Source organism: Cupressus sempervirens, chromosome 2 (assembly GCF_028749045.1).
Source record: "Cupressus sempervirens isolate cs-2001-9-10 chromosome 2, ASM2874904v1, whole genome shotgun sequence".
NCBI classification, from domain to species: domain Eukaryota; kingdom Viridiplantae; phylum Streptophyta; class Pinopsida; order Cupressales; family Cupressaceae; genus Cupressus; species Cupressus sempervirens.
Window position 1 is genome coordinate 673,499,543 of NC_143119.1, and position 72,089 is coordinate 673,571,631.

The 72,089-nt window shown below is 35.5% G+C and overlaps 1 protein-coding gene across 1 annotated transcript; it reads right to left on the bottom strand.

Annotated features, from left to right (window-relative positions):
• Nucleotides 1-33,351: 33,351 nt before the first annotated feature.
• LOC149575153 (annexin D5-like) lies at nt 33,352-56,264 on the bottom strand. Its single transcript, XM_089815014.1, has 7 exons — nt 56,131-56,264; nt 55,877-56,036; nt 46,359-46,504; nt 46,053-46,271; nt 45,682-45,897; nt 45,395-45,484; nt 33,352-33,806 (listed from the first exon to the last, which is right to left on the bottom strand). The coding sequence occupies exons 2-7, from the start codon at nt 55,950-55,952 to the stop codon at nt 33,600-33,602; spliced, it is 954 nt and encodes a 317-aa protein (XP_089671140.1). The 5' UTR covers nt 55,953-56,036; nt 56,131-56,264; the 3' UTR covers nt 33,352-33,599.
• Between the last annotated feature and the right edge of the window lie 15,825 nt (nt 56,265-72,089).

Genomic DNA, 72,089 nt, shown 5'->3' on the forward strand with positions numbered 1-72,089 from the left:
CATGAACTGTTCATTCAGCACTTGAAACTTTCTTGGCTCTGTTATTTTCTCGGCACTTGATTGACTCGGCACTCATTACAACTCATCATCTATACATATTATACTCGGCATATGTTACTAGCTTGGCATGAACTTAATAAATATCTTAAGTGTGTCGACACTCAATTTTCAAAACCAATCTAAGATCAACAATGAAGATGGACTTTGTTGAATCGGTCCTTGTGAATGTATAGTATTATGTTGTAAAGGATCACTTGAAGGTAAAGGACCTTGTGAGGCTGAACCTTGTTGAAAAAGATATTGTGGGGTTAACTTTTGATGAGGAGGTCCTTGATCACTAAAAGTGTTCCTAAGTCAATTGAGATAAAAATCAATAGGAAGCTTTACACCTTGTCCTACAAGTATCATAAAGTAGCATTATTTATCTAGGTCCAATATTTTTTCCATTTTCTTTTGAAACCTAGTATCTTTCATGGCTTTCTTAATCTCATCTTTAGTTGGTTCATCCTCCATTGAGTATCGAGAGGACCTAATAGTTTCTTTGGTCCAAGGATTCTCATATGCATTCATTTCTTCCTGTTGTCTTGTTCTTGTTGGGCTTTCAATTTTTGAGCTCTAGTTTGAACTACCATAAAATGCCAAAGTGTACATGTTGGTTGAAGGATTTCCCAAAAGTGTTGAAAATTTGGATGTAGACAATAAAAATCTAAGTCTATAGGAGATGGGTACTCACTATGATGTTGAGAAAGATAATTCAAAATATCAATATAAGTAAGTTTCTAGATAACGGATGATAAATCCTAATAAGGAAACTCACTAAGATGGAATTTTTGAACACTAGAGACTGGTGGTGGATATTTTTGGAATTTTGGTGTGGTAGACTAGAAGGATGTACAATGGAAATGATGTTTAAATTGGTATTCTCACTATCTAAAAGTTTTAATTGTTTGTAGAATTGGAATGACAAACCAAATGGTAAATGTTGTTCAAATTGGTATTCTCACTATCTAAAAGTTTTAATTGTTTGTAGAATTGGAATGACGAACCAAATGGATATCCAAAAATGTTTCCTGGTTTTCCTAAATATGTCTCTAAATGCTCTCTGTCATAGATGCATGGGAAATGAACAAATGTGCAAATATGAGAAATAAATATGTGAAACTGAGTATTACAAATGCACAAATATAGGACGCAAATGCACAAAAATAATAAGTAGAAGCACACAATCACAAACAAAAATGTAGGTATTCAGAATGAAAGCATTGCAGTATATGATAAAAGAACAAGTTTTGAACATAAGCATAGGAATATATGACAAATGTGTAATTCTAATGAAATTTGGTAATTTGAGTTTTGATTTTGAGATTTTATGATTTTTTTGTTGTTTTCTCTGATTTTTGGCAAGAAAAATATGCGCACACGTAAAGCAGTATAAGTGATTCCCTAAAAGTATTTCTAAAATGTAATGCACAGACACACCACAATCTTAAGGTTGGCCAGGACATTATCTATTGAATTCCCACTTGGACTAGGTCCAGCCATGCTAACTCAATGTGGATAGAATGGTAGCTTGGAGGCATGAGACCTTACAATGCACTTGCTTCTCAAGCACACCAAGCTACAAATTTTAAGGGTGATGAAATCCTAAGGAACCACTACCCCACAAAAAAGCCACAAGAGGTGTGGGATGTCTTAAGGAACCCTTAGCACCAGCAAATAGAAAGTTTTTGGCAATCTACAACAAAGTATTTAGTAAGTGCATATGTTTGGAAGGTTATGCTTTTGGCCAATTTCATCATCTCGACACAACAATATTATAACCACTCCATGAAACTTTCATCCCAATGGATTTTTATTTATAGTGGATCGAAAGAGCTTGGCATTAGTGCATTACCACTTTGGTTGTTCCCTCTCACCAACTCTACTGAAGAAAATCTCAAGAGGCAGGCCCTCTAAATATAAGTTCTTTTACACCCAAGATCCACAAATGGCAAGGGGAGAGGATACTTTTTCTACTAAAATTGGAAAACATGAATGTGGTTATTCCACAAGACACAATTGACATGATTATGTATTCTAAAGAAGACAAACAAAATTGAAAAGCATGTCGTATTTTAAGCCCAAATCAAGGTTATGGTTTTCATATAACAACCTCATTTAGTAACTTGTAAATGAGGATCAATCAAATGAGTTTTTTAGGGGCCTTCTACAAAAAATCCTACAAAAATAAACCTAGAAAACTACTAGAACAAACAACTTGTTCAGATGTTATAAATCTAAAATGCAACTAGCTACTAAAATGAATGCACAACTCTATGATACATTAGCACAATTACAGTGAAAAAAAGTGCATATAACAAATAGGCACAACGTAAATAAACAGAAGTGCAGAGACATGAAATGTAAGTGTAGAAGTAATGTATGTGAGTGTCTTGTGAATAGATGCAAGTTTCTAGTGAATGAATGGGGTTATATAATAGATGCTGCCAGAAAAAAAACAAAAGTGCAAGAAGGTTTAATTGATGTGCAAAAATGTATAGAAGTGCAACTGTAATGAATGAATGTGCATATCTGTAGAATAAATGCACTAAAGCAATTTGTAAGTCACCTGCACACGTAAAAACTAAAAACAAAGATCAAATTTTGGGAGCTTGGCCCCATGGTTGGCGCCAAAAATATAAGCAAGAATTAGTGACAATGTAGAAACTATCAATTTAATCTAAAAATACATATCCAATGAAGGATTACAATTCAAAGTAAGTTAAAAATGGGACTTTTACCTTGTCTTACCAACTGTAACGTGCTTCCATTATCCTCCTAAGCTTGAGTTTCTTGATTTTGTGAGTCCTCAATGTGAATTCTATACCAAATGATCCTAGAATACCCTACAAGCTAGATGCAATGATGAGGATAGATGGATGAGAAACTAAGATTATAATGGAACCATGAGATGATGATGAACAACTATGGATTTGATGGATAATTTCTTGATTGCTAACTCGATTGCTCTTTGGATTTATGTTTCTAATTTCTCCTATTTTTCTAATTTTAAGTCCTTTGTGTGAGGGAATGGGGGTTCCTTTTATAGACTCTAAGAGGACCCTAGCCTAGGTGGAAACATATGATAGTGGAGAGATAATCTAAGACACATGGATGGGTGAGATTGACTCAATTGAAAGAGTTGAGAGAAATAAGGACTTGGTTGAGATGTGAGAGAAATATTAGGAAAAGGAAAGATACGTGACATACATCTCATCAAGACTCCTAAGAAGACTCTTCCTTTAAGGGAGACTCTTGGACAAGTGTCTCATGAGTCATATTTGACTCTAGATGTGGACTAACTGACTCCTAAAGAATAGAGGAAGTGGATGAAGACTTTGTCACCTAGAGACATGTCCCAGAGACCAAGTCACATAAGGCCACCTACCCTTTTCTAGCCCAATAAAGTAGGCATGATACATGGGTGAGGATAAATAGGATTAACTAATAATTAATTAAAATTATTTATTTATGAAAATATGATGTGGCACATGACATGGACTGACTAGGTGGACCAATAGATGTAGTCATTTAAGTGAGTAGATAATTAAATAATTTTAAAAAATCACTTAATAGGATTATTTAGAAGAAATAGGATAGTGTAACTAACCTAGGTGAATTAATTTGATAAATTAAATAATCTATTAATGCTAATAGAAGAACAATATTAATTAAATATAAAATATTTAATTATTTGACGAAAAATGATTAACTTAATAAATTAAATAATTTATAAAAGTTAATATAGGAAAAAAATTAATTAGATATTAAAATCTTTAATTAATTGACTTGAAAAAATTTAAGTGTATACACATAGTTGGACAATGCAATTTACATAAGTCAATCTAAATATGTGAAGGAGGTGTTGAAGATCTTTGACATGGAAGCTTCTAAATAGATTGGTACCCCCATGGTTACAAGTTGTAAGCTATCCAATGATGATGAATTTGAGTATGTCGATGCCACTTTATACAAGTGTATGATTGGAAGGCTACACTATGTTGTACATAGAAGACCAGGCATTGCACAAGCAATTGGTATAGTTGCAAGGTTTTAGTCTAACTTAAAGAAATCACACATGGTTACACTGAAGAGAACCTTTAGATATTTGAAAGGCACTATTGATTATGGTTTATGATATGTTCATGAAGATGATTTTTCTCTAGTTATTTTTACTAATGTTGATTGATTAGATAATGTTGATGTTCATAAGAGCACAAGCTTTGGTGCATTCTTTCTAAATAGTAGGCTTATCTCTTGGACAGGAAAGAAACAAAATTACACTTTTCAATCTACAACTAAAGTAGAATATGTGGCAACAACTATCAATTGTACACATGTATCTTAGATGAACAAAATATATAAGGGATTAAGGAGAAGGTAAAAAAACCAACGATAATATTAGTGCTATAAATATTTCCAAGAACCCAATCATGCACCCAAAGACCAAGCACATTGATATTAAGTATCATTTCTTGAGAGAACATGTGTGGGAGAAAGTAGTAAGAATGAAGTACATCCCTACTAAAAATAAATTTATTTTTATTTTTATCAAACCACTTCCAAAGGATAATTTTGAGTACCTTAGAGGTAAGTTGGGGTCACACCCCTACTTAAGTAGAATTAAGACACACATGTTGCATCAATCCAATGGGTATTACTATTTTATTTTTTAGCAATTGATTTTAACAGAACTACTCCTTAGGGAGCAATCATATAGTTAAGGTCTTAAGCACTATGGAACCTTTGACATTGTTGTCAAAGGGGAAGAAGAACAAAATAAAATAAGGGGAGATGAAATATGAAGAGCATATGAACAGGGGAAGAGAAGTTGACGAGACTACAAAGATTATCTAGAACAAAAATATGAGCTTGATTGTTGATGTTCCTATCTATTAGTGTTTCCAAAACAAATTCGGTATTTCTTGGTTTGTTTCCATCAATGACAAAGGGGGAGATTATTGGAACAAGTAATTAGTGTTTAGGTGGAAAAGGGAGACACTTTAATAGGATTGTAGATCTCCACTTTTCCAAACCACTAAGTAGTTCAAATATGTATGTGAGGGAAAGAGGGAAATTTCCAAATATGATTCTCCTTATAATCCAAATTAGATTATCTAGAACCCAAATGAGAGAGGGTTCCTATGCCAAATTCAAACTATAAAGTAAATACACTCTTTGGCCATAATAGGATAATGTGTACGCCAACTTGAACTAATTATTTAAATAATGTAAATCTAGATGCTATGTCTATACAATTAGCCCAATTAAGATATAGATATAAGATATGGATATGAAAGAAAATATAATACAAAAGACTCTCCTTGAAATGCATAGAGGAAGATGTCTTTTATCTCCGAAAGTCATGGATCTGAGCTTGTTTTTGAATATGCAATTTTGGATTCCTGAAGGAAATGACAAAAGGAACAAAACCCATAAATTGATCATCTAGAAATCAAAAAGGATTAGGTCAACCTGGAGAAGGACTAGGTCGACTTAGATTGATTCCCGCAAGTTGACATAGTCCGACAATACTGTAACATAATCAAACCAACTTCTCCAGAAAACTTCCAAGAATTTATTTCTAGATCTGCATGGGCAATTATACTATTATGCTCCTACACATAAAATAAAGGGCTTTTTATTGTTGGGTTGGATGAGGGCTTCCCTTGGTCAAGCCTTAGATTTTGTTCATAAAGTGTTGTAGATCTTGAATTAGGTATAACAATGTAGGGTATCTCCACAATTTACAATGGATCTACCATAATCCCATTATGGTGCCATGAATGTAAGTGTGTATTAATGTAGAAAATTATGAATATTTCAATGTAGATCTCCTACCTTGATGGTGAACAATAAGCTAGATCTTGAAGAGGAAATTTTCATAAAGGACCATTCAATGCTAAATATAAATCTCTCTTTCTTGAATGCTTAAACTCTTTGAACAACTTGCTTATCTTCAAAGGATATAAATTCTTAAGCTTGAGAGAGAAAATTATGTTATGAGAATGAGATATAAATGATGGAAATGGAGCCTCCAAGCCTCCATATATATGAGTTTTTGGGTGGGAAATTAATACAAGCTGACTAGAGAGCACAATAAAACAAATTAAACATCCAAGGCCTTTTAGGGCTTGAGCCCCAAAATTATTGGAGACTAGGTTGACCTAGGTCAGCTTAGTCCAATCCAGGTAAACTTGGTCCTAGAGTTTAGTTTAGGGAAGATATAGAAAGCTTAGGTAGTGACTAGAAGAAATAGAGGAGAAAGTTGAAGAAGATAGGGAAAAGAGGATATCGAGTACAAGTTCATCCATGGTCTAAGAAAGACATTATGGAAAGGGAAAAGGTCATAAAAGGCAAATGTGTCCATTTTAAGATGGTACATTTAGCCCCCACTTTAGAAATAGTATGAGTTTCATCAAACTCATGGTATAGTAGATCAAGATGAGCAAAGAGATAATCTTATCACAATCTAGGAGGCCAAGAAATCATCAAACCCCCAAGAGACTTGAGCCTTAGTTATATCCAAATTCATAATAAGAGAGATAAGAAATACAAAGGGGTGTATTTATTCATCCAATAAGGTTTGTGTGCCTCAATGTGAACTAAACAAGAAAAGGGAAAGAAAAGAAATAGCAGGAGAGGTCTCTGCAAAAGGGGACGGCATTGAATGGTCCAGCAAGTGTATGTGGCATGCTAGTCAACTCATCAAAGATGGATCAAATGGTCTAGCAAGTGTGTGTGTCATGCTAGTCAGTCCATCAAAGGATCCAACTTCAAGGCTGTATATGAGAAATATGTTAGCAAGTAATACTAATCTATTCAAAAAACAAAAGCATTAACTAGCATATTAAACCATAACATAAATGAGAGACTAAAGAGGAAACCCCAATTGGAAATGTGAGCAAAATGAATAGACTCTCCCAATAGGATTTAGCTCCTTGCTTGATAGATGAGTCTAAGGATTGGGATGTATGCTCAAGGTTCTCAAAAACTAGCTTCAATGGAGATGGAAAATGGCAAATTGGTAGCTTTGTGAGCTCTCAATTTGGCATCATAAGGGTATGGTTCATGGCTTTTGACTCTCAAAAGGGCATTATAACTTTAGCTCAAAGATTTTGTGATGAAATGGCTTGGGAGGGGATTCAATTTATAGGTTAAGGGCTTGAGGGATGGAGGGTTAAGATGGAAGATAAGATGAAATCTTAAGGAGGGCTAGGATGCACTCAAAGGGGAGCACATGGATTGTGCTTGTTTAGCACCAATCAGGGAGTGACACATGTCACAAGGTGAGTGGATGGAGGAAAGGGGAAGGATGAGTCAACAAAGGATGCTCAAAAGATAATATCTTCATAAAGACCCTTCATTATGGCTTGTAAGAGCTTGTAAGAGTCTTTATGGCTTATGTAAGAGCATTCATTGCTAAGTGGTTGGGATATTTTGAGGGGAGTTGAGATTGTTGACTTTCCTTGGTTTAGGAAAGTCTTAAGCTTACTTAGGGAATGTGACAACATTAGGGGGTGGATTAGGCTTGGGTTTAGGACTAGATTAGGGATGTTAGAGATATGCAAGTAGATGGCATTCATGAGGGTGGGTGAGTTAGTGGCTAAGCTAGGTTAGTATGGGTGGATGGGGTGGATTAGGCTAAAAAGAGGGTTTAGGGATAAGTTAGGGGTTATTAGATTTGGGGGATTTATTTATCAAATAGATTTATTTAATAAATGGGGATTTTGGAATTAGATAGAAGAATAGGATTTAATTGATAAATGATAGGTTATTTGATTTACCAATTAGGACTATAGATGATTAATTAAATTAATCAGCTAGGGGATGGCAAAGGATTAATTAAATAGAAATTTAATTAATGATGCCTTTAGAGATAACTAAATAGGATTACTGAAGCGATGTAATCAAATTTAGGTGTCTACATTTTGCCCCTCTTTGACATAGTGTTGAGACAACACTATTTTAAAGAAGTTCAAATGAAGACAACACAAGGAAGATGTTTTAGCAACAAGGTTACCCCAGTCTCGAATAAGAAGAGGAGAGACTAGACTTAGATGATGCCCCCTCAAGAAGGTGGCGAAGAGAGAAATGAGGCTTGACGGTTTCTTGAAAAGTAGAAGAATCTTAGATGAGCAAGGAGACTCAGATTGGCATAAGAGAAGAGGTTTAGTTAGCTCAAACTCTCACTATGGGAGAATGATAAAGGGAGAATTAGAGGCACAAGAGGAAGCAAGATTTAAGACTTTCAGGATTGGGGGGAGGATGAAGGAGTGGAGTGCTATAAAAAGGAATCTGAGATAGGGAGATGGATGAGGGGATTATAAAAGTGGATGCAACAGGATTTCAAAGAGTCAGATTGGTGGAAGATGGGTTTCGGAGATCCCTAGGACTAGGATTGTGGATCTCGAAAGATGAGGCTTGGTGGATTGATTTGATTGGTGGATCCCTAAGACTAGGATTGTGGATCCCTAAAGCTAAGAGTGAGGAGTGATTCAAAGAGATACTGATGCATAAGCTGGGGGAGGAGAGATGGATGCTAGATATGGATGGGGGATAATGGAGATGAAGGGAATCCATTGAAGCTTTTTGAGCAAGGGGATACTTCAAAGAGAAGTACCACCATGTAGTTGAGCACTAGATTTGCTATAGGACTATTGATTAATTGCCAAGGTTAACAAGAACATCAAGGCCTTTTCACCAACCATCCAGAGGACTAATGAACTGACTCAAAACAAACACACAAGGATTGCCCCATCATCACACATGAATCTTGAAAGAATCAGAGTGGAACCAACACTGGGTAACGCATAAGCAGAAAAGAAAAAAAAAACAAAAGACTTGATCAAGACCTTACACCCAGATTGCCCCATTCGTAGTATACCATGATATGGAAGATCGTGGCAACTTTGATGAGGGAACAAAAAGATTGTTTGGAAAAGATACTTCAAGACCCAAAAGGGAAGATTCCAAACCAAAAGAAAGTGAAAATCCAAAAGAGAAACTTTTGCCAACGAGATGGGTAGGACGAGGTACTAACGGACCAAGATCAGACATGAGGAAAGCTATATCCTACAAGGATCTATCGGAGAGCACCTAAGCTGGTGGATTTGGATGAGTGATGCGTCTGGCAAGCTGAACTAAGAATGATAAAACTTTGGTGATAGGATATCTAGCCAAAGGATGTATTGGAATAGCTAACCAAGATGTGCGATGGGTGCAAGATGCTGATCAAGGACAAACTAACATGAACGCTGGATAGATACAATGGTACTAAGCTAAAGAGGATGTACAAGCTGATGGACCAAGATATGTTACAAATGTACAAGTTTTTTTATGTTTTGGTTTTTGTGAAATGGAAATGTTTGTCAAGGACGGGATGTCTATAATAGTTGATAGGTGGATAAGTAGATGGTTTGCGAAAAGCTTAAGTGAAAATGGGGTTCTTTGTGTGCATGTGATAGGATACAAGCTAGGATACAAGATTATTTACAAGCTGGAATATGGCACAAACTTTGGACAAGATTCGGATATACAAGGTATGGTACAAGATTTACAAGGTATAATACAAGCTTTGGTACAAGATTTTACAAGCTGTACAGGAGGTATTTACAAGCTCCATTAGATTTTGGATATTTGGTTGGAACACCAAGGGAACAAGCAGGTGTTTTATGGGATGGTGGGTGAATGGATGAGGGATAGGATAGTGATAGATAATGGATTAGTCTTAGTGCACAAGGCGCCTGAATTACCAGGTTTTCACCAAGGTAACTATCCAAGGCGCTTGAATTGCCAAGTTTTCACCATTGGACGCTTATTTCTCTTTACTATTTTTTTTTTGTATTTTTCAACAGCTAGGTATACCAAGGATATTCAAGCATAGAACTTCTTGAGATGAATGATGTTAGTAGGATCATTCAAGAGTTCTCCTTCTGGTGTAGATAGCTAATAGGCTCCAAAGATAAAGGAAGCAGTGACAACATAAGGACCAAGCCAGGTAGGTTCAAACTTGCCTTTCTTTTCTCGATCTGCTTGGACTTCCATGTTTTCTTTGAGGACCATGTCACCTGGCTGAAAGTGTTGTGGAAGCACCTTCTTGTTGAAATTCCTTTTGAGACGAGTTTGATAGACTGTGAGATGATCATAGGCTTGTTGTCACTTCTCGTCTAAGAGATCTAGTTGGGTGAGCCGAGCTACTCTGTATTCTTCATCTGATATTTTCCCTTGCAAAGATATGCGCAAGGAGGGAAGTTCAACCTCTATAGGTAGTACCGCTTCGGCACCATAGACTAGGGAGTATGGAGTTGTGCCTGTGGATGTATGAAAGGAAGTTCGATAGGCCCATAGGGCTGGATTTATTTGTACGTGCCAATCTCAGCCGGAATCATTGAGAACTTTCTTTAGGATTTTGAGGAGGGTTTTGTTAGTTGCCTCTGCCTGGCCGTTACCTTGTGGGAAATATGGGCTAGAAAAGCGGTGATGGATGCGGAGGGAAGTGCATAATTCTTCCATGTTGAGATTTTCAAAGTTACCTCCATGGTCAATGAAGATGGTGGATGGGATGTCGAAGTGGCAAACAATGTGGTACAAGATAAACTTGGAGACCTGAACTCCTGTAGCTGAGACTAGGGGGACTGCTTCCACCCATTTAATGAAATAGTCTGTAGTTGTTATTATCCATTTATGTCCATCAGATGAGAGGGGTGTGATAGTTCCAACTAGATCAAGGCCCCAACAAGCGAAAGGCCAAGGTGGTGCAATAGGCTGTAGATCCTGTGCTAGAGCATGCACAAGATTTGCATGTTGCTGACATGGGAGACATTTTCTGACAAAGTCACAGGAGTCTTCTTCAATGGTAGGCCAATAGTAGCCTTCTCTAAGGATTTGTCGTGCTAGGACAATACCACTCATGTGGGCACCGCAAAGTCCAGAGTGTACTTCCTTTAACACCATCGCGGCCTCGTTTTGGTCTAAACATCGAGAGAGAGTATCGTGATAACCCCGATGATATAGGGTATTGGCTATGATAACATAGCGGGATGATTTTTGGATGAGGTTCTGGCGTTGGGTATGTGTGAGGTGAGGGGATATGATACCATCGTTAAGGTAAGTGTGAATCTCATGGTACCAAGGGGATTGGGGACCAACCAAGATACAAACACGGTTTGAATCCTCATTCGCATAGGCGGGTGTGAGGAGCTGCTCCACCAAAAACTCATACTATGTAGCTGCTTGGGGAATTTCCAAGAGCGAGCCTATAGTAGCCATAGCATCTGCTGCTTTGTTCTATATTCAAGGCACTTGTGTAAACTGAAGCCTTGTAAAATGCTGGGTTAGCTGATCAACTAGCTCTTTGTAGGGTAATACCTTTTCATCTTTGGTTTGATATTCATTTAGGGCTTGCTTGATGATGAGCTGAGAATCGCCAAAGATTTGTAGCTCAGCAATATTCCATTCTACAACTATCTTTAATCCTGCTATGAGGGCCTCATATTCAACTATATTGTTGGTGCTAGGGAATTGTAGCTTGAAGGCTTTTGGAATGTAATCCACTTGAGGTGTGACCAACAATATTCCTGCCCCTAATCCACGAGATGTGTATGAACCATCAAAATAAAGCTTCCATGGGGGTTGTTCTTCAATTAGACAGATATGCTCATCTGGAAATTTTGTGATCAAAGGATATGCATCTATTAGAGGTGCATCAGCTAGGTGATCTGCTATAACTTGCCCTTTGATTGCCTTTCTGTCTACATACTAGATGTCAAATTCGCTAAGGAGCATAACCCATTTGGCCAAATGGCTTGTAAGTGTTGTTCCGGAGAGCATATACTTGAGAGGGTCGATCTTGGAGACTAGTTGGATGGTATGACTTAGCATGTAGTGGTGAAGCTTTTGAGTTGAGAAAACAACTGCCAAACAAGCTTTTTCCATAGGAGTGTAATTGAGTTCATAACCAACTAGGGTTCTACTGATGTAGTAGATGGCTCTTTCTCTGCTGTAGTCATCAAGCTATGCTAGAAGTGCCCCTAGAGCAGTAGGTGTTGCTGATATGTACAGAATCAGGGGACGACCAGGAATTGGTGGAACCAAGATAGGAGGATTGATGAGATACTGCTTGAGATGGTCGAAGTTGCACTGACATAAAGGATCCCACTTGAAGTTCTCATCCTTCTTCAATAAATGTGAAAATGGTGTACACTTATCTGCAAGCTGGGAGATGAAGCGCGAAACAGATTGAAGCTTTCCCTGAAGAGAGCGAAGCTGTCATAGTGTCTGGGGAGGAGGCATGTCTAAGATAGCCTTGACCTTCTTGGGGTCAATCTCTATACCTCGTTTAGAAACTATAAAGCCTAGAAGCTTGCCAGATGTGACCCCAAAGACACATTTCTTGGGATTCATCATGAGATGATATTTGGCTAACCTATCAAAGACTTTCTCTAGGTCAGCAAGATGATCCATGAAGGTATGAGACTTGACCAAGATATCATCCACATAATCCTCCAAAATGCTATGGATGAGATCATGAAAAATGGTCGTCATAGCTCTTTGATAGGTAGCCCCAGCATTCTTTAGGCCAAAAGGCATCATGTTGTAGCAAAAGGTTCCCAAAGGGGTAGTGAATGTTGTCTTATGCTGATCCTCTTCTGCAATCTTGATCTGATTATACCCAGAAAATCCATCCATGAGGGACAAAATTTCATGTCCAGTTGTAAGATCTACGATCATATCTATGTTGGGCAAGGGAAAATCATCTTTTGGACAAGCTTTGTTAAGATCTCTGAAATCAGTGCAGATTCTGATGTCACCAGAAGGCTTAGTGACGGGGACCATGTTGGAGATCCACTCTGAATAGTCGATAGGTTGGATAACCTTAGCAGTTAACATTCTTTCTAACTCAGCTTTGACCAGTAATGCCACCTTGGGGTGCATTTTTCTAAGCTTTTTTCTGACGGGCTTGATCTGTGGATCGACTGCAAGATGATGAACTACAAGCTTTGGATCAAGTCTTGGCATGTCCTAATATGACCATGCAAATCGGCCAATGTTTTCTCTTAAGACCTCAAAGAGGAGGTCAGCTTGGTCTTGTGATAGGGATGCAGCAATGTGAACAAGTTTGGGGATCTTTGAAGAACTGATGTTGACTTCTCTAGTATCCTCAATTAGAATAGAAGATATCTCTGGTTGATTATCTTGAGGAGGTAATGCTAAATCCTCATGTTCTACTTGTGGCTCTGGATTTCCTTGCTGAGGGGTTCTCTTCACTACCTTAGCTAGTCTTGGATTCACCTTAGTTCCAGTTTTAGGTGTATCGGAACTAGGTTGGGGATTTTCTCTAAAATACCCCTTGGGATCTAGCTTGTAGATATAGGTAGAATCTGGCTTTATTTTCTTGTGAGGTGTTTTGGCTCCCATGAATCTCAGAAGCGCTTCCTCTGATGTGAACTCATCAATGCATATGACGCTTGGTTGGTCCCAATCTATGAGTTGTGGATGGGCGAGTGGTAGGTCAATGAGGTGGATGGATAGTTCTTGGAGAACAGAGTCTCCGAGGGAGATTTGGTCTAGGATATCGTCGTAGTCTCTCTTTTCAACTTCCTCAGGAATGTCTTCGATTTCGACAAGGTCACAGTGAATGTTCGAAAAAGCATGACCATTCTCATTGGTGCCCCCAGTTGTGGGTATGCCAAAGCCAAGACCTGACTTCGATTCCCACTTGTGTGCGTCAATGGGGCACTGCATGCCTCTTTCTTCTGGTCCTAGACCACCACCTTGATAGTTCCATTTGTCAGTGATGAGCTTATGTTCTTGGGATACTTTTGGCTAAAGTGATCAAGGCGTGCTTGATTTCTTTGAAGTGCATCCTTATGTAACCATTTGTTGATATCTAGAGTGAGCTCCTCATGAAGAGGGATTTTTGAAGATACAAAGGTTGTTGGGCCAAACTATTTGTATTGAGGAGGTGGAATCTCCTTAGCTTTGTGATATGTCGATCGTCCATGGGCATGTGGATCAAGTGGGAGTGCGCCGATAGAAAATGCATCTGATAGACTATACTCTCCACAACCTTTGTTATTGATCTTCACGGTAGATAAGGTGGAGGCGAGGATGGTTTCTGGGTCATTACAAGTGTGGGATGAGCTAGTGATGGCTGTGCCGATATCAATTCTAGGGCAATAGTTTGTATATGAGGCTTCAACTACATTGCAGTAAGCAAAGGGTTCTGGATCGGCATGGATGGTTACCTCAGTGCCCTGATGCAGAAATTTGACGCACTGATGGTAAGTGGATGGAACGGCTTTCATGGCATGAATCCATGGGCGACCAAGGAGGATGTTAAATGGTAGGTTTAGATCAATAACATGGCAGAGTGTTTCTTGGATGACTGGCCCAACCTTGATTGGCAGCAAAATAGTTCCTTCTGTGGTTCTTTCCAAGTTGTCATAAGCTTTGATGGTGATAACCTCACTGATGATATCTGCCTCAGTATACCCAGCTTGTTTTATGAATTTTAGGGTGCAAATATTCAAGGCTGATCCGTTATCTATCATTACTCTTTTCACGGCAAAGTTGGATACCATGATGGCTATGCGCAGGGGAAGGGTGTGATCTGGCTTGACCACGGGTATGTCAGTGGGTTTGAATGATAGGGCGCATGAGGAGGATAGATCTCCAATGAGATTACAAAAATTAGTAGCGTTGATATCTAAAGGGACACGAGATTCTATGAGAGCACTATCAAGGATGTCTTTATACATAGGACTAGTGCAGAGAAGGTCTAAAATGGAGATTTGGGCTAGCATGTTCCCAAGGTGTTCCAAGATATTGTACCGGCTTTTTGATGGAGCTGATGGTGCTGATGAAACTGGTGGGCTTGCGATGTTAAATCGCGCTCTTTGAGTGGTGATTGCACACTCATTGTCTAGTCCTCGAATATTGATAACATTGATAGAAGGCTCTTTCTCGGATATACAACCTATAAAGCTACCATAGTCTATATAGGATGAAGTGTGGTCATTGTTCTTCCCATGCTATTGGTTTGGCTGGCGGTTGTTGGTGTTGTTTTGGATAGGTGGAGGAAAAGCATTTTGATAAATCTGTAAGCCTGCATTGGGAGAGGTTTGGGCACCAACGGTGATTTCTTTCCGGTCAATGAGGTCCTACACATAATCCTTCAGTTTCATGCATCTGAGGGTAGTGTGACCTTTTACCCTATGAAATTTGCAGTACTCGTTATCTTTGTACCATGCAGCTTTGGATTGGCTTGGGTCGATTTGCTGGGTAGGAGGAAATTTGATGAGGTTTTCCTTGACTAATTTTTCAAAAATGGCATCCAATGGCTCACCAAGGGGTGTATAGTTTCTAGGTGTAGGTTGGAATCTGGGCTTTTGCCCTGTAGCTACATTGATGGCATTAGCTTGATTGCTAGTTCCTTGGAAGTTGGGTCTTGGATTGTGGTTTTGATAGCTTTGGTTACTCTGCTGTTGGTAGTTGATAGCTTGTTGATTGTTTGTTTGATATGGTGGGTTAGACTGATTTTGAGAAGGACCAACAATATTCACATGTCTGGTGTCAGTAACCCCATCTGTTGCAACATGCTTGTTTTTGTTCCAATACCTAGACTTGTCATTGGAATGTGATTGATTTTGGTTGGCCTCTTTGTAAATCTTGACCACACCATCTTTAATGAGTCCTTGCTCAAGGATCATTCCTTTCTCTTTGATATCCTTATAGGTCTGCAAATAGTTCATGGTCATGTGGTGAGCCAAGCTGGGATGGGCATTATCAATAAAAATTTTAACCAAATGGCGCTCTGGCAAGGTGCAAGATATGCGAGTGGTAAGGGTTTTCCATCTTTGCAGGTATTCAACAAGGCTTTCTCCACCTTTTTGCTTAGCGTAGACAAGGTCAACTATTGATAGCTCTATTTCAACAAGATGGGCATATTGGGCTACGAATGCCTCAGATAATTCAGCAAAGTTTTTAATTGTGCCATAGGGGATTTTGTAAAACCATTCAAGAGCTGGTCTAGCCAAGCTTTTGGGAAAAAGGCGCAAGAGGAAGATATCATTGTATGCCACGTCTTGGCAGTGCATGTAAAATTCTTTGATATGTGTGACAGGGTCTCCTTTTCCTCTGAATTTGTCAAATTTGGGTACCTCAAAGTTTTTTGGAAATGGTGTCATGGTAATGGCTCTGTCAAATGGGTAAGGACACACATTCTCAAACTTGAATGTCTTTGGATCATTCCCTTCTTGGATGGCTTTCAGAGATGTCTTCATTTGCTCCCATTCTCAATTGATAGGTGATGGCTGGGGTGCCCCCAATGTAGGAGTGCCTTGAGGTAGGTATGCACTAGATGGGGCCACTAAATATGGATGGTTGTGAGGGATTTGCTAATAGGGATTGTACATTGTTTGGGCAGCTGCATGGTGGATGACGGGTTGTTGAGGGGGAGGTGGTGCATATTGTTGCATGTGTTGTGAGGCTTGCTGTTGATATGGGATTTGAGGTTGGGATTGAGGAACATAACTTGGTTGTGGGATAAATGAATGGCTTTGTGGAGGTAAGGTATAAGATGGTTGTGAAGCTTGGGGAAAGGATCGGGGGGCTTGTGGTATTTGACCAATATATGTGGGTTGCGCCCCCATTTGGGATGGTACCTACAAATAATTGGTGGTTGGTTGGATTGGTGGATTACCTCCTAGAAGTGGCATTGAAAAGTAGTTGGTAATAGGAGGTAATGGATTAGTTGGTGGTGGAGGTGGTGGGAATTGAAAGCTTGGGAATGGAACTGATGGGGTTTGATAGCTTGGTGGCTGGATTTGGAAGCTTGGTAGAGTGGTGGCGGGAGCTGGGGTCACTTGGGAGCTTGGCAGAAAATTGCCAGTAGCTTGTGGGATTTGATAGCTTTGTGGAGTGAAGGTAGTAGCTTGTGGATTTGTGGCTAATGGTATTGAGCTCCCAAGACCTAATGAAAATGATGGGATTGTGCTTTGGGTTGTGGTGAACAAGTTGGGGGTGATGAGAGGTTGATTACTTGGCCCCATGGGTGGCATCCCTGTTGTATATTGCTGAGGTTGGCCAAAGATGCTAGCACTGATTTGGGAGATGGATGGATTTGGAAGGCTAGGTTGGGGAGCAGCAGTAGCAATAGTGAAGGGAGTGAATGGTGAGGTATTTTGGGCAAAGGCAGTTTGGAGCGGAGAGGTATGAACCAAGGATGGAGTGGTGGTGGCCGGGTTGGCTTGTGGCATGGAGATTTCAACTTGGGTGGATGATGGTATGTTTGGGTCTGTTGGATCATATGGATTGGCTGGAGGCTCTTCTTTTGGCATATATTGAGGATAATTTGGATCATAAGAGCCTATGGGTGGTGGCAGCTATCCAAACAATGGGTGAGATGGATCTGATAATGGAGAAGGTCTTCCAAAGTCAAAGGTTCCTACATTGTCCCTTCGAAAATTAGCCATGATTGTCTCTTTGTTCTTGTCTATAATGGCGTTTACCAATACTGCATTTCTTGGTTGGTTCATGAAAGCTTCAATGTCAGTAGGTGATGTCATAGCTTTCTCTGGGCTGGAGGATGGATGAGTGCTCAAGGGGGGTGAGGATGTTCGATCCAAATGATAGGGCTCCATTGTTTCTTTCTTCTTGGCTAAGCGAGTGACGGGTGGCATGAAAAATGCTCCTAGGGATGAGATGCAAAAAATGCTAGTGGATGCAAAAGGGAGGAAGGCTTTTCTATGCAAATGATTTCCTAGGTTGAGGCAAAGCTATATGAAAAAACCTAAGGAGGATTGGGTTGGGGATGCTAACTTCAAAGATATGTTGCCAAAGCACAAAAGGTCTGCTTTCCTATGTGCAAGCTTGGTGGTGATTGTGTCAACTTAAGGATAGACTCATGATCCTTTAGGAAGAACACGAGATTGACCACTTGTGGATCCCAACCTTTAGCTCAAGGTGATGAGGGATAACAAGTGACAAAGCTAGATTACCCTAGACAAAGCTCTGTCAAAGGGATAACCTTGGTGAGATTGGTGGATTTGAAAGTTTTTAGGAATGGCAAACTTTTGACAAAAGTGACAACAATTTTGAAGGCTTGGATGTGAGGTTTTGATTGCTAGCTAGATGGTTTGGTTCTAAATGAGATGAATGAGCTAAAATGCTTAAGGGAATAACCTAAAATGGCTGGCTTTTCTACAAAGATGACTCTAAAGTGAAGCTTATCCAAGAAGATGTGGAGAAACAAGGGGGTCTAATCATAGAAATCATGCCTAGTTGGTAAGGCATAAGCAGGATTAACTCTTGGATTTTGGCTAAATTTGATGGTGCGCTCTAACCAGGCCTCTTGAAGGGCTTCGTCAGCAGTTTTGTCCTCTATTTTGTGGAGTTTGGCAATTTGAAGACTTGGTGTTAGTTCTTTTCTCTTGGCTGAAAGTTCTTGGTATGCCTGAGATGGCTTGAGTTTAACTTTGTGGAACTTCTGTTTGGGTTTGGGTTGCTCTGACATGAATTCTTGAATCTGCTTGGCTTTGAGAGACCTCGGTTATTTTTTTTTAACTTGTTCAACTTCTGGAATAGGCAGTGACTACGCTAAGTGTGCCCTAAGCTAGGATTGACCAAGTTTGGCAAACATGCATTCAATAAGTAAAAAACCAAGCAATAGATAGAAACAACCAGATAGAAGTTTTGATTCCCAGAATGTGATACTTGCACCAAGGAGTGTGTGTGTTCTACAAATGTTTCGATCAGTCACTTCAAACACATTAACATCCTAGATGGTTGTCTGCAAGGCTGACAGTTGGTTTAGCTAGGGAGTCCTCGATATACCCAAGGTACGTGAGGCCCAAATCCGTAGATGAAACTAAAAAGATGTCACACAGCCGAGAGGAGCAGTGACCCACTTCTCCTCTTTCACTTCTCAAGGGTATAAAGTTCCTTGAGGCTTAGCCCGAGTGAAAAAATCTTGATCCCAAGAGAGGTGTCTTTCGGTTCACCTCCCGATTCTTCTACTCCACCAGAACGCTGGAGTTGAGGTCATCCCAAGGGGTGATGAAATCCCCAAGCAGGCCTCCTAAAAAGAGAAACAAGGTTTTGGATCCTAATCTTATGCACCCAAGATGGCCTCGAGAGATGACAAGGGGAGAGAAGACTTGGATGACCTTGGGCTAAAAGACAACATTCTTTTCCAACTGACGCTTAAGTTTTCTGATCTAGACTTTGCAAGCACTCATGTTTAATAGACAATGCTCAATTCCAACTTTGAAATGCACCAACAAAGCAAAATCGATCGAAGAATGCAAACAAGAAGAAGAGTTAGGGTCAACAAGAAAGTAAACCCGCGCGCCCGGAGGCCCTCCATGTCAAGTATCAATAAATTTCCTTTAAAGCATTCAAGAGTTGGTGTGATTTTATTTTAAGCCCAAAACAAAGGTGTGTGTGATTCGATTTCAAGCGCGCGCCCGGAGGCCCTCCACGTCAATAGTTGTTTAATTTTAGTGCCCAAACTTGAAGTGTGATCGATTTAATCTAGAGTTTTGGTCATTTAAGAATTTTGATAAAGTTAAAGCAAACGTTCAAAGACCAAGTGAGTGAGTTAGATTGTGGAACATTTAACACCTTTTTCAAGTAGACCCATCCCCATAAATGGCACTGAGATTGCAACCAATGGTTGAATTGATGGGTGATTAGAAAAGAGGTGAGTCCAAGGAACTACTCAAATTGATTTTTGCAAATTTGTATTTAACTTAACAAAGTTTCTTAAATGTCCAAAAGTCAAACTTTGCCTAAATTGCATGTGGAAAAGAGATTTGTTTCGTTCAATTTTAGAAGCTCCAAATGAAGTGTTTGATATTGCAATGGTTAATTGATCCTTGGCATTCAAGATTGGATTGTTTGTTTTAAGCATGCATTCCAAGAAAAATGTGTTTAACCATTCAAGTTCATTCTATGAAAAATTTAAAAAACATGATTAAATCATGTTGCTCCAACCTGTAATAAGACAAAAAAAAAAAAAAAAAATTGATTAGTCACCCAAAATATTAGAAAACGAAAGCTTAACTATGGAAAAAAAAAAATTTAACTTTTTTTGTTGTTTGTCCTATGCGTAAAAATGCTTAAAATGGTCTAAATCCTACGGAACCACTAAAAGTCAAATTTTGATTTATACTAAATAGAAATTTAATTAATGATGCCTTTAGAGATAACTAAATAGGATTACTGAAGCGATGGAATCAAATTTAGGTGTCTACAAAGGGAACTCTATGTACCAAAACAAAGAATAAAAAAGTGACCCAAGCATAAGGATGGGTGCCCTTAAGGGATCAAAACAAGACCGAGCTTCCTAGACTGTCAATAGTCAAAACAAGGGTCTAAAAAAACATCAAGCCTCCTAAACTATCAATAGTTTAGAGAGATATCCAAAAGAGACTAAGCCCCTAAGAATTGTCAATAGTTCTAGGAAACTAGAAGGAAAGAGAAAGAGAGATAAACATAAAATAAAAATCCATAGACTTGGGAATAACTTAGAAATCATACCAAGCACTTAAGGCTAAAGTACTCCAAGCTATACACAAAATTTTTATTTGCAATTTATGGTCGAAGGATGAGTGGAGAGTATTCCCTTATGTTAAAGTGAATTCAAACACCTTAATAGGAGCAATTGCATTAATTTTTAGTGTACCTCCATCCACTAAAGAACATTCCACTAGAGATGCCCCCAAAAAGAGAAACATGTAAAGGGAAATAAACACACAAGAAAAGGAGAGAACACAAAGGGATCTACTAACTTTAGGTTTGGTAGAGTCATATGATAATATCTAATATTATATCAAGTATGAAATATCATCATTCCCCAAAAGAAGTAGAACTACAACACAATGGAGGAAAAGACACATAAGAGTTATGAAAAAAGAGTCTTTTTGTACCAAAAAGAATTGGTGCTACCATATCATAAGAAACCATTAAGGCTATACAAGATAATTGGTACAAAAACTAACACAAGTATGACATAAAATATTAAAAAATATAGAAGAAAAGAAATACAAATAAAAGAATGTATACAATAAAGTGATAGTGTTATCCTCCTGTGCTCAATAAAGAACCAAGGATTGTCTAAAGCAATCAAAACATATAGAAAAAGCAGAACACAAGAACACAGACTACCATGGTAAATGAATTCCACATCAAGTTTTCCACGTGCCCCCCCATCTCGATCTAAAATGCTAGGGGAAGGATGGCGACTCGTGAGAGGTACAAAATCCATCATGGTAGAAATCACAACTAGTTCTAAGTAAGGACTTTGAGAGTCACTATGCTCATTACAAGGAGTGATTGTAAGTTGCATGGAAAACATGTTAGGAAAATCACTATCCATATCAATTACTTCTTCATCACTACTAACATGTCCATCATCTGAAGTATCTTCCATATCAAGATTAATATAATCTAAAATATGAACAAAATCATCATGTTTATCCATATGCATAGTGTTACCTTGTTTAGCTTCCTTTGAAGATTCATGCATGGTTTGAACAAAGGAAGGTAGAGGTTGAGATGAAGATGGAGGTTGAGAAGAAAGAGAATGAGCTTTATCCTTATCTTTATCTTGATAGTTCTTGAGACATTGATGAGCATGTTAGTTACAAATAGTCTTACTAGATAAACTAGAAGGATTAGGATCAACTACCATAGATTCCAAAGAAGGATTAACAATAGGTTTAGGTATAGGAGCTAAAGGAGTAGATGTAGAAGGTAAAGAAAGTTTAGAATTCAAAGGAACATATGGAGTAGACAAGATAGGTACAGGCGAATAACCCTTAGGAGACTATGTTCCATGATCTTGCCTACTTTATATTTTTGATAGTTTCTATAAAAGATGATCAGGATGAGTTGGTGGTTTTTCAGGACAAGATGGCAAATAAAATTCAATCTCAATGCAATCTCTAGGACGCAATGACTTGTAAAGGGAATGATTAATGGTGACAATTTCTCCAATACGAGGAAATTTAAGGCACTTATGGATAGGAAATGCTACACCTTGCATGGAAGAAAGCAATGGAATAGCAAGCTTAACTTGAAATTGATTAGAACTAGGAATAACAAGAAATATAGTATAAAAAACTTTATTAGAAAGAGAAGTTGGTGAAGTGATAGAACCTCGAGGATGATAAAGAAAACCATTACAAGTTTGAATCCATATAGGAGTTTTATCATAGGTATCTCTATGCAACCCTTTGTTGAAAAGGTGTTCTTTAGTGACAACATTCACAGCAGAAGAGGGATCAACCAAAGTACCACAAGTAGGAATATGAACAACTCTAACAGTGAAGTAAAGAGGACCATTAGGTGCCTTAAACATATTAGACTGACTAACTGTAGTAAGAGATGTCTATTTAGGTTCAGGTAGAGAAGAGATTGGAAGTTGAGGTTCCAACTCAACACGTGATTCACTTCTTCTATATTTTCATCATAATTATTATGGTGGTCAGAAGAAGAAGATTGATTAATAACATTTGTTAAGTGTGAAGGCAAAGGATTAGTATAAATATGAAAATTATGATTAGGCGACACAACATATTTATTCACATTATTAACTTAAGCATCAATTGATATAGCATTAGACCCAATAAGGCCATGAATATCAATATTTGAAGCATAACACCTTTGAGTATCATGACCAGGTTGATGGTGGTATTGACAGAAAGCATTTGAATCGAAGGAATTAGGCAATGGTTTACTACTATATCAATATGACAAATAGAAGGAAATTTAAGAATTCCAACATGAATCAATTTAGTCATCACCTCAAACAAAGGTTCAGATAATTGAGTGTGCTTACAATTGGGATGATACATAGAGGAAAAAGTAGTTGTATCTTTAGATATATTAGCCACTTGATTAGCAATTGTATTTGTTGACTTCATTTGATTAAATTGTTAGGCTTAGTGAACTTGTTTGAATTTATGGTTGCATCACTCTTATCACTAGAAACATGAGTAATCATAGTAGAGCTCTTGAGATAACTCACTTGTAACTAGTACTGGTGAAGCAGTGCACACAGATTTGAAAATGAGGTATACTTAGTAAGGAGAATCTTGTCTCCAATGCCTTTCTATAAATTGGAAAAAAATATGTGTTTAATATCATGATCAGGCACAGGATAAGAAATGTGAGCATACAAATGTTTAAATCTACTAATAAAATTGGTAACTTTCTCTTTAACATTTTTCTTACAATGCATTAAATCAGTTAAAGAAATCTGTGAAACAATATTATTCTAAAATTGTTGAATGATAGAAGTAGCAAGAGTTTGTAAGGAATTAAGCAACATCGTTACAAGGCTCTATCCCTAAAAGTATGTGGAAACAACTTATCCACAAGTCTATAGTCGTGAGCAAAATCACTACATATAGTCTGGAAATTTTTAACATGAATCACAGGATATTCCTTACCATTACACTTCTCAGGACAAGGTACCTCAACATGTTGTGGTATAATAACATGTAGGATATCTAAGGAAATGGGATTAACAACATCACATGTAGTAATGTTGAACTTAGATTGAGTAAGGTAAGCCATTTGTTGTTGCAATGCAGTGACATTTTGAACCAAGCTACTAATAGTAGGATCAAAAGATGTGATAATAGGCATAAGTATGCTAGATGTATTAGGAAATTTTTAAGAACTGAAAGGAATAGTAAGGATGTTGGCATAGGATTAGAAGGAACGGGTAAAGGGTTCAAATATGTGAAAGGAACTGCATCATATGAAGGTGATGAAGAAGGGATGGAAGTAGGAGGAACACTCATAGGAAGCAAAAGGCTAGGAAGACCAAAAGGAGTGGACACATGTATAGAAGTAGTCATAAGAGGTCGAGCATATATAGGTATGCTAGAAAGAGTGTTGGAAATTGGAATAGAAGGTTCAACAATTGTGGAAGGAGGAGGATATCCTAACTCTTGAGTACATTTCGTCAAAGACTTAACATGAGTATCAATAAGGTGAGATATACTACACAAGATAGAAATATTTTTAATTAAGGAAAATAGGTTTTGAAGGGTGCCTGAAACCCTTTACACATCAAAATATTTTCAATGGAGCCCAAACAAAAGATACAACAAACTTGAGGTGAAAAAGGTCACCAACCAAAATAAGGTGACCAAGGTGGCCTCACAGATAACACAGTAACTACTGCCATCAAATAAAAACTCAATAAAACCATTTAGGAACCTTTAATCCCAAAAGAGTGAGATCTAAGAAGTCAATCAGAGGACTCTTGGGAACATTTTTATTTTTTTCTTTAACCTTTGTCCAACCCTCCTCCACTAGAGAAGCCTCCTCCCAAACCAAAGCATCGACATCTAACCCAGTCGGAGAAATAGGCAAAACCACACTAGAAAGATTGCCCACAAGAACCCAACCCACAAAGGGAGGGGCAACCACACCATCCACATCCAAAAATGGATCAATAGCCTGGTCTGATGGGGGAGAGCTATAGGCACCCGCAGCAGCCACATTTGCAGGGGAATCCATAGGAGTAGAGTTTTTAAGGACAGAGTAATGTTGAACCAAAGCCCTAGACCACCAAGAAGGTCTTTTATTTGATTTCCTCAATTCCATAGGGTAGTGCACTGCAATATGTATAGTCCCAGAGCAGACCCTACAATTGAAAGGAATTCCTTCATAGTCTAGAGTTTGAATCCAGGAACCATTAGGGACCTCATGTTTAATCTTCTCAGGGAGGCCTTCAAAGTATCAACCACCATGAGGATGTAAGCGTAAGTAGTATGCATAATATTAGAAGATTTAGAATCCACCATTTGGAAGTCACCAATGGCATCTCCCACAGCTTCAAGAACCGAATCTAGCCACAAGTGAAGGAAAAGATTTGAGAGCCTGACCCAAACAGGCATATGAGAAAAAGATTTAGATGCAGGGTCGAAACCCTCATGCCAGGGTTTGGCCAACAAAGGGTAATGATCTTCCCAGTCGAAGCGACTACACAAAATAGCCCTCCTGTCATCAACAACCTCAAAAATTTAACTATGAAAAAAACCCTAGCCATAGGGTAAATCTGGACAGATTCAAAAATCAACAAGTTCCAGTGCTTAGAAATTGAAGCATGAAGAACCTGAAGGGAAGGCCAAAAGCCTTGAAATCTGAAAATAGCTACCCTCTTAGAGAAGCCCACAATCATATGAGTAATTTCTTCGGCACTATCATCCTCCAACTCCAACTAGATAGGTTTGCGAGAAAAAACGAAACGATCCATAGCTGGAACCCCCAAACCATGGACATCAGCTTCAAAAGCTACCACATCCACAAAAGAGGTAGCATTTCCACCAGCAACAGAAGTAAAAAACCTAACCCCTAATCTACCACCGGAAGAAACAGGTCGAGCGAACATGGCCCCAATAGCCATACTTGGCCTAGGCGATGGACAAAGCAACAAGCGATAGCAACAAAAACTACTATTAATGTAAGAGAGAAAACTTGTTATTATTATCATTATTAACTAGTTTCTTAAGTGCTTCAATAGTAGCAACACTATAAGGATTTTGATTTTCTTGCGCAATCCAAGTTTCCAATTTATCAAATTCATGAGAAATTTTATCAACTTGTGAAGGAGGAACTCTTAAAGCTTCATCTTCATCATGAGATGGAGAAGAGTTAAGCTCCATTATAGAATTAAGATCAGTGAGAAAAGATGTTAGTGTCATCACGAGTCCTAAGAAGAAAAAAGGAATTGTGATCAAATTAGCCCCTGAGTCTATGACTTCACCTAATAGAAATGTTATAGGTTGGACTTAGTGTAATTAAGCTCATAAAAGGGAAGATTACAAAAGAAGAATCTAATGAGACCTAAGCATATAAATGCAATAAAGACCATAAAAGAGAGATATAGCCACACACAAGATAGTCAAACCTAACTCTATGATCCAAAGGAAGAAAAAGAGTTTACCAAAGAAGAGAGATTGCCAAAATAGGAAGATCTAACTCCAAGAAAGAGGGTAAGAAGGTTGGGTTCACCAAAATGTCTAGGAAGAAAAGGGAGACACTTTAATAGGATAGTAGGTCTCTGCTTTTTCGGGTCACTAAGCCATTCAAATATGTATGTGAGGGAAAGAGGAAAGTTTCCAAATATGATTCACCTCATAATCTAAATTAGATTAGCTAGAACCAAAAGGAAAGAGGGTGTCGATACCAAATTTGAACTATAAAGGAAATACACGCTTTGGCCCTTATAGGATAATATGTACGCCAAATTGAACTAATTATTTAAATAATATAAATCTAGATGTTGTGTATAAAATTATCTCAATTAAGATATAGATCTAAGATATGGATATGATAAAATTTATAATATAAAAGACTTGCCTTGAAATGTGTAGAGGAAGATGTATTTTAGCTCCAATAGTCATGAATCCAAGCTTGTTTTTGAATACCCAACTGTAGATTCCCGAACGAAACAACGAAAGGAACAAAACCCAAAAATTGTTCATCCAAAAAAGCAAAAAGGTTTAGGTCAACCGCAAGGACTAGGTCAACTTGGAAGGACTGATTCTTGCAAGTTGAAGTAGTCTAACGACATTGTAACAAAATCAAACCAACTTCTCCAGAAAGCTTCCATAGAGTTATTTCCATATTTGTATGTGAAATTTTGCTATCCTACTCCTACGCACATAAAATGAAAGGGTTTTTGTTGTTGGGTTGGATAGGGGCTTGCCTTGGTCAAGCCCTAGGTTAAGGAATTAATCGTAAATGATAAGTGTAAATGTAAATGACTGAAAACAAGATAAATGTTAAGATTCACCTTGCTTAAAACCCTTGTCAATATAGATTTTGTTCATAATGTGTTTTAGATCTTGAATTAGGTATAGGAATGTAGGGTATCTCCACAATTTGCAACGAATCTACCATAGTCCCATCATGGTGCCATGGATGTAAGTGTGCATTAATGTAAAAGATAATGAATGCTTCAATATAGACCTCCTCCCTTGATGGTCAACAATAAGCTAGATCTAGATTACAAGTCTAAACTAACATTAATGACTATAACTGCCATCAAAATTGAAGTGATGGCTCCCGCTCCTGCTCCTGCCCACGTTAGCTTTCAAACTGCCAACTCTCCTGCCCATCGTTCTCCAACTATTGCTGTTGTGGATGCTTTCCATCAACTTGGGGCACGGATCTCTATCACATTTCTTGCTCTCGTTGCTCCAGCTGCTCTCGCCTAGGTGTGTCTTCCTACTACTGCTACAAATTCTCACTATCCTCATGATGCTTCTCATGGGAGGCATTATGTTGTTTCTTTAGGTGGGTCTTCTGGGACATCTCTGTCAGTTGCCCTTGGGTCTCTGGTTGTTGTGGGGAGATCTTCCATTTCTTATGCGGATGTGGCTACTTATGAGGCAGGTCTTGGCGGTTCTGTTATGAGAAGGGGACTCTTGATTGCGCATGTCTTTGTAAGTAACCCGCTTATGATTCATCTAGATTTAGAAACTATTGATGAGATTTCCCAATATGTGGAGGATTACTCTACTATTGTTGTTATTTTTCATTTTAGGGGTTTTTGGCACTCGCTTTCGGATTTCCATGCTTGGATTTTGAAATATTGGGAACCAATCATTTCAAATTTAGTTTAGATTTACTTTGTGGCAAGGGTTTTTTTGTTGTGAAATTTGCAAATATTGCAGATAGAAATTCTATCATGTGTCGTTGTTTCTTTTGGGAGGAGAGGTTCCCCTTGATGGCCAAACCTTGGTATCAGGATTTTGACCCGACTACTGAGTCCTTTAATAAGATATCTCTATGGGAAAGATTGTCAAATCTTCCCCTTCACTTTTGGCAGGATTCAGTCTTGGAGACTATGGGGGATGTCATTGGGGACTTCAAGTTGGTTGATTCAGAGTCTTCTAATGTGTATAAGATGACGTATGCTCCCATTCTTGTGGAGATTGATGTCTCCAAGGGTCTCCGTGAAAAGATTAAGTTGGCTTATCCAAATTGTTCTTGGATCTAGCTTCTTGATTATGAGGGTATTCCCTTCAGATGCAGGAAACGTCATAAGACCGTCCATCTTGCCACGCTATGCTCCTTTGACAAGGTTAGACTGAAAAAATCATTGGTTGGGGGTTTCAAATGATCACTATACGGTTTAGAAAGTATCCAAAGATGTAGATGGGGTGGATAGCTCTTCTCAGAATGATCTTTCTTTGGTTGGGGATTCTGTTGTTGTCTTTGATGATATGAATGATGTCCCTACGGTGGATTTGATTTAGAATGTTGTTGTTGTCCCTTCTTTTGTTGACTCTATCCAAAACATTGTTGTTGGTGTTGATTGTTTTATCTCTTGTTGCTATGGGTATAGAGATCCATTTTTTTTCTAGGGGGGTTTTGGGGATTAGTAGTGGGGCTACCCCTTTTCCTATGGCTTGCTCTTATTGGCAGATGGTTGTTGGGAAGGTGAAGGATGGATGGACATCAGTTAAAGGAAAACAAGTCAAATCCTCCCAACCTTCATTTGATATGTCTTGATGTTTTCAAAAGACTGGACCAAAATGTAAATCTCGATGATCTTTGGCTTCCTGGGCTATTAGCCCTCTTGTTGGGAACTATGGTGTGTCCCTCTAGTTTGTTGGGTGGTGTTCCGCAGTTGTTTAAGATCTTTCATTATTATATATTTCTTGTCCCTTTGTACAAGGTTTCGGGTCCTTTGAAAACTTGTTTTTACTTAATCAAAATAATAAGCTAGATCTTCAAGAGGAAATGCCCACAAAGGATCTTTTAATGTTAAATAGAAATCTCTCTTGCTTGAATGCTTGGCTCCTTGAAAAGTTTGCTTGTCTTCAAAAGGATATGAATGCTTGAGCTTGAAAGAGAAACTTATGTTATGAGAATGAGATATGAATTATGAAAATGAAGCCTCTGAGACTCCTTATATATGAGTTTGCAAGTGGAAAAATAATACAAGTTGACTAGAAAGTGCAATAAAACTAATTAAACCCCCGAGGCCTTTCAGGCCCCAAGCCTCAAAATCATTGGGACTAGGGTCAACCTAGTCTTGGACTAGGTTGACTTGGTCCTAGAAGTCAAGTCAGGGGAGCCATAAAGAGCTTAGGTAGTCATTAGAAGAATAGAGGAGAAAGTGGAAGCAGATAGGGAAACAAGGACATCAAGCACAAGTCCATCCATGGTCTAAGAAAGGCATTATGGAAAGAGTGCTAAAAGGTTTTAAATGGCAAGTGCATCCATTTTAAGATGGTACAAAGAGTAAGTATGTCATTGGCTTGATGATGTGTTCTATCAGTTATGTTGTTGTCATTGATGTCAACTTAGGTATTTTTGGTTGGTTGTGTTCTTGATGTAATAAGTCATGATCTAGTGGATGAAGGGAGAGTTATGTCGTGAACTATGGTGTGTAATTCAACAAATTGTCTCTAAAGTTGTGTATCATGCTATATCTATGATCATGTATGTGTATGATGAATTGAATGTAAATTAAAGCTAGATTGGTAAGGATAGGGAATTGGTTCAACGGTGCAAGAATAGATATGAGAGATTTGATCGATATGTTCAATAAGAATGAAATCAAATATTGTTATTAGAGGTCGGTGATCTTGATGATGTTATTGGGTAGTTGTTGCAATTGTGTCAAGGTTGGTGATTGATGGACTATGTTACATGACTTTGAAGTTCAAACGATGAAGAGAAGAACAATTAAGAACATTCGATTAGATCCTTGATTGGTGAAGGCTAATTGGTTTGTGAAGTTGGTTGAGGATTGCATAATATGTGATGACATGGAATGTTAGGTATGATTCTTATTGATCAATTTGATTGATAATTCATCAAGAGGTGCATGAAGCTAGATAAGTGTAATGTGTTTGACTTTTGTTGCCAAATTGAAGTGTGATTGGATCTTGATGATGATGCAAGCTGGAAAATGATTTGAACTTATTTGGCGGACTTCTACGGAGGGAATTTTGAATTTCAAAAGTAACGTTGATGCAATTGTATGCCCTAATTATTGTAAATGTATTAAATATCATTTTATAAAAGAACATGTATAAGCGGAGAATAAGCGACAAAGATCGTACATGTGGCAGAGATAGATAGTGAGTTAATAGGTGTGTGATTCAAAGGAGAAGTTAATTTGTAAGTGAGGAAGAAGTTGTGAGCCTAATTGGATCCGTATAAGCAAGGCATTGATGCTATTTTCTAGATCAACCTTCTTGTTATTCCCTAACAATTGCAATTAAGTTAAATCCAAGTGAATCCTAACAAACCTTTACTGTAAATCATATAACAGGATGACGCTTTAGCTAGTGTTTGAAGTCTCTCACAAGACTACTCTTAACAGGGCTAGAGGTGAATCCCTTAATCAGATGGCTCCCAATAAGGGTTTCTTCTTAACCGGACTTTATCGTAAGCTTCTAACAGGGCTAAGCTCTTAATCGAGCATACTTCCGAATAATAGTTTCTTACTTGTGGGCATTATTCCCACTGCAGATTTTCCCTTTTAAGTTTCTATGAGACAAAAAACTTGTATTATTTATTCAATTTGTGTGGATGCTTATTTGTGGATGCTTATTTCTTGGTGCATCTTTTATTACAAGTAAAGGTTATTCATTGCATGCACATGGTGAAGGGTTAAGAGGATAAGTTTTATCGGATCTAATTCATGATCCCCCCGTAATCTTAGGCCCTGGTTATTCCAGTACATTTCAATTCATATAAGGAAAGACTCTAAAATCATTGCATTAGCACCCCTCCATCTATTTGGGTTGTGCTACTTAGATTTAGGGCTTGAGGATCATATTTAAGGCCCTCTTCCAATATATGTGTGAAGTGGTGATCTATCCTTGATGGTTATTTTTCACCATTATACAGTTCGTATTACATTTTGAATTCAAGACCAAAATAAATCACTCAAACTACCAAACTCAAATCCCATGGTAGTCCCAAAACAAGTACTTAAAAGATCATGGCATCCCACGTAGTGTTGTCATGCCTAAGTGTTGTCATGCCTACTAATTTAATCAAGAAGCAAGCCCATTGTGGTGTAAGGCTTCTTCAAACTTGATTTCTCGAAACCTCTATAATAGAATGTGTTTGATCATGTGCCCAAATGGTAAAGCTAAAAGGTCTTTTAGGGAAAGATGAACGTATTCATTAAATGTTCAAAGTAACACATTCATGTGAGTAGAGTAGTGAACTCGTCTATTTGGGCGTTTTTCTCGTAAGAACACAATAAACATTTTAAGAAGACTATCATACAAAAGATAAGATTTAGAAAAACCACCGAAATTGAGATGGATCATTCTGATTGCATGTCTTAATGTTTGGAGAGCAATTTCAAAGGGACACAGCTATCCTTCTGTACAGTTGACCAAATTTTAAAAAAATCGAAAACATCATAAATTTTTCTGAAAATTTTAACATTTGATCTTTATGATCTACATAATTTGTAGTTAAAAACAACAACAAAAAAATTTTAAAAAATCACTGCATTTTCGTGAATCTGAAAAAAAGAAAAGAATTTTGACTTTGTTTTGTCTTGTCTTTAGTGGAGATTAGCCAGCACCATTTCAAAGGGATAACCATCATTAAAAATGCGCTTCGAAGATAGGGTCAAACAACGAATTCGGGCTTGGGTAGTGAATCAATTTGAACATTTTAAAAAATCACTTATGACCCCTTTGTTTTGTCTTGTCTTTAGTGGAGATTAGCCAGCACCATTTCAAAGGGATAACCATCATTAAAAATGCGCTTCGAAGATAGGGTCAAACAACGAATTCGGGCTTGGGTAGTGAATCAATTTGAACATTTTAAAAAATCACTTATGACCCCTCATTTTTGAACATAAAGTTCCACAGTTAGAAGTACTTCTATGTGTTTGCACACAACCATGCAAAAATGAGCCACGCCCTGTCAAACTGCAGCTGCGCTGCTATGGTCCTTTCGATCTGTAAATTGACGTTAACTCTTCTTCAACAAATCATATACAGCCGTGTATTGAATTTCAGACTTTTTAATATAGCGAGCTCTCTCAACTACCTATTTTAATGGCTTGTTGCGTAATAACTAGATTCCTCAAGGCATTTAGATGTTTCATGTGCAAGAAACGAGAATTGTGTTATCTTTCCAAACTAGTCAATGACACGAAACACTTTTTCAGAATTTTCTCTATACCGCTCCTATAATAGATGCTCTTTAATGAAGCTTGTAATTCATGAAATGATTGCGTCTGGTAGCTTATGCAAATATCACGGTACATTAAAAAATAATGTTTGGGAGGGCAAAAATGACAATTCATATAATGGTTGCATCTGGTAGCTTTTCCAAATACGATAGTAGACAACGTGTTTCAATACAAAACCATTTTTCTCCTATTATATATATCATTTTAGTTTCTAAAATATTTAAACTAGTCTTCAGTTGTTTATAAGACCAATCTCGTAGTTTTCACTTGTCAATATTGATATATATCATTTAGTGTCTAAAATACTTAGACTTCAGTTGTTTATAAGACCAATTTCGTAGTTTTCACTTGTTAATTTGCATCTTTATAAGCAACCATAAACTCTTAGAATTCAAATGCATGGATTCAGGCAATGAAAATCTAATTAAATTGTAACTGAAAATTAATGTTCTATAAATCATTTGAATGAACGACTTCAAACACGATTTATGGCAAATTTAGAATAAATCCTTCGGATTAAAGTTATCCTCGTAAACTATGAGCTAAAATCTCTTTAATATTATGAATTCCACCCTAGGTCATTATGATCTTCTCGGAGGAAGTTCAAGACTTGATCGTATTTGTTTTCCTTTGCCCCATAATTTTTTCGAACAATCTACACTCCGAAAGTTTAATTTTTCATTCAGCAGATAATATACATTTCTCTTGAACTAACTAACTTCTTGATTTCTAAATGCAAAAACATCATTTTGAAATATTCAACTGAATTAAATTCATATTTCAGAAAGTGATATCATCCTCTAGAGTGACATCCATCAGTTTCTTGAATTATGTCACAATTCCTATCAAATTTCGTTCTAAAGTATCTAATAAATTTGTGAAACGCATGCCCAACACACAACCTTGTGCCCTATTGTATGCATGATACAGTCTATTCTTGATTCTAGATTCAATTAGGACACCTCAAGTACACATTGCGACATAGGTATCATAGTTGATTCAGACTATTCATAAAGTATTTTGAATGCATGATGTTAATTGTATGTCAAAATCATTATACAGCATCATCATATCTTAAACTCACACTACAAAACAAGAGATTAAACTACAAAAAGCAATCCAAATTTATATATAATATCTTTTTCAACTTCAAGGCAATTTAATATGCTCGTACAATATCATCATTTGTTTTGTTCACCAACTAGAATTATTAGGAAAGTACTAAAATACAACACCATCAATCTGACAGTTCACATTGGACTTCTAGCTGCCCACACAAATGATCATAGTAGTACAAAATTACAGAAAATAGATATGGTTGTAACTTGTAACAAATGAAACTTAAATCTTACTTAGGTTGCCCACTAACAAGAGTCAGAAGGAAAGCCCTATAGTCACCAGAAGTATCAGACGAAATCATACGCTCCAGAGTCTTTCCATACGTATTTAAAAACTCTGTCTTGATGTATTCCATGTCCATCTCTGCCCGTGTAACAATAACACGAATAAGAGCTGCATCGTTGGTGCCTACACCCTTCATTGACTTGTATAAAACCTGTAGCAAGATCATGAAAGAGTGTGAAAAGAAACCAGAAATTTGTAATCATTAGTACAGCTAAACTATACACATCATCTTTTCTGTGATTCTGATATATGCAGATGCTTGAAGGTAAACAAATGAATTGGTACTAACAAATAATAGGCATTGAGTCAAGAAGATTGCAGGGGAAAGGATTGACTGTAGATCATTAAAGAATTAAAAACATTATAAGGAAGTTATCAACGATGACATTATGTTGCTTCCTAATAAGTTGTAATTCAAAATAATCTCAACATTTGGTTAGGTTCGGAGGCTGTCCATAATTTTGCAACTGTATGCAGCCCATATAGACAAGGATTCTAATAAATCATATAAGCCAACATGAATTGCCATACCGCAAATGAAAATAGTGCACAATTTTCACTTTTTTTCAAAAAATATTTAAAATCTAGACAGAATAAATGCTAATGGCTACAACCAAAATCAGCTTCCAAATATATAAGAGAAATGTTTTGGTTGATAAAAAACATATAGAAATATTAAAAGCTAGTGGGCATAGTAGCAAAAATGCATATAAGCATATAATATATAAAATTAAAGAAATGTGGTAGTTTTTTTAATAATATTTATAATTAAACTTTTGGTTAGGCTTGAAGGCCATATGTGATTTTGCAACTGTATGCTACTCTGCAGCTCATATAGACTAATAGATCATATAAGGTTACATGAATTGCCATATAACACATTAGAACACTGCATAAATTTCCCTTTTTCAATAAATACGTCAAATAAACAAGATTTAGAACCTGGATAGATAGTAGATGCTTATGGCTATAGGCCTATAACCAAAATCAGATTGCAAATTATATAAGAAATGATTTTGGTTGGGAAAATGGTAAAATCTTAAAAAGTTAAAAGCTATTGAGCATAGCAACAAAGATGCAAATAAGAATTAATTTTGAATCTTGATACCATAATTAATCTATGTGTATATCGTAAGGGCTCGAAAAAGGCATACCTAATATGATAAGCCATTAATTGCATCTAAAATACTTCCAACGATAGTACCATGCAAAGAAATCCACATGTTCCATCTCACACAATAGCAAAACTTTTTTCAGATTTTATTCAATTTCAGTCTTGTTGATCATAACCAAAACATCTTTTCAACATTTTCTAGTTGATTCCAGTGCATTTATTCTCGAGCAAATTTTCTATCCAAATAAGTCATTATGGCAGCCTCTTGTTTACAATTCATTGTCACCTGCACTACTATGCAATATTTTGAAACTTCAAAGAGTTTTGTGCCAACTACTGAATCTACTAGCAAGTCAATGTCAGTATCATTAGGGTCGAATCTCCTAAAATGCCAACATTTAGCTGTCATTAAAAAATAAAATTTGTGGCATAATGTGATGATTAAGTTGTGTTGTTGTTGGGGTGTTATTGTTGAATATTATATTGGGGATGAGATCTCACATTTGCAACCTCACCAGTTCATAGCTCCGGGTCAAAAGTGCTTATGGGTTTCCCATTATTAAAAAATAAAAATAAATAAATAAGCTTTTCTGCTCTTCAATCATCTCCATGGGAAAAAATAAGAAAATGAGTAAACTGCCTATTAACTTGCTTAGCTGACATTTTCCAAGGCTTAGGCAAGTCTTTTTGCAGAACTTTGCCAAGCCAATGAATCTAAATGTTATTTTTACAAACTCATCGAATCTATGTCAAAATTAGGTCTTCTAAGTTTTGTTAAGTAAGGTTTTCAAACTATGGTCCTACTAGTCCAAAGTACTTGTTGGAAAGGTCTCATGAGATGCACGGGTTGAGGCATACCACTATATCCATTGGAAAGATCTCATGTGATATTGTCTACATCGCTGAAGTGGCTAGTTATTCAAAAGGATCTCCCTTTTCCTAACAAATTGCATTGGTACTTTCTATTATGAGGTTTTCACACCATTGTCCCAAAAAATTTGGGGACCCCTTTTTTCGGGCAAGCCTTGGCAATTTTTCGCAAATTTTGGAAATTTTTCGATTGCCTTGGCAAAATTTGGAGTTGTCTAGAGGTTTTTGAATTGGCAATTTTACACCTTGGAGGCCTTCGGGACAAGAGGGGATTTGATTTGTTTTCACCTAGTGCGAAACTTGATTTTTTGGAGCATGTAATTTTGTCCTTACGCCTAGTAGGTTTCAACAACATTTCTTTCGATGGTTAAAATAATATCTGGCAGGACAAAATTGTAGAAGTTGGATTTAGATGGATTTTTTGAAAATTTGATATAATTGTATAAGCTTGAGCATTTTCAAAATGAATTTTAAATTTAGTCGTATTGGAAATTTTTTTTTTATAATCGGTGAAAAGAAATTTTGATAGTGAAATTAAATTTAGAGTTTGAAGTTTCGATTGCCAGGAAAATGATTTATTTTATTTTAAAACAATTGAAATTGTAATGCAGAATTGAAATTGGATTAAATTACAAAATCTCATTAATTTGGTTGAAATTTTGCCTAGAGGATTTTAGAAATGTTAAAGGAAATTGGTAATTTATAATTGAAAATTGATTTTGCTTTGCTAGATTCGATTTTAATGATATTTTAATTGCCAAAATGTTGTTAAATGAAAATTTTGACATCTCCTAGGCTTACCTTATTTCTATTTTGCAATTTTGGATCACTCGCAATTAATTGGGCCAATTTCACTATAGGGCTTATAGTCATTTTCACGTTTTATTAGAACTAGGCCATCTTTGGAGGTCTAACTTAAATTTTGTTTCCCTCCATGCAGGTCAGCCCACTCTAGAGATCAACAGAAGGATATAAGAAGGGGCTTCCCCCCCTCTTATTTCCTCATTCTTTCCACCTCCTCTTGCTCGGCTAAGCGATTTTCTTCCAAAGAGGCGAATTTGTGAAAGAGGATCTGATTTTTGCAAGATTGGCAGCAATTTTGGGGTTTGATTTTTCCTCCAAGGGCAACAATTTCTTCCTCCAACTATGGCGATTTTATTTGGTGAAGAGGCAAGGTGATTTGAGATCTGATTTTTTGCAATTGTGGGCGAATTTAGACAGTCAATATTCTGATTTGAAGCAAACTTTTCTGCACTAGGGCAGCAATTTTTCTTCAGGTTGGGTGGATTTTGGCAAGGAGGTCAAAATTTGATGAAGTGGGCAGATTTTTGCAAGCAATTCATTTGCTAGGGCTTCATATTTTGGAGAAGGATTGAAATTTCTGAGATCAGATCTGAACTTTAAGGGGGCAATTTTTCTTCAAGTTGGGTGATTTTGGCAAGGAGGTCAAAATTTGATGAAACGGGTAGATTTTTGCAAGCAATTCATTTCCTAGGGCATCATATTTTGGAGAAGGATTGAAATTTCTGACATCAGATCTAAACTTGAAGGGGCCTGATTGTTGGTAGAAGGCAGATTTAAGGTAAGATTTTCATTCATCTTTAGAGGTGAACATTGGTTTTAAAGGAGGATTCTATTCCTTGTTCTTGCTTGGTTCATTTCCCTTATCTTCTTCTTGCACTTTTCATCCACCACTTCATTATTTCCATTGATAAGCTGAAGTTGGGAGATATAAGAGTAGGTTTCATAATAGGACACTTGGAGAGGTAAAAATAGGCGAGACCACCCTAGGATTGAAGTTGGGAGATATAAGTGTAGTCCATCCTAAGGTAACGAAGAGGCAAAAATAAGTGGTAGTCACACCCCTAGGATTGAAGTTTAAAGATTGATAATTGTAGAGATAGGATTTGGAGAGGCAGAGATAAGCTAAATTCCATAGATAAAAAGATGTTTGGAGATTGATAAGTGTAGTCCATATCATTTAGAACGAAGGGGCAAAAAGAAGTGTTTAGGATGGTGGATCTTAGTACAAGTAAGAACCCAAAGGGAATGAATACCAAAAAAGACAAGGAAGCCATGATGCCTAAAATCACCTTCTTTTCGAAAGTGAGGCGAATAAGTGATACCAATATCGGCACAGTGAACATGGTACAATTGAAGGATAGATTGAAGGAAGGACAATCCCCTATGGCAAAGAAGATCTACAAGAGCGAAATTGTACACGCGGCGACTTTCCCTCCTACCTTGCCTTGTCCGGAATTGGTAATGGAGTGTGCATCCCGGTTTGATATTGTGGCCAAGTCCATCATTTTTGATGAAGGGAAGAGAGTGTTGGCTAACATCAGCAGACAAGTGATCGAAAAAGTATTCAATATTCCCCAGCATAAAGGCATGACAGTGGTAATGATGGATCAAACAACCAAGTTCTTTCAAGATAATCAGGAGGCCTACTTCATTCATCTAAAGCAAAATTGGTTACACGAAGGCAAGAAGGGAGTTACCAAGTCATCAAAGCTCACCCGATCAAATTTCAAGTCGGAGTAAGGCAACCTTTTTAAGCTTCTTAGCCGAATCATGGGCGTGGCTCAAAGTATGCAATTCAAGAATTGGATGTACTATTTCATTGATGAAATTGAAAATGGAAAGAAAGTTTGATTGGGCTAGAATTATAAGTGAATTTAGAGTTGCAACTAAGAACAATATGAATTCAAAAGCAATTCTACATGGGATCCTATCTTTGCTATCTGATTGCAGGACTATATGAAAATCCTGGACTTAACGACTTAGGAGTGATTGACAATGGATCAGAGCAATGTTTGGTGCATGAGTATTGTCCACAGCTTCATTTGCATAACACCAAAGATTATAAGATGTTTTATGACGCCTTTGCCATGAAGACGGTAAGAATATTACAAGGAACACCTGCTAGGAGGCTCTCATCGAAAGCAGAAGCAAAAGTTAAGAAGTATGGGAAATGGTTCATCCAATTTCCGCAATTCACATATATTGGAGTAGCAGGAAGCGTAGTTTGTCCCAAGAGACTTCCAAGGTACCCACCCGACAAGATAGTTTTAATGGAGTTGGCTAGGCAACTTGAGCATTATGACAAGATGATAAAACTTAAAGGTGAGACAGGGATTACCTTCTCATTTGGAATGGGCAATGATACTTGCCCCAACCCTGTCGCCTTTGCAGTTGTGGAAGAGTTAGAATGGTATCATCTAAGATGGTATAGAGACAGGGATTCGATCCTAATGGTCTTATCAAGGCATCTCAGAAAACACATTCAAACATATTCTTACTATAGAAGACTTTTGGGCCAATGCACAAGATGACTTTCATGTGAGGAAGCTAGCTTTCTCAAGATTGTCAGTGGCCATGATGAGGGCAATCAGATGGAGAGGCCATGATATTCCCGATCATCTAGAAGATGATGAAAATGTGCTAAGGGAAGATTATGATACAGTGGATGGAACAAAGTTGAGTCCAATGGATTGGGATGATCATCAGGATCCTTCCTTAGAGGCAGTTACAAGGACAGTTGATCTACACACTAAGTCATGGTACAATGAGAAGTGAAGGCAATTTCAAGGTCGGAAAGTATGCCTTACTTATGAGAAGATGAAACCGAAGGAAGAAGGTCCAATGGAGTCAGTCGGACAGAAAGGTGAGGGCAGTAGCCAACAATGAAGAGCAATTAAGAGCAAGAAGAGAAATTTGGAGGTTGAGAAAAGTAAAGAACATCAGGTACCTCCAGCAAAGAGATAGAATGCAGCACCATCAAGGGAGAGCATAATTGAGGCTAGGAGCTAAGGGATTAATATAAGCAGACAAAGGATCGCGGTAGAGGTGAGCTCTGAGTCAAAATCAAGTGGTTACAATGATAGTACCAAATACTCTCCTCTCTAGGAGAACCAACACAGAGATGGTATGATAGTCAGTAGTGAAGAAGAGGATAGGCCAATTGATATTGAGAAAGTAAGCCAGGCGCCTGAGGCTGTTGGTGATACTTTGCTAGTCAAACCAAATCCAGATTTAGGGAGATGCACTACACTGCTATGGTTAAGGCAAATGCTTATGCCAAGACGTGAGGTGGTGACTATCTGAACAGTTGAAAATATTCAAAGGTTAGTGGAAAAGGAAGATAGTGAGAAATAGAAACAAATTGCAAAAACGATGGCAAAGGTAATCAAGAGCGATGATGAGGGTCACCGAAAAGTTCAAATTGCTATATCAAAAGTTAGCAAGGCAGTGGATGAGATTGTAGCCCAGGATTATGTGAGAGTTGAGCATAACTTGGGAAGAATCATGGATGACATGGAGTGTGAGGAGATCCAAGAAGGCATGGTTTCAATTAGAGAAAAGTTGAGGAAGGCAAACGAGAGGATTGTAAAGTAGGCTGAAAACAAGTATTGGAGAGATTGCAGCCTATTCAACAGTTGCATCAGGCAACCCTTCCGCAAAACAGCAGGAGCAACATAGAAGAGATATCAAATCAACTATGCGAAATCAAAGACTAGATCAGTGATAATTCAAGATGGACAAAATTTCTTGCCTTCCTTTATCTTGACATTCAGGTCATTGGTGGCTATTAGAGACAAATTCAGAACATTTGAAGAGGAGTGGAAGGATTTCCTTCCGGTCAAGGACTTGGCCATTCCCAAACTACAAGCATTTATTGGGCTACTAGAGAGAGATGTGGAGAGAACCAAGTTGGTGGATGAAAGAGGAATGAGTATGGTGGAGTCTTGTATGTTGCCTTGACCATCAGATTGAGGATACTTGAAGAGATACGAAATGAGATTGCACAGCACAACCCAGGCATTGACACTTCCATTTCAACCATGGTGGGCAATGTTGGGGTTGCACTTGATTTTGAAGATATCAAAGAGGAGAACGTCAATAAGATAGAGTTTGGATCGAGATTAGATGGGTTGGGGAAGGTTGCCATCAGAAAGAAGCATTTGGGCACCCTTGCCTCCCTCAGTGCCTTTATCGAATATGCGAAGGAATATGAGAAGGATCATGAGAAGACACAGCAAGCAGAGAGCAACATGATGAGTTTAGCTGAGTTCAAGATGAACCACACGCCTTGCCTTCCCATGAAGGAAGTCAACAACAGGCTAGCCAAGTTCATTGCCTTGGCTAAAAAGATGAAAGAAAAGGGTAGAACTATATTAGAGGATCATTTGATGTAAGCCCAAGTGGCAAATTCTCCTTTCTTCTTGGGTAGGATAAGCGTCTAATTCTGATTGGCTACCATTTTGGTGCCTTCTCATTGGTTGCCACTTTTCCTTTTTTTCATTGGTCTATTGATGAGGTGGCGTATTCTCATTGGTCGATGGGGTGGCACACCTAATTAGTGTTTTTGGGATTTGATCTAGATCATTGATTTTGCATCTTAATCTCTACCGTTGGTTGTAATTTTGGCCCCTATATAAGGCCATTTGCTCTCATTTGTAAAAGGTTGAAAAAAATTGTTGCTTAAGATATTACTGAAATTGCTTCTCTTATCATTGTTGTGTCTTTGCATGGTGATTAAGAACACGGTGTTATTGCATGGTTTCTACTTCCAATAGTTAAAGTTAAATTCCATTGAAGTTGTTAAAGTAGATTTCTTTTCAAGAAAGTTGTTAAGCAAGAGTAAGAATAGATGGATAGTTGTATGGTGATATTAGTGGATGTTTGATAGGGATCCATAAACTAGGCCACTAGCATCCTAGCGGCTTGTTAGGAAGCCTTGGGTGGTAATCTAGTCTTTTTTCCCTTGAATCATTGCATCTATGGAGGTAGTGCTGCTGGTAAGCTTTCATCAGATTTGATCCCGTCCATTTGCTAATCTTTCCGTTCATAGGAGCAAGTAATGCAGTAGTGGAATTCATTCTTGTAACAAATTAGAAAATCAGAGCATTGCTGGTGGACATACTCTCCATCATCACCATCAACATCATTTGGCGCTATATAAATTGCAATGTTAGATTTCATCACCATCACAGCAAAAGTTCAAAATCCTTGAAAGAACAACGTAAGCCCGCCTACATGATTAACCAGCAAATCACATTAATATAACTAAGTTAGTATCCATAGGTGTAAGGAACCTTGGAGTTTTTCTCATGTTCTTCATGAGTATTTACTTTTCAAGAGAGGGTTGAGTTTTTGATATTCCATATCAAGTATTCAATTGCTATATGTTATGTAATGGTACAAAACTGACATCAACACTTTCTAGACAATTTCTCTTTTGACCTTTAAGGAATAATATTAAACCGTTTCTACAATGCTTTACACAGATTATGTTGAATTCATCTTGGACTAATGTTTGAAGCCTATTAATGGATCTTGAAATATTTTTCTCGTCATCATCTACATGACCAAATCAATATTGAGCCTGCAGAACTCCTCTCTGCGGGCCTTTACATTTATCTCTTCATTTCAAATTTTGTAACTGCTTAAAAAATTTCAACAAACAGGATACTGCTAATAATTTTACCTTCATATTTGCATTCATTCAATCTCATGATCAAGTCTTCTTCTTTCCTCTCATCTGTATCCACGTGCACCATTACCCCCATAGGGATGCATAGCCTTGCAACTTAGCAATGGCAAAATTATACGCTTTCCTTAACAATAACTTTTTTACTAAAAATAAAAAATATTTTTCCATTTTTAAAATCCAATCTAGAAGCTCTTCAAGAATCAGGCACTCATTGTAACATAGAGTATACATCCACAATATGTTTGCCACGTGTGACATCTCTCTCCAAAATGATTCATTCAAGCAGTCTTCAGTTCCTCTATCTTGGCCTGCTGCTTCATCTTGACCAATGTCTTCAACATGTACACCTACTCTTATGTATTGCCTCTTGTTCCCAATCAAGTGACCATTGATCTAAGCATTTCTGCTATATCAGCATTTATTTGATCTCTTCTTCTGGTTCATAAGGTCTCTACTTCTACAAGCTTAGTTATTGGGTTTGCATCCTAGACCCTTGAACTGGTTCTGGATGCGAACTGGATTCAGGTCCACGTGGGGATCCTTGCTGAGTCCGGGCAGGGTCTGTGATCAGACCTGTGGCCCAAAAATCATTAAAAACAATTTTTTTTTTTTTTTTTCTTTGTTTTTAAGCCTAAAATGGCCCCATATGAAGCCTCCAAACACATTTGATATCACATTTGCTCTCATTTTGCTCTATCCCTCTTGCAAGTTTAAGTGAGTTATACAATGCACACACGTACCCATATAAACTATAATGAAAAAAAATTACAAACCCACATACTGGGTTCTCATATCTGAACCTGTCCCTGAACCGACACTGGTAATTTAGTCTACAAGCCATGTCTTCTATTTAGCTCTCTAAACTCATAAAATCCTCACACCTACAACAAAAAATTTAGAGCTCTTCACACCTACAATAGAAAATTTAGAGCTCTCCAGGACTGGCTCCTTGACACACTTCAGCAGTCCAATAAGCAAACAAACTCTAATGCCATTTGATGCAAACAACGATCAGAAGACCAATGAAAGGCAATTAATTCTGGATAGCTCCACACAGGAAACCAAATTACATATGTAGTATGGAATAACAGTAACCCAGAAATTATGAATTATTTTTCAAATTATACTTGCCCAACCACCCAAGCCAAGGTCATTATAATTTAACTCAAGAAAGATTCCAATATCTCTGCCTTGTCAGTGCAGTCCTCTAAAAAGCAGCAATAGAATTGATCTTCGGCTTTTAACTTGTGATCACTGTTTCTTATTTTCTCCATTCATTCATTGTATTTCATAATTCATAGGGAACATAAACTGGGTAAGTAGGCACTGCCAGCCATGATCAGAAATAGGCAAATTAATGAAAAGTGAAAATGCCATGAGAGGGATGCAATGAATGTAATCACTTGTTAAAAATCTATAACAATGAGGAGAGATTTCAGAACACCTATCAGGCAATAAGGTCAATCCACCACAAATATATCAGCAAGACAAAAATGCCAATAGACAACAGGTAATCTCAGGCAATAATACCCACGTCCAGCACAAAGGCTTTGTCAGATTTGCAGGTAGACACCCAAAACCACATTAGGATTTTCCAAGCATGGAGGAGAGAACATCTACCAGCAATAATACGCTCAATCCACCTGAAATAATGCAACAAAATAAAACTGCCAATAGCCAATAGGTAACCACAAGCGCAATAATAGGCTCAATCCACCCAAAATAGCGCAACAAAACCAAACTGCCAATAGCCTATAAGTAACCACAGGCAATAATAGGTTCAATCCAGCCAAAATAGTGTGACAATGGGCGACAAAAGAAAACTGCTGATAGACAATAGGTAACCACAGGCAATAATAGGGTCAATCCACCACAAATAGCTCAGCGAGAGAAAAATGACAATAGACAACAGGTAATCTCGGGCAATAATACCCACATCCAGCACGAAAGGCATTGTCAGATTCGCAGGTAAACACCCAAAACCACATTAGGAACTGCCCAGCATGAAGGAAAGACATCTACCAGCCAATAATAGGTTCAATCAACTCGACATAATGCAACAAAAGAAAACTGCCAATAGCCAATAGATAACCACAGGCAATAATACCCACATCCAGAATAATAGACATTGTGAGATTCCCAATAAAAACCACAACCACAATTCAAAACAAGGTCAAGTAAAAAGCATAAACACCTGTCATACGGACCCCAGCAACAGTTAAAGAAAGAGGTTCAAAAGAATGCCACTCAGGAGAAGAGACAAACATAGCAACAGGGACAACTCATAGGCCATATGCCCAAGAGGCAGACCCTCACAATGGTAGCAACTTCCAAGCAAAAAGACAAAGCGCATCTGAAGACACACCAAAATTAGACCAAAAAGCCAAAACTGAACAGCTGGATGGCAAGTGACCCAGATTATCCTACATCACAAAGGAGGTGACTGAGATAAGTCAAATGGAATAAATGAAGGTGCCTTTCTCCTGGTTACATTTAGGCAGCACCCTTCATCTTTAAAAAGAAAGATGAATGTAAATGCAATGGCGTCTTGGAGATTGAAGGCTGCTAATAGATCATTTGCCGTGTATCCCCAAAAGGAGAGTAGTGATTGAAAACCAGACAATTGTGGTTGGCATTTGAGAATAGCATGCTAGCCATGAAGTTAAAACAAGGACTTCAAGCAAGATTTCCCCATTGCATATCAGACACCTAAAGGTGTTTTTTGCACATTGAAAGATTTTTCATGTCACAATTTAGATTCACCAATACCTGAGTCTTCTCAAAAATAATCACCAAATGCCATAAAGAACGTACATGAATTTATCAGACTTACAAAAATAAATATACCATTAATCAGTCTTATGTTTTCCTCAAAATTAGCTTGCATGACATATATTTCTTAAAATCTTACTTTTCAAACTGCAAAAATTTGTGCATTAGCCAATGTTAGTAAAAACGAATTCCGTACCTTTAGAATTTCTTCTGAACAAAAAAACAACCTTTGCAGCATGCAACGAAATTTAATCTTTTAAGCTACAAAGAAAACTATGATTTGCTCAAATAGTCCAGAGGTCAAAGCATAATACAGTAACCAGATATTATTAGAAAAACTAGAATGGTTATAAATTTATACTACAAGTGTGAATGTAAATCTCCACTCTATCCCATTAATCATGTTTTAATTTATCTGTTTCCTGGTACAAAACTTAATCCTTATATAGAAATTAATTCCAATCCTAATTTGCTAAAAGTCTCACACCTTGGCAAAATATTTTGCTGGATTTCGAATGCATTTTACAATGGCCCGAAGAGCATACTCAAATTCACCAGATGTTTCACGTTTTATGGCCTGCACATCAATGCCCAATGTAAAGATACATCCACATATTTCATGAAATCAATGTAACATTCAAGACTTATTGTTGCCCAAAACAACAATTCTTAGACATGAGCCATTCTAGTTTACCACTACACTCAAGATCATAGAGAGATAAATGAGAATGCTCTGTATCTCTAGCTTATAGAATTTTGTGCCTGGTTATTGACCTTTTCAAGATCATGTTTGTACAGGTTATGATAAACAGATGCAGTAGCTGCAAGTTGTGCACTGCTCCGTGTGCTGAAGATTTGGATAAAGGTTGCTTCATCAGTTCCCATTCTTCCTTCACCGGCTTTGAAGAGTGTTCTTGCATCCATCTCTGCTACCCTCATATCTAGTTGTGGGCCTTCATAGCGAGGTGCACTTAAATATGCAAGGAGCAACTGAAGAAAAATAGATGAATTAGCATGCCTATTAAATAAACTCTTCCTATACCTCAAATATCAATAATGAATTATTTCATTAAGCAAAGGAAGATACAAACGGAAGAGATGACAAGCATTATATGACAGCATGCAATTATTCAAAGACATCTTACCCTTTGGTAATGACCACTTGTGTCTGTTTCAACATCCTTCTCAACATATCTGCCATACCTTGCATGATATGCCTGTCTTATCAACTGAAGCTGGGAAGGAGTCCGAGAACATATGATTTCTATTAAAGTTTTATCTTTGGTGCCAGCTCCCGCTAATGCATCTTTCAATAAAACAGCATCACGATCCGCAGGATCATACATCCAAAGAATTATGGCCCTCTTCAGAAAAGATCACACTTTCTGTCAGATATTATAATAATGCACCTCCAAAAGTTGAAGTTTGATGCTCATAAAAATGCAAGCTACCTTTAAATTTCCTCTGAGTTCTGAATCTAGTCGACGAAATAAGTCATCTGCATACATAGTTTGGTATGCCTGCCGTATCATCGGTCGTTGTCTTGCATCTCTGTGACCAAGGATTTCTATCACTGTTTTGGTGTTGCAACCCAATCCTGCATGTGAATCATTTATCCTACTTTAGTATAGTTTGTATTTTAAACATGTGAATAATTGTATCATCATTCTCTCAAAATTCGGAGCACACATTGCATCATAATGAATACAATCTAATATGCCCCACAAGGACATCAATTGGATATCATGGTTATGGTATGGAGATGATATTCAATCACCGTGCCAATATCTATTCTAAGACTTTCTATATTCACAAAGCCAGTCTTGAAGACACAGAGAGAAGACGAAAGAACCGGAGAGAACACCTGTCATATTTCACATTAGTAATTGTCAAATTGATGATGGCAAACATGGCACAAATTCTCAATCGATACAAATGTTTCTCGAGGACTCAAACCCATAACTGAGAACAATAGTGCTATTTCAATTCAATCAAATTGATTTATTCACTCATTTCCTTCTTCACATTATACATTTGTCCACTGCTTTCTGTGTTTTTCTCAAATACTTGTCGATATATTTAAGATGATCATCAAAGTACCTTTTAATTTAACACAGTAGATTTTAGCCAGATCAAACCATCTGATTTTGCAGACTCGCACTTTAATTGTTAAAAATGTTTAATTTAAGACCATATTAGTTTTCTTTGATTCAAACTTGCAATATGAGTTTTAATTGATGAGTGGCCCACATTGTGGCATGTGAGTAATCCACCTATATAATCTTTAAGAGTACATATATTTACAGATACAGCTTCCTAGACTGATCATAGCAAGGCACAATAATGTCTGCTAAGGTTACTTCAAAACAATTTATCGTTTTAGACTTTAGTCATTTCTATCCTTCCACACAGCATTCTGTTAAAACTTTATGGTAAGACATTTTTCCATTCTTTTCTGCGCTTTTCACAAAAAGCTGCTGATATATTGTAAGTTAATTATTAAGGTACCTTTTACTCTAATCTGGTCCATAAATAGATCAAACCATCTGATTTTACTGATCAACACTTTGAATCCACACTTTCATTATTTGAGAGTCTTTGATTTTAAGACATTTTAATTTGCCTATAATCAAATCATCCACATAAATAACCAGAAGAATGATGTCACTGTCAGTAATCTTGATGTACAAATTTGAGTCTGAAGAACTTCTCTTGAAGCTTTGATCACTAATGTAATTATCAATTTGCATGTACCATGCCCTACAGGCCTACTTCAAGCCATAGAGAGCTTTCACCAATCTGAGAACCTGATGGTCTTTACCAACAACCTTAAAACGAAGAGGCTGTTTCATGTAGACCTCTTCGTGGAGATCACCATTCAAGAAAGAACTCTTGATGTCCATCTGATGGACCTTCTAGCCAAACTATGCTATTGTAGCTAGGACTAATCTGATTGTGCTCATCTTTGCAGTAAAAACAAAGGTCTCCTCATAATCAATGCCATGATGCTGAGAAAAGCCCTTTGCAATTAAACGAGCTTTGTACTTATCCAAAGTACCATCAGATTTGTATTTGATTTTGTAAACCCATTTGCAGCCAATGGGTTTCTTCCTTGTGGAAGATCATAAAGGACCTAGGTGTTACTCTTGATGTCCATCTGATGGACCTTCTAGCCAAACTATGCTATTGTAGCTAGGACTAATCTGATTGTGCTCATCTTTGCAGTAAAAACAAAGGTCTCCTCATAATCAATGCCATGATGCTGAGAAAAGCCCTTTGCAATTAAACGAGCTTTGTACTTATCCAAAGTACCATCAGATTTGTATTTGATTTTGTAAACCCATTTGCAGCCAATGGGTTTCTTCCTTGTGGAAGATCATAAAGGACCTAGGTGTTATTCTTCAGCAAGCTCTGATGTTTAGATGTCATGGCCTCTATTCCCACTCTCGAATTCCTTTAGCCTCGAAATATGTTTGAGGTTCAAACACACTGTGAATGTTGGCCATGAGAGCAAGTTAACAGACTCTGTAGATTTTCTCTTTTTTCGAGTAGTTCTCCCATCAATGAGCTCATCATAACGAAGATCAACAAGTGTCTTAGCCCACCACTTAGGCTGGAGAGGAGAATGACCAACACTAGTATCAGGAGATGCTTGGTGATCAGGTTCCTCATTAGAAGAATATGGATCAAACTAAGGTGAAGTATCTACAAATCAAGGTGATCCTGCAGGAGAAGTTGGAGGTGTCTGTCCAGGGATCATAGGTATAACTGGAGTTGCAGGAGCTACTAGAGCCCTCCCATCAAGTGGACCTAATGGAAGCCTAACTCCCAAATCATGAGCCTTCATAGGCTGGTCTGTTGGATCAGAAATATGAGAAAGAGGCATGAATGGTCCTCACTGCTCATCAAAGACTACATCACGACTGTACAAGAGACAAAATGTCTCAGTGTCAATCAAGCAGTACGCTTTGTAAAGACTATTGTATCCAGCATGCATAAGATTCTGACTCTTGGCATCCAACTTAATGTGTGACACATCAGGGATCCAAACAAAAGCAAGGGAGCCAAAAATCTTCAAGTGATTACTTCTGGGTTTGCGACCTGACCAGGCCTCTTCCGGAGTCTTACCTTTGACTGCCATTGTGGGTGACCGGTTCAAAAGATAAATCTGTGTTCAAGCATGGATTGAGCCATTTTGGTGATTGTTCTATTCTGACGGTCAACTACATTGTTTTGTTGTGTTGTGTGGGGTGTGGTTAACTGGCATTTGATACCATGTGTATCCAAGAAGTTGGAGAAAATATTAGAACAAAATTCCCCCTCATTATCTGATCTAAGAGTAATCATAGATTTCCCAAACTCTTTTTCAACTAAAGGTTTAAACTTCTGAAATACAAGAAATGCATCTAATTTCTTTTTAAGGAAATACACCCACAATTTTTTACTGAAATCATCAACAAACAAAAGAAAATACCTAGACCCAAGAATGGACAGAGTGGCCATAGGACTGTAGATATCGGCATGAACACGCTAAAGTACCTGAGAAGCTTGCCATGAATCGCCATTGGTGAAAGGTGTGTGATGTTGCTTCCCAGCCTGGCATGCATCCCAAACTCCAAGTTGTTGAATCCGAATCTCTGGCAAATTGAGGACAAGCTCTTCTCGAGCAAGCTAAAAGAGATAATGCACATTTAAGTACCCATACCGCTGATGCCAAAGTGTGCTAACAAAAGACCGTCGAGCAACCATAGCTAAGTCCCGAGAATCACCTAAATCAGTAAGTCGGAAAAAACCATGAACCTCAAGATCCACAATTGATTGAATCGCCTTATCAATGATTGTACACTAATGTGAACTGAAGGTGACATCTAACTGTGGAGACTGTTGCAGTAACTGATTGACTAAGAGTAGATTTAGTGACTGACTAACTGATTATGAATGTTGCCTTTACCGACAATAGAGTACTCTTCTCCGCTACCAAAAATAATACAATATGAGTAAGGTTGGTAGTCAGTGAAACAGTCTCTGCAGTGGGTGAAATGATGAGAGGCATCTGAATCAATGTACTAGGCAAACGACTTCACATGATCTGCAGGTCATTTGGCCATGAAGGCGTAAAAGGAAAATTATGTCTGCTCAGTGTGCTTTGCATGATTTGCTTTGGGCTGCAAACCTAATTGCTTAGATTGGGAAGCTAAGCGTTTCCGACAGTCAACCTTCATGTGACCAAACTTGTGGCAATAGTTGCATTGAATGTTCTTCGAGAGCCTTCTAAAATTGGAGCAGAGGACTTCTACTGAGAAGACTGTTGAGACTTGTCTTTATCCTTCTGAAAGGATTTAGTAGCAAAAGCTTGCTCTATGGAGGTAGAGTTGGAACTACTACCGAACTGTTGTTTCCACCGATCTTGCTGAAGTAGAACTGTGCAGAGATACGTGAACTTCAGATCAACACAAGAAGATGTGATGTTGAGAGTCTCGGTAAAATGCTCGTAGGACTTCAGTAAACTCCGGAGAGTGATAACCACAATGTCCTCTTCCTCCATCTTGTGACCAATGGCAAGCAATTGATCATGAATTTCCTGAATCTTATTCAAGTTAGCCTATAACGATGTCTGCTCATCCATGATAATAGAAAACAAAGTGTTCTTCACGAAGAAAGTTGTACTTTTGTCAGAAGTCTCATGAAGATTTTTGAGATATGCCCATATCTCAGCACTATCTTGTCAGATGGACTCTGAGAAAGTTGATCATCAGCTACAAATAATTTTAGAAGCATCACCGCCTCCCAATTATTCAAATCCCATGTATCCTAATCAGTACCAAGGGCAGTCAGACGTTGTGTAAAACCCAAAACAATCTGCTCAGTATTCCGATATTCAAAAATTGCTATTATTCGTTGCTTCCAAGTGCCATAATTCCGACCATTGATTTTGGAATTGTTCTCGAGTAGAATATTAGTCAATGATGCCATAGCGCACTTTTCAATGAAAAAGCACAAAAAATTGTAAAGACATGCTCTTTGATGCAAAAAACAAAAAACCGAGAAAATTTGAAAGGGTTCCCACAAGAGAGCTTGAAAAACCTAGAAAGAATATGTTGTCAATTTCTAGATCCACTGACTCAAAAATTGAGGCACAAAAATCGAGGCACCCAGAAAAATCTGACAACCCAACAGAGCTCTTGAAAAAAAACCAAGAGTATGTTAAAATATTTCGGATCTGGTATAGAAAATTAGGTTTTTGGGCAAAACCCTAGCCGGCTGCAAAAGCAGATTTGGACAAAACAATTGCAGAACTGGACCAGAAAAATGGTTGAATCAAGAGGTAACCACAGCTAGATGAAGATTGTGGCAATATGGAGAGGAAAAACAAGGAAAAAATGTGATTTGGACATGATTTTGCCAAAAAACATGAATCCTCAGACAAAACCCTAGTTCAAAAATCTCGGGGTTTTGATATTATGAAACAAGTATCACAAAATAATTTTGAAAATAGGGTCTGATAATTTCAGAAAAGAAATTATGATTTTTGAATAAATTTAAAATATTGGCTCTGATACCATATTACAAAATAATTGGTAAAAAATACTTGCTTGTTATTAACAGAGACCAAGACGTCTATATATACAAAAGAATAAAGCGATGTTCCCTTAGGAAACGATCATAAAGAATAGAAATATTCTATTCTAGCTAAAAGAAAGCTAACAACTAACTACAACTAACTAAATATTATAAATGTTCTAATATTTACAATAGATTACAAACAGATAACCATTCACTAATAATAGAAGTTTATATATATATATATATATATATAAGATCATTTTCTTTGAAAATAATATACCAAAAAGACAATTCAAGTACATCTACAGCGATCCTATTAAAATCAACAGAATTGTTCTTGCTAGCTGTTTGGAAACCCGTAATCTGCAGCAACAGTTACGGTGTACGCATGGACTTATTTGGGCAGCCAACACTCTGAAGCAGACCTTCAAAACTTAATTGGTGCAGAGCTAGTGGAAGGATGGCATCCTCCATGCTCAATCTTCAGGGAAGGCATTATCCTAAAAATTTCTATAGGTGAGAAATAAGAAATTTATTTATTTTGTAATCTGTGTTTATTCTGGGCAACCCATGAATGTTGTAGTCTCATTTTCAGTCGCACATCCATATATGATTTAATTTATGAATGTCTAGAGTTGTGAAGTTATCATGCAATAAAACCATAAATCCGAGTGATAGATAACCAGCAAGATGAGGAGTACACACAACAGATTTTGCCATAAGTTGTTTGATAGAATACCTTAAAAAGAGTGGTGCAAGAACAAATTTCAGATTTACCTCCAGCATAAGTTCCTCGTAACAGATTTTGCCATCAGTTGTTTGACAGATTCCTTGACAAAGCAATATAAGAATATGTTTGAGATCCACCTCTAAGTTGCCTGGTTTGCCAGTCCTAGGGCCTGGTACTGGTCCAGTTCAAACCTAGTACGGGTCCTGGTCTGGTTTAACTTTGGCTTTGGCTGGGATTAGAACCCAGGCAAGCCAGTTCCTCCGGACAAATCTGGAATACTTGGGCAGATTGACAGTGAACCATTTGAATTTCAGAGTCATTTATTGCAACCAACTGCCAATAAATGAAGCACTGCTGTCTCTCGAAATATTTGATATTCAGAGTTATTTGTTTTATTTGTTGACAGCAGCCCATTTAGATATAAAATTACATAAGGAGATCAAGCGGTACAAGACTATACTGTCCTGCATGCAACTGGTAACCTTTCATATTACAGTAACTTTCAACATACTTAAGCTAACTAAATATTTCAACTGTGAGTTTTAATAGTGTATGCGGAGATCCTAGAATAACAAAATTAAACAGCTAGATAGGTCAAAATACTTGCTGCAATTCCCCATTGAACTTTATCCTTGCACTGCTTTGTCATTAGGTGATGAAGGAGCTGATGAAATCAGTCCAGCTGCCCTTCTAATACAGCCTGTTGGATTCTTCTCTTCTCTGATAATGTTCCACAATCTACTCTTCACTGCACTGTGACAGGATTTAGTGGGTTTAAAGCACAAGTTATCCATATTGAAAACCTTTGTGCTTAAAACCTAGACAAGCAAGATATCTATTGCACAATTGTTAGCTGGAATCGTAGAGGTTGCCCTTGAAGAAGAGGACCTGTTCTAGGGCCCATAGCTAGAGATAATGACATAATTTTTTTTACAGAGACACACGAACATGATGGATGTAAGGTACCTGAATTTAAGGGATACAAGAAAGTCTCAATGTGGAATGAAAGGAATGAAAGTGGCAAGGGGCATGGAGGTATTACCACTTTAATTAGTGAAACATGGGGCAGATTTATAAGTATAGAGAAGGAAGACGTAAATAAATAGTACATATGGATAAAAATAACAGACAATCAGGTATCTATAAGGGTTTCTGCCTGCTACTTCGCTCCTGAAGGCTCAAAAACATAGAAGAAGAAGAATCTTGACAGGGAAGATCCACATACCTCACTCAGAAAGTATATTTCCATCTTTAGCTCTTTAGGCGAACTTATGATCATAGGTGACTTTAATGCTAAGACAGCAAACAATCAAACTCTCAATCTCAAAAGAAGTTAAAAAGAAAGCAGTGATCCACTATGGTTAGAAGAAGAGTTGGAAAAATACTCCGAAAGGTCATCACAGGACAGCAAGGGCAAGGTCAATCACTATGGGGCTGAATTACTGGGTTTTTGCAGCCTTTACAACATGGTCATATGCAATGGTATAGAAAGATGGCCTAAATGTGGGCACGTCACTTGTAAAACCTACAAGGGGCAAAGCAGGGGCAAAATGTGGTTGATTATGTCCTCTGCTCTCAAGGCTACACTTCAAGGATAATTGAATTTGAGATAGGGGAATGCCCAACTGAGCTAAATTCTAACCACAATCCAATTCTATTGAAGCTGGCCACTCACACTAAAGGACAGAAAAATGTTCAAACTGCTTCTCAAGGAAGGAAAGATCCTTCGGTTGGTAGGATTTTAAAGACACAGGAAAATCAGGAAAATTTCAAAGGTTCGCTTAACCGGTTGTTTAAGAATCAGGAAAATAATATTAATATTCTAAAACAGCACCTTGTTGCCAAGCGTAATCTTGCCCTTATTATCAGCAAGGTTCTTGAGACATGTATAAGATCAAGGCCCAAAAGAGACACTAAGAATACTTTCTCAGCTAATCCTTGGTTCGATGATGAGTGCAAGATGGCATAAAGGAGTATGAGAGGGAAAATGAATAAAGAAAACAAAAAGGAGTATGAAAAGCTATTAAGGCAAAAGAAAGAGCAATAAGTTTATGATGAGTGCAAGATGGCATAAAGGAGTATGAGAGGGAAAATGAATAAAGAAAACAAAAAGGAGTATGAAAAGCTATTAAGGCAAAAGAAGGAGTATGAGAGGGAAAATGAATAAAGAAAACAAAAAGGAGTATGAAAAGCTATTAAGGCAAAAGAAAGAGCAATAAGTTTAAGGTGTTTTTGTTGTTTATATGATACTATATGACATTCTAATCTTAATTCATGCTTTGAGGCTGCATCCATCCGTCTATCTATATATATATATATATATATATATATATATATATATATATATATATATATATATATATATAACTTTAACATGATTTTGTACTAACAAAGCCAAAACTCAAATCCATTTCAAAAACTTGCCATGTTGGCGAACGAGTTCTTCGAAGCCAAACCCAAACCGGCAACTTAATGTCTGGTAGTCAAACTTGGAAAACAATCCAAAAAATTTGGCAAGTTCCATAGGGTATTCTATGCATGCAAAATTGTTTGATAAAAGGATGGTGCGAAAAATTGCCCAAGTTTCTTAGGAGATCCTATGCATGCAAATTGTCCGACAAAATGATAGCATGTTAAAAATACACAAACTTGTGGGCATTTCAGGTAAAAAATGGTATCAGAACAGGAGTGTGTTATGACATACAACACACTAACGTAATGGAAAGAGAAAATGAAGCAGACACAAAATATTAGGGGTGTATGACTATGGATGGTTTGTGGACAAAAAAGCAAACTAAGGTGATCAATACCTGATGTGTTAAGCTGACGATGAATCCTCAAAAAAGTTTCTCTTGAGGCAAACTAGTCGCATAACCACCCTAACCCATGCACATAAGAAAAAATAAATAGCATTTCAATGGATCCAAAAAGTTCAAACCAGAAATTGTTTCTGTTTTTAAGGTTCTTCGCCATTGGGAAGATTAGGATAGTCCAGTTATTTAGTTTGTGTATATCTACATCCTCTTGGGGGTTCTACTCAACATTAGGCTTGATATCTTAATAACACGTTCTTTGGGGCATTAACATTACTAACAGTTGCAGTGTCGTGTTTTTTTAATCCTCTATAGCTGGTGGTTGTAATTCATTTTTCTCTCAATTTACAAGATATTTAAGACAATGACATGTATACTAAACGAAATTCCATTCCTCGGAGGTAAAAATTTCGTTATGGCCCTCTCTAACTCGTAACCGCCTTTCAATTTTGCTCTTCCATTAATTAAAAACCTCCTCCGTTATGTTCCTTAACAATTTCCAAACATTAATGCCCAAATTCTAAACAAAGGACGAATGGATTTCCTGAAATCCTTAACTTATTCAAGATGCCTTTGCCAAAAGTTGAAACCGTCCGACTTAACATGGTTAAAAACGGTTCCAATCAATTAAGATACTTCATAATTAGCAGAACCCTGTGCTTAATACATGGAATTGCTCTTCCAGAGTAGATAATCGAAAACATTTGACTTCCATTCTGTCCAAATTCTTTACCGTGTTAAAAGAAAGTTATCATAGGTCAATCACGAAAAAAGTCCACAAATTCATGTTCAAACCCACGCTCCATCCTTCCACACCAGACCTTAAAAAGAGGGAAACAAGCGTTGATGCATCATTATGTACCTTTAAAGGCCCGATAGAGCTCAATGGCATCCTGGTTGGGCGGGGGAGGCGAAGGGGGGACTCGAACGCTCGACATGACGATTGCTGTGAGTGGATGCAGAAATGAGGAGAACACATGATGCACGGGTTAAAGTAGATGAGACGAAGTCCATGAACGTACCTGCACAAGGACGTTACCCGAGAAAAATAATGAGAAGACCCCACCAATTCAATTAATTATGAGAAGTTAAAACTAGAAAAGCAAACTGACGCACAATTCAGCGTAGAAGGGGCCACGTCCAAGTCCACACGCATTGCCTCAGGGCGGTAGAAGAGAGAACTAATGAGAGCGAGACGACACTTACCTGCTCGCCTTTCTCATCATCAATTATTAGTCCCTGCCTTGTACGAATGATCCCATTATCCCCTCTTACTAATTTTTTTTTCAAGAAAACCAACGTGAATTCCATATTTGCTAAGGTTCTATTTTAAAAATGAATTATGGTAGACAAATTCTAGTTTTCTGGTTGGTTGATTTTCCTGGGCATAAATCTGATTTATATGAAAAAAAAAAAGAAAAATAACAAAATATCAGAATGAATTCATTGTCTGTCAGTTGTATTTAATTGTTTTAGAAAACGTGCCGGTGAAAGTAGTTTTCCGTCCGATTAGATAAGTGAAAGGCGTGGGTCCTGAAGCTGGCTGTCTTTTTCTAAAACTATACTATATGATTAACAATGCATATAAATTAATACAACGATTAATTGCTTTGCTGCAATAGAGTATTAAAATAAAAGACTTTGTTTAATAAAAGTGGTGGTAAAAAATAAAATAAAACTATTAATACAATTATTTTATATCACTTTAAATCTGCACTATAAAAAATGTTTTGGTAAGAGTGGAAAGGTTATTTTTGTTTTGGTCGGAGAAATTTTTATATGTTGTTTCTTCAAATAAATTTAATTGTTATTAAGAAATCAATATAACTAAATTTATTCTATATATTTAATTAAATAATTATATAATATAATTAACATATTTTTTAAAAAATAAAATATAATTATTTATTCACATAATGTCATATTATTGAAAATATGTTAAAAGATTAAAATATAATTTCTTAAACTATTATTTCATTGATAAGTAGGAGATGATTTCCACAGCTAGTCAAATTGTGATGTGAATATCAGGATTTAACTGTGCGATTTTGAGTCAAACTCGATGACCCATGTTTCATGAGTAGTGATTCAACATGAATCCATCTCTCATGAGAATAAATGGAACAATTAGCACTCATTGGATCTAGGTGATGCTCACAGGGGTGAAGCACCGGGACTTCCCGGGAGGTCACCCATCCCAGCGCGCTGAGGCTGGAGTAGTACTGGGATGGGTGACCTTCCGGGAAGTCCCGGTGCTTCACCCCTGTGAGCATCACCTAGATCCAATGAGTGCTAACTGTTCCATTTATTCTCATGAGAGATGGATTCATGTTGAATCACTACTCATGAAACATGGGTCATCGAGTTTGACTCAAAATCGCACAGTTAAATCCTGATATTATTTCATTACTATTTTTTTTTAAGTAAAACATTTTCATATTCTAAATCAAAAGGTAAGGGCTCTAGCTCTCCAAGAGCTCTTGTTATCTAAAACTAACTGTGTCCAAATTTTGAGTTTGAAGTTTTGTAAATGAATTGCACAATAAGGGCAACTTATTTGCACTGGTTGTTTAATTTAACACTTCCTTTGTTTTCTATTTCATTCGTGAATTCCTCCATACTGTCACACCCACACCATATATTATTATCTCAAGTTTTGGTTTATGATTTAAAAATATTGATTGTATTTGAGTTTGAAGTTTTGGTTTGTGATTTAACATATAAAAATATAAAAATATTGATTGTATTTGTTTCTATGAGAATTATTAGTCCCTGCCTTTATATAAGGCAGGGGATGTATTAATTTTTCAATAGCAAAAATGTAATGTTCGAAGCAAGGTTTTATACAAAATATTTTGAAATTCATGTGCAACATTTAATTTCTGAAATCTAATTGGCCCAAGGCCAATTTCCTAGGGATATATCCAATTTTTAAGAATGGAAAAATAGGAAAAAAGAAATGTTAGACACGCGCTAAAAATATCTCTACATTTATTATCTTCTAATACAAAACTCATGTTCAACTCTTTTATAACTTATGCTTCTTTTTTGCTTTTTTGGAAAAAATGTTTAGATAAGATAAATTTATTTTAAGATAAGATAAGATGCAAAAGTTACTAATTTCATTCAAAATGTTTAGGTAAGATAAATTTATTTTAAGATAAGATGCAAAAGTTACTAATTTCATTCAATGGTACATTGGGATATTACAAATTTGAAGGCTTTTTTTTTTTTTTTTGCTCAGTAAACGGCCATAGCCATGATTAATTTTTATTGATTAAATCAAAAGTACAAGCTATCCACCGTTCTGGCAAGCACTGGTAGGAAAGAACACGGAAAGAAAACCTCAAGTCTTGCCCAAGACCAAAGTCTTATATTATACATAAGTAAAAGGGGCATACCCCAATTAATTACAATATTAAAATTTTAAAATAATATCTGAATCTTTCATAGAAACTTGAAAATTCAAACGTAAAAGGTTACCAAGTCTCTATATTCATATCACTGCAGCCAACAAAGTGTTAGGGGTTAGAGGAATAAAGAAATCCATCAACTCCTAAATACAAGTCCAGGAGACATAAACCATGCGATTTTAAAAGGAATAAGAAATTTATGGATTTAATTATAAATAAAATTCAAAAATCATTTAATAATTATTTTTGTTGCTTTTTTTCTTTTTGTAAAAATTGTTATTTAAAAGATAGAGAAAAAATCTTAGTATTAAAAATATGAATATGTGAAATGTAACTACTAATCATCATTATTGCAAATTATGAAGATTAAAATGAATTGTGCCAGTTAGGAATAATTATATGAATTAAAATGCTTACAGGGGGAGCAAACTGATACTGAACTTATGAGAAGGAGACAATCTGAATATACTAACATGGCGGAAGGAGGGGTAATCAGAAAACATGTTTCATATACACTATTTTAAGTGAATGCTCTAAAATTGAAAATTGATTAATGCCAAACCGAGAGAAAGAAACAATAGGAATTAACCCTAATTATAATCTTCCAATGTAACAAGTGAAACAAAACCAGAGACAGCAACCGAAACCAAAGAATGAGGCAAGATTGTAGCTACATAACATTATCTTTATATTAAGGTTCGATATATACAATATCAAAACACCACTAATAAAGTAGAAGAGGACACCATTATAGTTTGCCCGGCATGCACTATTTAACCTTTAGTATAGTCAATGCAATTATCTACAATAGGAAACCATACTACTAATAGAGCGCAATAACCAAAATTTTGGGTCAATTTAACATACAAAATGGCCCACATTAAATATAATTATCATGTTTTCTTATAAACCAGTATAATTTTTGTGGCTTCATGCAGAGAGGAGGCCTTTGATCCTGGAGGGAATTCGAATGTCGTTCTTCCCTTCCTAGTTTTGTCATAATTGGGCAAACAAAATTCCACTTCCTCCAAGTCAGTAAAGTCTACATCTGGATGAATGTAGGCATTGTATGCCCTCAAATAGTCGATTAACCAATCCCTACCAGGGTCTTCAACAATTCCCCTCCACCTTAACAGGAAGTTGATGCTCAACTCCATTCTCGGCCATTCACAGAAGAACTTGACATTATCCCTAATTACCAAGCATGGATGCCTTAGACTCCTACCCATTTCCGGACTATCTACTTCACAAATTTGAAGGCTTTTGTTAAGTAATATAAACTTGTTAAAATTATAGTTTATATACATATCCAGTAAATGTTTTTATTTTAATAGTAATGTTTTTTTAAGAAAGTGAGTTCTTTAGATATATTAAAAACTATTAATTTATGTAGCTTAGAGGGAATTGTATAACATTAAGAATTTTATATTTTAAAAAAAAATTTTAAAAATTTCTTTTCTTTGATGGAATTTTTTTTTAAGAATTTTTTAACTTGACTAATTTAAGTTATTGATCAATTTTCAAAATGATCATTTAGTGGAATTGGTGATTCATGAATTTTTTATATTTTAATTTATAGGCAATTATCTTTAAATTTCTCTTTACATGAAATTATTCATATAATCATTCTATGATATATAGTTCTCCCCATCATGCCTGGAATTTGACGGTCACCCCTGCCTGTCATATGAATTTTTGATTATGATTGAGTCATTTTAGTGCCTTTCATTTTGCATTCAAAAAAAAATATTGATTATCAATTTTTTTTAATATGTATAATTTAATAAATTATTTTTAAATTTAAATAATTTTTCACTATAATTTGCAACATATTAAATATAAAAAATATTCTCAAAAGTAAATCACCTAATATTCCAATCTTTTAACTTAACTTTTTCCTTCCCTCAATTAGAAATATTTGACCTATCTTCAATTTCATCATTAAAACTGTACCCTTCCCCAAATGTACTTGTTTGTTCATTTAAATCCTCATTTGAAGAAGACCCAAAATTTTCTTTGAAAGTTTCTTTCAATTTTTTATTGTGAGATAGTTCATCCTAATTTAGTAATGAAATACAAGAAGCATCTGAACCTTTTTTTCCAAGCCAACTATACATTTCTCCAATAGTTGCTTGTTTTCTTCTATTTGAAGACATTTTTTATGTACTTGCAAAAATAAATATAACATTAGCAACTATGTATGAAAATTATTTTGTACAGATATTGAAAAACTACATTAAATTTACATTGTGTGATTCAATTTGATGAAGAAGAAGAGTATTGAAAACTATATAAAATTTACCTTATGTGATTCAATTTAATGAAGAGAAGAATTTTTTATTTGTTTGGCTTTACTTCTCTCGATTCCTAAGTTTTATACTATGCATATTGATTTGTTCTCGACGATTTAGGAGTACATTATATTCATTTCATTCGAGTGGACTCTACACTCTCTTTTTTATCATTTCGTCAGCCATAGTTTTTAGTAGCTCGGAGTATCATGTAATCATTCCTCCCTTTGTGGTGTTTCCTGTGTATTGGTACTTCGCATTTAAGTGCCATCTAATGTAATTCTTTTATGTCATCGAGCTTGTGACTCCCATGATTGCTTCTATAGGTCTCTTTTCATTATTTATGGGGGTCTCCTTCTGTTTCCTATCACTTTCATTCCCAAGGTTTAGCATGGAGTCCAATATTCACCTATTCCATACCACTGAGAGTCACAAAATGACATTTTGTGGGTCGGTAAAATTAGAGAGGTGGAACTGGATTCTCCATCTAATGGATGATATGACACATCTTGCAATCAGTCAAGCTCTTGGAGAGGGAGTTTTTGATTATCAATATACCTAGAGGACCAACAATATTATAATTAGGTCTGTCATCGGTTGTCTGGTAAGAGCCAAAGTGGAAGTAGATGACATCATCAGGCTTTGTCGAGATCTGTTTGTCCCTACTTGGAGAAAAGGATTGGAACAAGCGGTGTACAACATTGACAACAAATTCAGGATTCCCCTTCCAAAAAAGTATATGAATCTACCATTAGGGCATCTGAATTTAGTCACCGCTTATCGACGACCATCCTTGGTGATCCAAGAAAGCCTAACTTTCTATTGCGAATGACCTAAAATGGAGGCCAGTTTGCATTTTCTCCTTCATTGGCAGGGGATCATCGCAAAAGAAACTATAGAGTGGCTTCTCAACTATCTTCATATGTCCAAAGCTTACATCCAGTTGGGGGTAACTTTCGACAACCTTGATGATTTGGAATTTTGTACCCCTAATGTAGAAAAAAACAAGCAGAGCGAAATTCGACTTTGAATTTCCTCCCAATTTCCAGTTGGAGTAGCCCAATGACATCACATCAGTGATCATGGTTCTTTAGAAGGAAGGCAGGGGTCCGGCTTGAATGTTGGTAGTCTCTTCTGGTTAGACTAATACTTTAGGGTTTCTATGTTTATATATAAGTAGCAATTTTGCTAATACACTTAAGTACCCATGACAGTCAAAGACCCCATTTTTGTAATATTTTGTATATCTCTGTTATATACTTCATAGACTTATCTTCGTTGTTCAATGGACTTTATGAAATATATATAATATATGGTATTCGGCTTATGACCTATTCCTATCATGGAAATTTTGTGCTTTATGCTTCAATTCTCATATTTTGGTTAAATTCCTTTAATTCATGTTAGGGTTTATTGCATGGATGAAGTTTCGAGTAGGGCTTTGAATAGGGCTTGGGTTATTTTCTGGCATTCTGCATATTGGTTTGATTCCGTGTTCGAATTTGGCTTCCTTTACAGTCTTTGTGAATAGGCCTTTTTAGGACATGCTTACACTCCTTATGATGTGAATTTATCGAATTGATTCTTTATTTAACGCCTTCATTATCTATGTGTGCATGAATTAATGGAAATATTCTCAATTATTCTAGTTTCAAGATAATCTATTCATTAAAATCTCTTATGCCCAGCCATCAGACAATAATGTGGTGGGTAGTATTACCAATTCATGTAATTAAGAGGTGGTTTTCTTACTGGCAGATCTTGAATTATTAGTTTTATTTGATTACGATATGTAGTTTGATATATTAACAGTAGCGAATTAAAGCCTTATCCAGCAACTGCCTCTTTTAGCTTCTCCTTAAATCTTAAAATTAAATTATTGTATTTTAGGGCAGACATTGTTTTAAGCATTGAGCTTCTCCTGTTTAGATTTGCTTTGTGAATATGTTTAGTTTTTCGGGTCTCCTCTAAAACTTGAGGATTATGAGGAGCAGAAACTTTGGTGGCGTTTTGGTTTCATTTGGTATCTAACTTGGGTGCAATGTCCTCATACGCCAGTAAGATATATTACTTGTCCTGGCTATTCTTCTTTTATCTCTATGTTTCTATTATCACCTTTCAGTGTACTATGACATTGATGCAATTATTGAGGTACAGGCCTAAGTGGGGTTGATCATTGAATTTTATTAATTAGTTATTCTCTTTCTTTAGTAATTTTCATTCGATAGTTGTTTAATATTGATATCCTTCTCCGTAGTATTTTAGATTTGATTTACTTGTTTTTCTGTTTGGTTTCTTATTGTTTTTCCTTTCTCTTTAGGTTAGTTGTGCTTTGTATTCAGCTTCTTTATTCTCTATTGCTTAGTTTTCTAACTTATGCTTGAAGTAACTATGATGCATCCAATTTGGGTTATTAGCCATTCGTGGATATTAGTTTAGCACGATGTATTTCTTGATTTCTTAACATGCACTTGTAATATATGTTCTAAGATTGACAGGACTAGTAGAGGTCGATTTGAGCAAAATATTCCCAACATTATGGGCATTCTTCTTCAAGGTTTTCCTTCATTTTATTTTAGGGGTATGCCCCTATGCTCTCATGTACATTTAAATTTATTTATAGTACTTTATACTGGGTTATGCCCCTTTTAAAATGTAATAATATAGGACATTTGTCCCAGGCGAGACTGGAGGTTTTCTTCTCCGTTCTTTCCTACCAATGCCCGTTTGAACGGAGATAAGCTATTGTAAATTTTATTTATTTATTTTAATAAAATTAATCAAGGCCTTGGCCAGTTACCGAATAAAGAAAAAAAAATGAAGAGAAGAATTTTGAAAACTATATAAAAGTTACTTTATGTGATTCAATCGATGAAGAAGAAGCTAGAATAATATAGAAATACAATTATTTAACAAAAAATATTGTTTTTGGTGATATGATTGTTTTATATAGATACAAATTAGAATAGGTATACTTTAGTAACAAATAAAGAAATCTCATATTCTCAGTAAGTTTCTAATTTTTTTCATTTTTGTTTTGAAAACAAATCTTTAAAAAAACAACAATAAAAAATAAGTACAAGTCAATCATATATTTAAAAATCATAGATGTTTCTAAATTAATATAAGAAAATTTTAAAACGTAGAAGATTTAATTTATAAGATTAAAAATATTAAATATTAAAAATATTAAACAAACTTGTCAACTTTCTAAACTTAATATATTTAATTTTAAAAATGTTAAATCAATATAGAGATTAATAAGTTTCTAAAATCACATGTTTTATAAAAAAGATTCTAAAATAATAATAATTTATATAATGAATAATATAAAATATGTTAACAATTACATCATAGTATTATTTATTAGTAAGTTGAGTTTCTAAAATTCATATATTTTAGATTCTAAATTATCACTAATATACAAATATATATATATTATATAAATTAGATATTACAATATCTTATATTGTATTATACATATATTAGATATATTTTAATATAATGTCATATCTATATTACTAAGTGAAGCATTATATTATCCCTATAAGAGATTTTGATGATTTACTAATAAATCTAATTGCCAAATTTATGGTTCTAAAATTTTTTAGACCGTGAATATGTACGGTCTTTAAAAAAATTAGCCTATCATATACGGTTAAAATATTGAAAAACCGCCAATACGACCATCAATTTCCAAGCCTGCTCCCCATTATTTTACCCTTTAGTTTCATTTGCTTTTGCTTGATATTTTTTGTAAAGCTAAATTAAAGCCTCCATATCTTTAGTCTTCCTTTATATATAATATATAATTGATATATAGATATGTTTGATATAAGATCCTATTGATTTTTTACCTTGGGTCTTATGGATCTAATCTCTAATCTTGATTGCAAATTTAAAACCTAGTGAAATTTTTTTTTTCATTTATTTTTTTCCACAAATTTTTTTTTAATAAATGTAGTTATATATATATACATAATTTTTATTTATTTTAATAGCTTTCTAAAAAAAAAAATTGAATTTTTTCTATTATAAGCTATATTATAATTTATGAACATGAACATTCTTATAAATATATTTTAAAGTATAATTAAACTTAAAAATACATAATTATTTATTATTTCATCTATTTTATAGATTGCATTTTATAGCTTTTCAGTTGTCTTACTTAATAATAGTTAAATGATATATAGCTATTTATGCATTCTATCTCAGTAACAACTTAAAATTTAAACTTATAGTTATTTTATAAAATATGTGATAAATATATTAAAATAAATTATTTTTTAAAAATTAAAACTTGGGTGGCTCATGTTGATGTTTCTTAGATCGTTGCAAATGTACTTACATTGCCTATATTGGTATATGCTTTTCAAATGCATCAATCTCCTCTTATATGTATTTCAAATGATACATGGAGAGACATGTCTCCTAATGAGACATGTCTATCCATTATAATTATACAATAACGAATATATATTATCTCATATATTAAATATATAATTAATACACACACACACACACACACTTATATATGTAATATATAGATGTATATTTATAGGTTTAACCCACTGAAACTACCAAACATTAATAGCTCATTCAATTGTGCACTCATTTGATATCATTCTCAATCTCTCATTAAAGTGTTGTTTTATATAAAAAAATATTTTCAGTACCTCTAAATTAACACTCTAATTGTAAAATACCTTCTCAAATAATAAAATATTTTCTCATTCTAAGCTAAAGGTAGGGACTTCAGCTCTCCAAGAGCTCTTGTTCATGTTGAATCACTACTTATGAAACATGGATCAATGAAAGTTAGTTAAATTGTGATAGCAATATCACAATTTGGATAAGTTGTTAATAGGTTTAAAATATTTGTATAATATATTTGTTATTATTAAAGGTTAAATTATTATGATTATTTTTATTTCTTTTTGAAAAAATTAAAACTAGAAATGAAATATTTATCATTGATTAGAAATTTTATATTAGAAATAAATTTTGACAATTTTTTTTATTTGACTTCATTAATTGTCTCATTATCTTAAGTGTAAATTCAAATTACTAATTTTTAAAAATATATTTTAATATTACTAATTTAATATTTTTAAATAAAAATAATTTACATATATTAAATAAATCATGTTTGTTTGTTATAAGAATAAACATATTATCAACAAGTTATTTGATTAGACACGTGGTAATAATATATATTAATTTAGTTTTTAATATCATTACTATATATATATATATATATATATATATATATATATATATATATATATATATATATATATATATATATATATATATATATATATATATATATATATATATATATATATATATATATATATATATATATATATAAATATATAATTATAATTTAAAAAATAATAATTAATGATAAATAATTAGCATTTCTAATGATAAAAGCTTAATAAGATATAAAATTATTTCTTAAATTATACTAAAAAATATTTGCATTTGTTAGATAATTATGACTATTTTTTCATTTTTGAAGGACTTAATATTAGAAATGCTAATTATTTATCATTAATTATAAATTTAGAATTGTTTTGAACTTAGTTTTTTAAATAATAGGTATGTCAAAAAGCATGAAGAGGAAAATAATCACTCTAATGATTTCAAGATTTAAAAAGTAAACCAATATAAATAATTATAATAATCTAACATTTATAAATAAAATAATTATTTACAATGATTAAAAAATAAAGTATCTCTATTATTATTTTTATGAATAATGAACATTATATAATTTGATAATAATATAATGTTTTCTTTGTTGTATTTTTTGGGTAGATTGTGTGACAATTTTTTACATCAACATTTTGAATCACACTCTATGATCCATCATCACTTTTCTCCTTCATCTCTCTCATCCTTATGATGGATCATAGAGTGTGATTTGAAACGTTGATGCAAATAATTGTCACACAATCTACCCAGAAAATACAACAAATAATACCAATGGATTGTGGAAAACTAATATCTACAATATAATGTTTATTATTCTATAAAAAATAGTACATGAAATCGAAATTAGAAATTTTATTTATCATAATTTGACTCAAAAATCATGACATAAATTAAAAAGTTATTAAATTAGATACGTGTTATTAATGAATATAAGAATAAGCATATGAAGTTATTTGAATGCATATTAAATTATTTATTTATTTTTGGATCGGTAAGAGGTCAAAGCCAAGTTTAATTATTATTTTATTAAGCACGAGTAGATTCAAACCCAAGACCTCTTGGATAAGAGGCTCACAATTTACCGTTGTGTTGTAGGCTCTTGCCTACATATTAAATAAATATTAAATAAAAAAGAAACAATTATAATAATTTAATATTTAATAATAATCATCTATTATAATAATTAATTTTTAAAATAATATTATTAACATACTATTAAAATATTTTTAAGCTATAAATAATTTATTAATATACAATACTTTTATGTTAAATCCTAAACTAAAACTTTAAACTTAAAAATAGATATAACATTATTTTTTTTAAAAATTGACCAGGCATGGAAACCATGCATGACACTACGAAGGATTGTGAACATTCATGAATCGTAGATGAAACGTAGAATGGAGGAAGTGATGCAGGCAAGGGATGAATAACTAGGGCCAAAGGCACACCCAACTATCCAAACCACCTTGCAAGAGTTAACACAACGGAAGCAAACATGAGGAACGGATATATTTATTGATTCATCAAATATTTAGCATACATGCTTAGTTGTAAGGCCTTCTGGGTTACGGCCAATTACAAATGTACAACTTCCAGATCTCCAAATCAACTTTTTAAATCCACGTATCTCTTTTCTTTTGAACTCTCCCCAAAAAAATCTGCCCTAACCCTAAACCTAAACACCCTACTTATACTTGCCAAAATGGCTTACGGATAATTCTAGAACATAGAGAAACCACAAGTCGGCTCTCATCAAATATAATTAACTATACCAAAATTAAATGTGAGCAAAGTCGGCCCAATTGGAACTAGGCAGAATGAACTAATGTGCAGGATTATAAAGAAACCCAGGATGCTCCTGCATCAGGAAGTGTTAAGTTTAACGACACTAGCTAGTGGGGCCAATGCAAATAAGTTACACCATAGCTGGTGCCCAACAAGCCTGGTCTCCATGCTGCTTGTTAGCATATGTTTGCTCAACTTTGAGGTACAATTGGTCAAGCTGATGGTTCCATGGATGGAAGATTTATTTTAAGAAGTTTTCATTAATATTATTTTTTAATTAAACTAATACTTTGTCTCAAATAGTCCAAGGTTTTAGTCGATATTGATTATGTTGTCCTCAAAATTGAGTGGAGATATTTTAGCTAAAAATATTCACAAATATTGCTATTTTTTAAGTTGATATCGATGAAAAGTATATGTACTTTATATCCTATTGGTCATTATAGTTATGACTCTGTGCCACCTAATTTGGATTACCCCATTACAAATTTCCACTGTCACCTACAAGAAAGTAGAGTGCCAATAATGCCCAAAATGACATCAAGATTGAGATTTACATTGTTTGCCACTTCTTTCACTGTAAAACCCTTACAATTTTACCACAATCTTTTACTTTTTCCACTAACGAATTTTATCAAACTATTTGCAAACTTGTATCTCATGCTCTGTAAGATCCCCAATGGGTTTCACCTTAAGTTTTCCCCCAACTCTAACAAAGGATATGTCATCCAAGCAATGATGGTGCACTAAATTAGTAAATTCAAGGTGCATAATTACCAACAATAAGATACTATGATATAAGTATAGATTGTAAAATTGGATATAATTAAATAGTATTATTCACTATTGTATGTTCAACATGACCTATTTAATTACTTATGCATTAAACAAAAAACAATATTCATTATATTTTAATTTTTTAATCAATTAATAATTAATGATACATTTTGAACGATGTGTTCCGTGTTATTCTATTATATCGATTAATTTCAATTGACTTTGGACTAAGACACATGTGACTCATTAAGAAGCTGATAGAAAAATAATTATATAAATCGTCAACTAGAAAGGACCAAAACCCAAAATAAATAAATAAAACTATAGCGATTTCCTTATATTTTCCCACTTCTCCAGAGCTATCCATCTTCCCACTCTATTAGTCTTATTTCTCCCTCACTTCATCCCTCACTACCCTTCTCCTTTATATATCCTAATATTTCACTCTACTTATCCTTATGTCTCCCTCACTTCATCCCTCTCTCTCCCTCCTCTCTTGACCTTTCACATCTATATGATTTTATTTGGGTATCTCCAACTCTTCAATTTTCTATCTTCCCCTCTCTCTCAAACATGATATGAACCTAACTTCTCCTTTTTCTTCTCCTTCTTTTCCTTCTCCCCCTTCTTCTCTTTCTTCTATATTTGGGTATTGGTTTTCCTCTTTTTGCTTCTATTTTTTCTTCTTTTTTCCCCTCTACCTCTCTACTCCTCCTCTCTTCTTCTTCCACATCTTCTTCCTAATGGTCATGTTTTAAATTTAGTCTTAAATTTTTGGTTCCATGTGAAATTCCTCGTGAAATGTCATGCCTAGAGTTTGAAAATGTTTTATAACTTCAAAATTAATTGTCAAAGTCCAAACCTTTGGTAAACGTGTGAAAAAACCTTGTCATGTTATATTTCAATGTACTTTTTAACAACTTAACATAAGGGTCCATGTCTTGTTGAAGGGGGGAGGGTGTCATCATGGTGCTACCTAGTGCTTCATCTGTATTTACTTTGTAGTCATGTTTATTTTATTTCCCAAAGTTCCTACCCAGTGCTCCAAAAATGTAAGATCTTGACACATGGACATGGGCTCTAGGGTAAAGTGGCTAATGGGACATGTTGTAGAGGTTCTTGTACGATCTACTTAAAACACATCTTTTAGCATGTGCATTTTTTCAATGGAGATATTTTAATTGAACGGTACAAAGTGGTCGAGGGTTGATCAATTTTCAGTGAAGGCTCATATTTGACATGACTATCCTCTCTAGAAAGACTAAATTTCAAAAATAAATGAAACACAATGAATTTTTTGAAATCTTTAGCATTTGATCTTCATGATCTGTATATTTTGTGATCGAAAACAACAATAAAATTGAGAAAATTTCGTTGTGTTTCCATGAATCTGAAAAAGACTCATGTTTGACTTTTTTTTGTCTTTGACACATTTTGTATGGAGATTAGCCAGCACCCATATTTGTCTTAGAGGAAGATCAATGAATGTCCTATTTATGCAAAGATTACACCACGTGGTTTATCTTGCCTCATGAATGTTTAAATGTCAAACTGGCGACATGTTTCTTATGTGGCTCTCCCCTCATTTCTCATTGGTTAAAAATAGTGGTCCAAACTGCTAAAATGGATGTCCACAATGATGGTTAGCGTAATTTGGAGCCGTGGATGTAATAGTAGATGGAGATCAATGGTGGACATTCAAAGTTGATGTAAAATATACAGAAGTGATCGTTGCATTTACTATATGAATTCATTCACACACTTGGTGGCTTGTAGTGCTTTCTTGATGAGTTTTAAAGTAGTTTCCATCATTTTTAGTGCATCAAACTTAGTTGTTCGATTTCGTGGACTAGAGAAAATCACAGAGAAGAGGTTTTTTCATAAAATTGAGATGAAATTGTAGAGAAAAATGGAAAGTGTTGTGCCTTTGTATGTTGAATTTCATCATTTTCTTCCTATACTTTCATTGCTAGGGTTTTGAATCTGTGGGTTTTTTCTGGCTACATTGAAAAATTCAAAGCCTTAAGTGTTTTATATATATATATATATATATATATATATATATATATATATATATATATATATATATATATATATATATATATATATATATATATATATATATATATATATATATATATATATAAGTTAGTTGAATGCAATATTAATTAGGAGCTTAATGAATTTATCAATGCCCTGTAATGCTAATGTATTGAATGTTTGTAATCATTTTTTGTAGGCAAGTGTTATTTTTAATATGACATCCTCTTGTCTTTTATTAATAAACATAATAGCTATAAGAAATACAATAACTCAATGACCAACAATACCACTGTCCCAACCACACATTATATCATGAATACCAATGCATAAAAATTAAAATATCTTAAATATAAATAATATCTAGACATCTACTTAATGGATATATCTAAAATATATGTAATAATAATAATTAGAAAAAAAGTTTAATGATATTTGAAAAAATAAAATTTATTTTTGATCAATCTTTATCCTTCATATAAACAATGGTCAAACTTGAAGTCAAAAGAATATAAGGATCAAAGGGAGCATGTCAAGGAAAAGGAGGAGAGAAGAATTATTTGGAGTTGTAAAGCATAAACAACACGAAGATTTTTCTATGACACAAATGAATATAGAATAACTCAAATGAAACTAAGAGAACAATATATGCTATGTCACGTGGTGGATTTCACATGCCCTACTTCGTTTCAAATTTTATATTCTATATTTTATATCCTTCTAATGGAACAAAAAAAATTGTAGTGCAATGAAGCAATTTAAAATTGTATACATTTACCGTCCACTCAAATATTTTTTTCCACTTCAACTTTCAGGAACCTAACCATGCTGAAGGATGACATGATGATTTCGGTCACACTTCGCCCGAATGATAGCCTATCGAGTAAATTATTAGTAGTATTTCTTGTAAAAAAAAATTTAAAATTAAAATTGTAGTCAAATAAAAAGAAGATGAAAAAATACAATGAATACACACACACACATATACATATGTATATGTATATATGTATATGTATGCGTGTGTGTATATATATGTATATGTATATATGTATGTACATACATATATACATATACATATATATACACACACGCATACATATACATATATACATATACATATGTATATGTGTGTGTGTGTGTGTATTACTTTTCTACATAAGTAATTTATTTTTAATCCTTATTTTCATTCAAAGCTTATTTTCAAATTTTCAAGAGCTATTGTTCCACAATAATAGCAAGTGTTTTCAAATGATCTGTTACTTATAATTGAAAATTTGTATGGGAACACTCTGGTTGTTTAAAATTAAGCATAAATTACAAAGATTGCAGTTAAAAAATTGCATCAAGACATGGGGTAAGTATCTTAAAGAAAAAAACAAGAGAGATAAGTAGGAGGTATTTTTCATAGCAAGTCAATTTGTGATACTACACTCATGATTCAACTGTGTAGTTTTCAAGTCAAACTCATTGACATATTTCCTGAGAGTCAATTCACAAGAACCTATCTCTCATGAGAATTAATGAAACACTTAACATTCAT

Excerpts from the sequence above, each read along its gene's own strand:
- LOC149575153 (XM_089815014.1), bottom strand. The coding sequence starts at position 55,952 with ATGTCGAGCGTTCGAGTCCCCCCTTCGCCTCCCCCGCCCAACCAGGAT. Across the intron at positions 46,505-55,876 it reads GCTCTATCGGGCCTTTAAAG|GATTGGGTTGCAACACCAAA; the intron begins GTACATAATGAT and ends ATTCACATGCAG. Across the intron at positions 45,485-45,681 it reads ACAAACATGATCTTGAAAAG|GCCATAAAACGTGAAACATC; the intron begins GTCAATAACCAG and ends ATTGATGTGCAG.